The sequence below is a fragment of the Urocitellus parryii genome, chromosome X, assembly GCF_045843805.1.
Source record: "Urocitellus parryii isolate mUroPar1 chromosome X, mUroPar1.hap1, whole genome shotgun sequence".
NCBI lineage: Eukaryota > Metazoa > Chordata > Mammalia > Rodentia > Sciuridae > Urocitellus > Urocitellus parryii.
Genome location: NC_135547.1, coordinates 70,020,532 through 70,092,620, shown reverse-complemented (window position 1 = coordinate 70,092,620; position 72,089 = coordinate 70,020,532). Strand labels below are relative to the sequence as shown.

General features: G+C 34.6%; 2 pseudogenes; both read right to left on the bottom strand.

The window, feature by feature from the left end:
• Nucleotides 1–40,291: 40,291 nt before the first annotated feature.
• On the bottom strand, nt 40,292–42,112 carry LOC113177201 (DDB1- and CUL4-associated factor 8 pseudogene; annotated as a pseudogene).
• Nucleotides 42,113–67,478: 25,366 nt separating this feature from the next.
• On the bottom strand, nt 67,479–67,808 carry LOC113177202 (prothymosin alpha pseudogene; annotated as a pseudogene).
• Nucleotides 67,809–72,089: the final 4,281 nt, after the last annotated feature.

The following is a 72,089-nucleotide window of genomic DNA, read 5'->3' as shown; positions in this document are numbered from 1 at the left end:
CCTCTGTCTTCCACCATTGGTCTATGTATCTGTTTTTGTGCCAATACCATGCCATTTTTGTTACTATGGCTCTGTAGTATAATTAAGGTCTGGTTGTGTGATGCCTCCTGCCTGCTTCACTTTTCTCAATGAGGATTTTGTTTTGGCTATTCTTGGCCTTTTGTTTTTCCAAATGAATTTCATGACTGCCTTTTCTATTTCTATGAAGAACATCATCAGAAACTTAATATGAATTGTATTAAATCTGTATCCAAGAGCATGGGAGGTCTTTCCATCTTCTAAGGTCTTCTTCAGTTTCTTTCTTTAGAGTCCTGTAGTTTTGATTGTAGAGGTCTTTCTCCTCTTTTGTTAGATTTATTCTCAAGTATTTTATTGTTTGAGGGTTTTGTGAATGAAATTAGACATTACAAATTTTCCTAATTTCTCTTTTAGTTGATTCATCGCTGATGTATAGGAATGCAATTGATTTGTGGGTGTTAATTTTATATCCTGCTACTTTTCTGAATTCATTTATCAATCCTAGAAAAATTTTAGTGGAGTTTTTGGGGTTTTCTAAATATAGAATCACATTATCTGCAAATAGGTATAATTTGAGTTCTTCTTTTCCTGTTCATATCCCTTATATTACTTTCTTCTGTCTAATGGCCCTGTCTAGAGATTCAAGGACTATGTTGAATAGAAGTGGTGAAAGAGGGTATCTCTGTCTTGTTCCAGTTTTTAGAGGGAATGCTTTCAATTTTTCCTCCACTTCGAATGATGTTGGATCTGGGTTTAGCATATATAGCTTTTACAAACCTAATTTTTTCTAGTGTTTTGAACATGAATGGATACTGTATTTTGTCAAATGCCTTTTCCCCCCATGTATTAAGATAGTCATGTGATTCTTGTCTTTGTGTTTATTGATGTGATGAATTACATTTATTGATTTCCATATGTTGAACCAACCTTGCATCCCTGGGATGAACCCCACTTGATCATGATGCACTCTCTTTTTAATGTGTTTTTGTATGAGATTTCCCAAAATTTTATCAAAAGTGTTTGCATCTATTTTCATTGGAGATAGTGGCCTGAAGTTTTCTTTCCTTGATGTGTCTTAATCTGGTTTTGGTATCAGGGTGATATAGCTTCATAGAATGAGTTTGGAAGTGTTCCCTCCTTTTCTATTTCATGAAATAATTTGAGGAGTATCGATGCAAGTTCTTCTTTGAAGGTCTGGTAGAACTCAGCTAAAAATCTATCCAGCATTCAGTTTCATTGCTTGAAATTAATCTGTTTAAATTTTCTATGTTCTTCTGGTTCAATTTGGGTAGGGAATATGTCTGTAGAAATTTGGTGATGTTTTTTGTGATTTTCTGAGTATAGAGTTTCAAAATAGTTTCTGATGATCTTCTGTATTTCAGTAGTGTCCATGCTGATATTGCCTTTTTCCTCATGAATTTTAGTAATTTGCATTTTTTCTCTCTTCATTATCTTGGCTGAGTTTGTCAATTTTATTTATTTTTTCAAAGAAACAATTTTTGTTTTGTTGATTTTTTGAAATTTTTTTTTTTTGCTTGTTTGATTTCATTGACTTTGGCTCTGATTTTAAATATTTTCTGCCTTCTACTGCTTTTGGTGTTGATTTGTTCTTCTTATTCGAGGGCTTTCAGATGTAATGCTAGGTTACTTATTTGGTGACTTTCTATTCTTTTTAATGAATGAGCTCAATGCAATGTATTTTCCTCTTTGAACAATCTTCATAGTGTCCCAGAGATTTCAATGTGTTTTGTCACTATTCTTATTTATCTGTAAGTATTTTTTATTTCATTCCTGATTTCTTCAGCTATCCCTTGGTCATTTAATAACGTATTTTTTATTCTGCAGGTGTTAGAGTAGTTCTAGTTTTTATTTTATCATTTATTTCTATTTTCATTCCATTATGATCTGATAGAATACAAGGTATTATCTCTTTTTTGTATTTGCTAAAAGTTGCTTTGTGTCATAAGATATAGTCTATTTTAGAGAATGATCCATTGCTGGTGAGAAGAAAGTATATTCAGTTATTAATGGATGAACTATTTTTATTTCTGTTAACTCTAAATTATTAATCGTAATTTTCAGTTCCATAGTTTGTTTAGTTTTTGTTTGAAGGATCTATCTAGTGATAAGAAAGGCATGTTAAAGCCACCCAGTATTATTGTGTTGTGGTCTACTTCATTCTTGAAATTGAGAAGGGTTTGATTGATGTATGTAGCTGCTCCTTTGTTTTGGGCATAAATATTTACAATTGTTATGGCTTGTTGATGTATAATCCTCTTAAGCAATATGAATGTCTTTCTTTGTTCATTCTGATTAAATTTGGCTTGACGTCCACTGTATCTGATATGAGGGTAGAAACCTCTGCTTGTTTATGAGATCTATCTGAATGCTATGTCTTTTCCCAACATTTTATCTTTAGACTGAATATCTTTGCCTATGTGGTGAGTCTTTTGGAGACAACATTATGTTGGGTCTTGTTTTTTAATCCAATCTGCCATTCTGTCTTTTTATGGATGCATTTAGGCAGTTTACATTCAATGCTATTATTGAGATGTGATTTTTTATTACTTGTCATTTTGAGTTATTTCTGGATTTTAATTTGAATTTTTTCTGCTTCAGTTGATTATTCTTCTAGTGTAGTTCCTCCCTTTGTGGGTTTTCACTTTTGTTTTTCATTTGGTGTTCTTGAAATATTTTATTGAGTATATTTCTTTTAGTACAGGCTTTCTAGTTGCAAAATTCTTTTAACTTTTGCTTATCATGGAAGGCTTAGCTTAATTTTTCTGGGTTAGTATTCTTGCTTGGCCTAAATTTTCTTTCAGAGCATGGTACATATTAGTCCATGACCTCCTAGTTTGATGGTCTGGGTTAAGAAATCTGCAGATCTAGATTGGGTGTCCTATAAAATTACCTGTAATTTTTATCTGGTAGTACTTAAAATTCTATCCTTATTCTATATGTTAGCATTTTCATAGTAACATGCATTGCTGTGGTTCTGTGTAATTTTTTATATTTGGGGTCCCATATGCTTCCTGTATTTGATTTTCCATTTTATTCTTAAAGTCTGGGAAATTTTCAGATATTATTTCATTGAAAAAACTGTCCAAGGCGAACCTGCAACCCACAGGCGGGTGGGTCAGGCCCAGCAACCTGCCAAGTGACAGAGCGGCTACACGCGCCTGCAGGGAATGCGGACCAGACCCACTAGGACAGGTCCAGCGGCCTGCTGAGGGGCAGGCCCGTCCCCTCCCCCAGTGTCTGCAAAGTAGGCGGGACTGTGACCACCGGCAGATCGGGCCCAGCGGCCTGCTGAGGGGCGGAACCGGCCCCTCCCCCAGTGCCTGCAAGCTAGGCGAACCTGCAACCCATCTGGAGGTTAGGCCCAGCAACCTGCGGAGTGACACAGGTGCCCCTCACGCCTGCTCGGTAGGCGGACCTTTGACCGACCAGCAGAGCAGACCTAGGGCCTGCCAGCGTGGTAGACGGATCACACCAATTGCAGGAGGATCACAGCCACTACCTGCCCTGCAAGGGTGATTTTTTCAACTATACAAGAGCAATATAAATAAATAGAGGGAAAATTTCAAAAACACAACAGTTTCACCAAGCAGAAAGAAATGCCAGCAGTATGAAAAGACAAGGAAAGAAAGGACCACAGGCAATGCAGGTCAACTCAACTTTAGAAGAGGTAATAGCTGCAACAGATGGAATGTCAGATAGAGAGGTCAGGATATACATGCTTCAGATGATCTGGAGTCTCAAGGAAGACATGAGACAGCAAAATCAGACAATGAAAGATCACATTGACAAACAAATCCAGGAAGTAAAAGATCAATTTCATAGGGAGATAGAGGTAATAAAAAACAAACAAATAGAAATCCTAGAAATGCAGGAAACAATAAACCAACTTAAAAACTAAATTGAGAATACCACCAGCAGAGTGGATCACTTAGAAGATAGAACATCAGACAATGAAGACAGAGTATTTCAACTTGAAAAGATCATAGACAGCTCAGCAAGTCTGCTAAGAAACCATGAGCAGAGCATCCAAGAACTATGGGATAATATCAAAAGACCAAACTTAAGACTCATTGGGATACAAGAAGGCCAGAGCTCCAAACCAAAGGAATAAACAGTCTATTCAGTGAAATAATACGAGAAAACTTCCCAGACTTGAAGAATGAGACAGAATCCCAAATCCTAGAAGCCTACAGGACACCGAATGTGCAAAATGATAAGAGATCCACACTTAGACACATTATAATGAAGATGTCCAACATACAGAATAAGGAGAGAATTTTAAAAGCTACAAGAGAAAGAAAGAAGATTACATTTAGGGGTAAACCAATCAGGATAACAGCTGATCTATCAACACAGACTCTAAAAGCTAGAAGATCCTGGAATAACATATTTCAAACGCTAAAAGAAAATGGGTTCCAACCAAGAATCGTGTATCCGGCGAAATTAAGCTTCAGATTAGAAGATGAAATTAAAACATTCCACGACAAACAAAAGTTAAAAGAATTTGCAGCTAGAAAACCATCTCTTCAAAAAATCCTTGGCAAAACACTATAGGAAGAGGAAATGGAAAACAACAATGAAAACCAACAGTGGGAGGTAGGACAGTAAAGGGGGGAAAGTAGTCAAAGAGGAAAACAAATCAGGTTTCATAGCATTAATAAACAAATTATGGCTGGAAGAACAAACCATATCTCAATAATAACCCTAAATGTTAATGGCTTAAACTCACCAATTAAGAGACACAGGCTAGTTGAATGGATCACAAAACAAGACCCAACAATATGCTGCCTGCAGGAGACGCATTTGATAGGAAAAGATGTACATAGACTGAAGGTGAAAGGTTGGGAAAAATCATATCACTCATATGGACTGCGGAAACAAGCAGGAGTGTGCATACTCATATCAAATAAAATAGATTTCAAGCCAAAGTTAATCAAAAGGGATAAAGAGGGACACTACATACTGCTCAAGGGAACCATACACCAACAAGACATAACAATCATAAATATATATGCCCCAAACAACGGGGCTGCTATGTTCATCAAGCAAAGTCTTCTCAAGTTCAAGAGTCTAATAGACCACCATACAATAATCATGGGAGACTTCAACACACCTCTCTCACCACTGGACAGATCTTCCAAACAAAAGTTGAATAAGGAAACTATAGAACTCAATAATACAATTAACAACCTAGACTTAATTGACATATATAGAATATACCACCCAACATCAAGCAGCTATACTTTTTTCTCAGCAGCACATGGATCCTTCTCAAAAATATATCATATATTATGTCACAGGGCAACTCTTAGACAATATAAAGGAGTAGAGATAATACCATGCATCTTATCTGATCATAATGGAATGAAACTGAAAATCAACGATAAAAGAAGGAAGGAAAAATCGTGCATCACTTGGAGAATGAACAATAGGTTACTGAATGATCAATGGGTTTTAGAAGACATCAAGGAGGAAATTTAAAAAATCTTAGAGTTAAATGAAAACACAGACACAACATATCGGAATCTATGGGACATATTGAAAGCAGTTCTAAGAGGAAAATTCATTGCTTGGAGTGCATTCCTTAAAAAAAGAAAAAACCAACAAATAAATGATCTCATACTTCATCTCAAAATCCTAGAAAAAGAAGAGCAAAACAACAGCAAAAGAAGTAGAAGGCAAGAAATAATTAAAATCAGAGCTGAAATTAATGAAATCAAAACAAAAGAAACAATTGAAAAAATTGACAAAACTAAAAGTTGGTTCTTTGAAAAAATAAATAAAATTGACAGACCCTTAGCCATGCTAACGAAGAGAAGAAGAAAGAGAACTCAAATTACTAGCATACGGGATGAAAGTGGCAATATCACAACAGACACTTCAGAAATACAGAAGATAATCAGAAATTATTTTGAATCCTTATACTCCAATAAAATAGAAGATAGTGAAGGCATCGATAAATTTCTTAAGTCATATAATCTGCCCAGATTGAGTCAGGAGGATATAGACAACCTAAACAGACCAATATCAATTGAGGAAATAGAAGAAACCATCAAAAGACTACCAACTAAGAAAAGCCCAGGACCAGATGGGTATACAGCAGAGTTTTATAAAACCTTTAAAGAGGAACTAATACCAATATTTTTCAAGCTATTTCAGGAAATACAAAAAGAGGGAGAACTACCAAATTCATTCTACGAGGCTAACATCACCCTGATTCCGAAACCAGACAAAGACACTTCAAAGAAAGAAAACTACAGACTAATATCTCTAATGAACCTAGATGCAAAAATCCTCAATAAAATTCTGGCGAATCGGATACAAAAACATATCAAAAAAATTGTGCACCATGATGAAGTAGGATTCATCCCTGGTATGCAAGGCTGGTTCAATATACGGAAATCAATAAATGTTATTCACCACATCAATAGGCTTAAAAATAAGAACCATATGATCATCTCGATAGATGCGGAAAAAGCATTCGACAAAGTACAGCATCCCTTTATGTTCAAAACTCTCGAAAAACTAGGGATAACAGGAACATACCTCAACATTGTAAAAGCAATTTATGCTAAGCCTCAGGCTAGCATCATTCTGAATGGAGAAAAATTGAAGGCATTCCCTCTAAGATCTGGAACAAGACAGGGATGCCCTCTCTCACCACTTCTGTTCAACATAGTTCTCGAAACACTGGCCAGAGCAATTAGACAGACGAAAGAAATTAAAGGCATAAAAATAGGAAAAGAAGAACTTAAATTATCACTATTTGCAGATGACATGATTCTATACCTAGCAGACCCAAAAGGGTCTACAAAGAAGCTATTAGAGCTAATAAATGAATTCAGCAAAGTGGCAGGATATTAGATCAACACGCATAAATCAAAGGCATTCCTGTATATCAGCGACAAATCTTCTGAACTGGAAATGAGGACAACCACTCCATTCACAATATCCTCAAAAATAATAAAATACTTGGGAATCAACCTAACAAAAGAGGTGAAAGACTTATACAATGAAAACTACAGAACCCTAAAAAGAGAAATTGAAGAAGACCTTAGAAGATGGAAAAATATACCCTGTTCATGGATAGGCAGAACTAACATCATCAAAATGGCGATATTACCAAAAGTTCTCTATAGGTTTAATGCAATGCCAATCAAAATCCCAACAGCATTTCTTGTAGAAATAGAGAAAGCAATCATGAAATTCATATGGAAGAATAAAAGACCCAGAATAGCAAAAACAATACTAAGCAGGAAGTGTGAATCAGGTGGTATAGCGATTCCAGATTTCAAACTATACTACAGAGCAATAGTAACAAAAACAGCATGGTACTGGTACCAAAACAGGCGGGTAGACCAATGGTACAGAATAGAGGACACAGAAACCAACCCACAAAACTACAACTTTCTTATATTTGATAAAGGGGCTAAAAGCATGCAATGGAGGAAGGATAGCATCTTCAACAAATGGTGCTGGGAAAACTGGAAATCCATATGCAACAAAATGAAACTGAATCCCTTTCTCTCGCCAAGCACAAAAGTTAACTCAAAATGGATCAAGGAGCTTGGTATCAAATCAGAGACACGGCATCTGATAGAAGAAAAAGTTGGCTACGACCTACATGCTGTGGGGTCGGGCTCCAAATTCCTCAATAGGACACCCATAGCACAAGAGTTAACATCTAGAATCAACAAATGGGACTTACTCAAACTAAAAAGTTTTTTCTCAGCAAAAGAAACAATAAGAGAGGTAAATAGGGAGCCTACATCTTGGGAACAAATCTTTACTCCTCACACTTCAGATAGAGCCCTAATATCCAGAATATATAAAGAACTCAGAAAATTAGACAATAAGATAACAACCCAATCAACAAATGGGCCAAGGACTTGAATAGACACTTCTTAGAGGAGGACATACAATCAATCAATAAGTACATGAAAAAATGCACACCATCTCTAGCAGTCAGAGAAATGCAAATCAGAACCACCCTAAGATACCATCTCACTCCAGTAAGATTGGCAGCCATTATGAAGTCAAACAACAATAAGTGCTGGCGAGGTTGTGGGGAAAAGGGTACACTTGTACATTTTTGGTGGGACTGCAAATTGGTGTGGCCAATTTTGAAAGCAGTATGGAGATTTCTTGGAAAGCTGGGAATGGAACCACCATTTGACCCAGCTATTCCCCTTCTCGGTCTATTCCCTAAAGACCTAAAAAGAGCATGCTACAGGGACACTGCTACATCAATGTTCATAGCAGCACAATTCACAATAGCAAGAATGGGGAACCAACCTAGATGCCCTTCAATAGACGAATGGATAAAAAAATGTGGCATTTATACACAATGGAGTATTACTCTGCATTAAAAAATGACAAAATCATAGAATTTGGTGGGAAATGGATGGCATTAGAGCAGATTATGCTAAGTGAAGCTAGCCAAGCCCTAAAAAACAAATGCCAAATGTCTTCTTTGATATAAGGAGAGTAACTAAGAACAGACTAGGGAAGAAGAGCACGAGAAGAAGACCAACATTAAACAAGGATGAGAGGTGGGAGGGAAAGGGAGAGAGAAGGGAAATTGCAAGGAAATGGAAGGAGACCCTCAGGGTTATACAAAATTACATACAAGAGGAAGTGAGGGGAAAGGGAAAAACAATACAAGGGGGAGGAATGAATTACAGTAGTGGGGGTAGAGAGAGAAGAGGGGAGGGGAGGGGAGGGGAGGGGGGATAGTAGAGGATAGGAAAGGCAGCAGAATGCAACAGACATGAGTATATCAATATGTAAAGCAATGAAGTGTAACTGATGTGATTCTGCAAACTGTATACGGGGTAAAATGGGAGTTCATAACCCGCTTGAATCAAAATGTGAAATATGATATATCAAGAACTATGTAATGTTTTGAACAACCAACAATAAAAAAAAAGAAATTACAGGCATGCACCACACCCAACTTGTCTCACTCTTAAATAGAAAAAAAATATCTTGAGAATCACCAGTCATTGTGGAAATGTTTCCAATACAATTAGTTAACATTTTTGAAGGATGTGTATAAAACTATTACACGCACACACACACAAAAATACTTTTCCAATACACAAGGAAGACTTTAGAAAATTTTGATTTAATCCATTGAGCAACTATCTACAGATTGCAAAACAAAACAAAAAAATGCTATCTATACAAACTGCATTCTCTGACCATATTATAATTAAGTTAGAAATCAATAATATAATGATTATTTTTAAAAACTCCACATATTTAGAAATTTTAAAAACCTCTACATAACCAAAAGGTCAAAGAAGAAATACCAATGGAACTTATGATACTAGATTTTATGATAATAAATATATTATTTAAGATTCAATGTGTAGCTCAGTAGTAAAGCACTTGCTTAGCAGGTGTGAGGTCCTGGATTTGATCCCAGGAACTACATAAAAAATGTCATCTATCAAAATGTATAAGATACAGGCAAATTAACATTATATGTCTTTACACTAGAAAATAGAAATATTAACAATTAGATTAATTATATAATTAAACATTAATCAGATAAGTGACCTGCTTAATACATTAGAAAAAATCAAAACAATAAGTCCAAATAGAAGACAACAGCCTGAAAAATAAATTAATGAAATAGAAAAAGATGCACTAGAAATGGACAATAAAACTAAAGTTAGATCTTTAAAAAGACTAAAAAGAAAACAAAATTCTGTGAGAGTCGTCTGGATAAAAGAGAAGTAGCATCAAATAAACAACAATATAAAGGAAGACATAAAATACATCAGTGATTTAAGAAATTTAAAAATATGATGGACGGGGCTGGGGATGTGGCTCAAGCGGTAGTGCACTCGCCTGGCATGCGTGCGGCCCGGGTTCGATCCTCAGCACCACATACAACAAAGATGTTGTGTCCGCCGAGAACTAAAAAATAAATATTAAAAAAATTCAAAAATTCAAAAAAAAAAAAAGAAAAAACTGTCCATTCCTTTGGTTTGTATCTTCAAGCCTTCATAAGGTAATTTTTTGACCTTTTTTTTTTGGGGGGGGTGTCTGTGTGAACAAAACACCTGAGAAAAACAACATAAACGAGGAAAGGTTCATCTATTTTTTAAAATATTTTTTTTAATTTTTATTTTTGTAGTTATATATGGACACAATATCTTTATTTTGTTTACTTATTTTTATGTGGTGCTGAGGATCAAACCTAGTGCCTCACATGTATGAGGCAAATGTTCTGCTACTGAGCCACAACCACAGCCCAAGAAAGGTTTATTTTGATTTATGGTTTCAGAAGTCTTCAAAGGTATCAGTCCATAGATGGCTAGACCTACATCTCTGGGCCAAAATGAGACAGAACATCATGGCCGTAAGACATGGCAGAGGAAAGCAGCTCAGGCCATAGAACAGAAAGAAGAGAGAGAGAGAGTAAGGGGCTTTGCTCACCAAGGACAGAACATATACCCCAACATCATGCCCCCAGTGACCCACTTCCTCCATCCCCAACCTAACTTCCTTCAATTACAATCCAATTAATTTGTATCAGTGGATCAAGCGTTGATTAGGTTAAAACTCTCATCAATGAATCGTTTCATACCTGAACCTTATTACATATGAGTTTTGGGGAGACACTTTGTATCTGAAGTATAACAGGTTTCATCATTTTTTTCTATTTTTCTGTCATCTATTTCATTGATTTCTGTTTAAATCCTTATTATTATTATTATTATCTTCTTCTTCTTCTTCTTCTTCTTCTTCTTCTTCTTCTTCTTCTTCTTCTTCTTCTTCTTCTTCATATTGGCTTAGTTAGCCCTTATTTTTCTAGTTTCCTAAATTAGATTCTTATGCTATTGAGATAAGTTTTGATATAGGAATTTATAACTATATATTTCCTTCTATGAACTTCTTCAATTGCACTTTCAAAATTATGTCATATATTTGCATTCTCATTAAATTTAAACCATTTCTTATTTCCTCTGACATTTTGTTGATTGATCCATTGCTTATGTAGAGGTATGCTTTTTTAAATATTCACATATCTGTAATAGCAAATTATTAATATTTTGATTACTTCCTTCATAGTGGACATAAACCTTGAGAGCTATTCCATTTGACTCAAAGTAATATCCTCCCTAGTTAAAATGACACAATTCTGAGGTCTTACTCTCAATTATTTAACATAACTAAAAGGAAATGTCATATACATTTTGATTTTATCTAGGTAATCACAGCAAATTGGTGAATGGGATCAGAACATTACCTCAGTATCAACTTTGATTATGAAGTGATATTTGAAGGGTGACTGAATATTTTACCATTCCCACTAGTGACACAATGGAAGGGATGAGACTGTACTACAGAGATATGGGGATGGGTTTACAGAATTTCTGGCATCTCATAGATGGATTTATCTTACCTCTTTCATCCCCTCAAAATTTTTTAAACTGTAATAAATTTAGACTGTCCTCATTCTGTATAGATGGATCAAATGTCTTTATTTTCTTAACCTACCATTTGAAAACCAAAGCCTTTTTAAGTTCTACACATTTCTTTGGCAAACATATCCCTTAGTGAGTAGTTGGATTGAAGTACAATCTTTTATAGTTGGAACTTGATTTAAAGCCTTGAATACAAATTGTTTGTGTCATCAGTCTTTCCACTAGCATATCAATTCATCATTCTAATGCTCTTTGTGATGTTAGAGGAAATGTGATTTCAGCAGTCTGTTTTCTGCTTCAGGTATATGTTTATCCAGAGCTGAATGGTACTTGTGAATCAGCCAACCAACTGTGTCCAAAATTATTTAAATTTATTCCTTCTACTGTTCCTGTTATTTATTTGTGGAAGCATAAGTAGTGGTTGAGGTGGGAAGCTTTTATTGCTGCAGATTTTGTCTTCATATATTAACTTTAAACACATATATTGAGTGTCCTGGAATGCCAGAATGTTTTATGGTATATGATCCTATTAAAAATACCATATTTTGTGAACATAGAGGACTGCAGGAGTTATCATTCTTGTCATCTTACCTATAACTCCTTGGGAAAAGTAATCTGACTATCAGTGCAAGAAGAGTTGGTCTACCTTATTGACATATTTCATTCTTGAATTCCTTTTTGCTCCCATCAGGCTGGCATGCCTTACTCTGGTGATAAACAAAACTGATATGTTTTGCTAACAAGATGTTCCCTGGGCACACACTACTCTTTCAGAATAGAAAAGCACTAACAACAATTAGAGTTTTATTCATTGATTGATTTATATATTTTGACCAGAAAGTTGCCAAATAACCACACACCCACATACAACCCCTTTATTTTGATCACATACTGCATTAAGTCAGATTGGTTGCTTTTTAGAAATGTCTTTGAAATTTAATAAATAAGTTTGTAGTAAGTTTGTAAGTTTTCAAAAAAGAAAATTCCATTATCAGTATTATCTGGCTGCAGAGTTGCCAGAAAAAATATTCCCATTGGTCATGTAAGTCATTAAGCATACATATTTTTAAAATATTTAATCGTGTTATGGGATTGATTATAATACATTAGAATATCTATGGAGTTGTCACTTCATCCAAAACCAGATGGTTTAGAATCTATAGTACATATTCTTCATTTAATGAAGCACTGAGGTTAATAATTGCTGATAGTTAGCTTGGACAGTTCCAGGACTGAGTTTGCTACTTCACTGTTCAAAGACAAAATAATCTAAATGGAATGGATCTTTCACTGTAAAACTTAGGCTCCATGGATAAATGATAAGGTGATTTACCCAAGATTTCCTGATTAATATGTGTTAAAGTAAAATCTAGTATCTTCCTGGTCAGTAAGTATTCTTTCTGATACATCACACTGTCATTTAGGTCTTATTAAATACAATATATTATCTTGTAATTGTAAAAAGAAAAAAAGGGAAACAACACACTTATAACTAAGTTGAACTAGGGAATTATATTATATCTTAGTTTCTTATGTAAAATGGGAATGATAGTACTCATCTCAAAGGGTTACTCAGTAGATAAAATTAGTCAACATATGTAAGTCAACTAAAACAGAGTCTGATACACAATATTTATAAGTATTAGTTGTCATTGTTACAATTGATAATAAGTTAATAATTTTATTAGTATTATGATATAAACAGAATGGTCATTGGCACCAACTGCATTTTTTGAGATAACATGAAAAAAGACCTTAAAACTTAAAGAAATAGATGCGAGGATGAAGAGCCCCCCCCCCACTTTTCTTGAGGGCTTCGAAGGTAGGTATATGGTTCTGCCTTGGCTTATTCTGAATTTATCTACCTAATATAATAAAATGTCTAATTTGATCTCATCCAAAAGTTGTGATAATGGAAAGAGGACTTGAAAAGTGTCTATTCTATTGACAAACTCTCCCTTGACATCAAAAATTTATTACATTAACAATATTGATAGGGCAGGAAGAAAAGGAATAAATAAAATTGACAGAATAAACTACTTACATGCATGTTTTACCACTTCCAAAGTTGCTGGGTTTTTTTCATAGAAATAATTGCTCACCTAAATTTCATTATTATCTATTCATATAAACACGTATCAGTTGACTTCTACAAATGTGTTCAATTTAACATCTGCTTATTAATACTATGTTCAAGGCATATTTTTAGACCCCATCGAGGCTACAAAGTACATATACAATGTACTGAGGGAGACGTATAAATACTCTTCAGTATCATACAGTAGAATGTAATACATGCACAGGTACACCCTGTGGGAATATAAACAAAGAAATGATTCTTTCTGACTGGGGAATATCTGGGAAGTCTTCACAAGTGTGAGAACATTTACAGATGGCCCTTGAAAGTCATAATTTATTTTGATAAATAAAAATTTGTGTTAATGTAAGTTTTCAAATCCCTTTGAAAGTAATAAACCTATACTTTAAAGAATAGTTTTAGCAATTTTAAGCTTATTTATTTTAAATTTAATAGATAATAATTGAACATATTTATGGCTTGAGTGGGATTATTCACTACATGTATAAAATAAGTAATGATCAAATCTGGGTAATTAGTACTTCCACCTTCTTAAACATCTATTATTTCTTTTTTAAAGGAGCCTTTGGTCTCTGTTCTTCCAGTTTTTTATAAAATATATAATAAATTGTTGTAAACTGCCTATAATCACCCTACTGTGAACATTATAGAACATTAGAACATATTATACCTGTGTAAATGTATTTTGGAACCCATGATCCAATCTCCATTTAATTCTCCTCCCATACTCTTCCTAACTTCAAGTGACCACTATTCTACTATTTCTATGAAATTGACTTTGTAAGCTTTCAAATGTGCATGAGAATATACTTGTCTTTCTGTGCTGGTATTATTTCATTGAACATAAAGTTCCTCAGTTTTATGTATATTACAGGAAAAAACAGGATTTCTTTTGAGGGTTCTAGGGCTCAAACCAGAGGCCTTGAGCATGCTAGGAAAATGTTCTACCTCTGAATTACAGCTTAGATCCTAGTTCATTATATTTTATGGCTGAATTATATTAAATTGTGTATATATACCACATTTTCTGATTTCAGTCATCCATTGATGGTTACATTCATTGATTCTATATATTTGCTATTGTGAATCATGCTACGACAAATATGGGACTGTAGGTATCTCTTCAATATCTTGATACTCTTTCTGTTAGTATATACCCAGTAATGGGATAATTATACTATAAGGTAGTTTCATTTTTGTTTTTTGAGGAACCTTTATAGTTTCCCATAATTGCTATACTAGTATAAAATTCTATCAATTGTGTATGTATTTCTTTTCTTTCTTTTTTTTGTATTTTTGGTGATAGCCATTCTGACTGGAGTGAGATGATATATCCTTGTAGTATTAATTTTTATTTTACTGATGATGGTGATATGCAACATATTCTTGGTGTCCATTTATATGACTTCTTTTGAGAAATATCTCTCCATGTCATTTGCCCATTTTAATTGGATTTTTTCTGATAAGTTTTTCTAGTTCCTTATATATCTTAAATATTAATCTCTTATTGAATGAATTGTTTACAAATATTTCTCCCATTCCAAAGGTTGAAAGTTGTCTCTTCATTCTGTTGAGTGTATCCTTTGATATATCTTTTGTATTATTTGCTTTATATAATCTCATTTGTCCATTTTTCATTTTGTTGCCTGTTTTTTTGCAGTTATAGCAAAAGAGAAAAGTCATTGCTTCAAAATGTTTTTCTGTATTTTGTTTTACTAGCCTCATAGTTTAAATTCTTACACTTAGGTCTTTTATCCATTTTGAGTTTATTTTTGTATATGGTAAAAAATACAGGTCTAGTTTTGTTCTTCTGCATGTAAATATTCCACTTTCACAGAATTAGTTTTTGAAGAGACTGTCTCTTCTCCAATATGTGATGTTGGTGCTTTTGCTAAAGACCAGTTGACTTTTTTTTAATATGTTCTAATTAGTTATACATGAGAGTAGAATGTATTTGACACATAATACATAAATGGAGTATAACTTCTCATTCTTCTAGTTACACATGATGCCATGCTGTTTTGATTAATAAAGATTTGTATCATGTTTTGAAATTAGGAATTGTGATGCCTCCAACTTTTCTACCTTTTGCTCAAGATCAATGCAGCTATTCAGTTATTTAGAGATTTTTTGGTTTCATAAAAATTTTAGGATTTTAACTGTGTGCAGTAGTACACACCTGTAATCCCAGTAGCTCAGGAGGCTGAGATAGGAGGATCATGAGTTTGAAGCCAGCCTCAGCAACAGCAAGGCACTAAGCAACTCAGTGAAACACTGTTTCTAAATAAAATACAAAATAGGACTGGGGATGTGGCTCAGCAGTTGAGTGCCCCTGAGTTCAATCCCTGGTACCCCCCACCACCAAAAAAAATAGGATTTTTTTCTTCATTTGAAGAATATCATTGGTATTTGATGGAGATTGCATTAAATCCATAACTCACTTTAGGTAGTCAGACATTTAATCAATAATTATTCTTTGAATCCATGAGCATACTATGTCTTTTCATTCCTTTTGTACTCTTCCATTTCTTTCATCAGTGTATTGTAACTTTTGTTGTAGAGATAATTCACTGACTTTATTAAATTTATGCCTAGATATTTTATTTTTGTAGACATTGCCTACTGAAACAGTTTTAAATTTCTATCAGTGATAATTAACTCATTATTGGTTTATGACAATATTTCTGATTTTTGTTGAATTGACCAGTTCTAATTGATTTTACCACTCTTTAGTTTTTTCTGCAAAGGGTGACAGTTCCTCATATCTTATTTGGATGCCCTTTATGTCTTCCTATTTCCTTATTGCTCTGGGTAAGTCTTCCAATGCTATGTTTAGTAACAGTAGTGAGAGTGAATATTCTTGTCTTGTTCCTGATCTTGGAATTATTTCAGGTTTCCCCACTCCGTATTGTATCAACTGTGAGTTTGTCATATATAGATTTTATTGTGTTGACATTTATTCCTTCTATACTTAATTTGTTGGAAGGTTTTTTTTCTTAATCATACAGTTACTGAATCTTATCAAATGTTTTTCCTTCATATAGTGAGATGATTATAATGAAAATCTGAATATTTTAAATCTCCTCAGTAATTTAGAAGTCTAAATTTTAATTCAAGTGTCCTCCCTGACACCTACTTCATCCTCAATTACCTAATTTACTAAGGTTTACTATCCAATGTTATAAAAATGCACCATTTTTATGCCTTTATAGAAAAATATAAAGAAGAAATGCTTTATAGATGGACTTGATGAGCATTGTTTTCACATGTGTATCTGTGGGGTCAACATAAGGGAAATAATTTGAATGTTTGGAAAGGGAATCTTCAAAGCTAGTGGGTCCCCACACTGTTTTTTTTAACATTATAATTTTGTTTTACAGATCCCTCTGATATTGATTTTTCCTAATGTTTTCCATCCAGTAGCTTTTTTAATTTTTTCTGGAAGAATAGAAATCCATCCAGTAGCTTTATAAAATCATTTTTTAAATCTTATCTATAACAATCTAATCATTAACTACTTTTTCTGTCTCCCTTAGTTATAGTCATAGAATATAAAAATCGGAAAGATTATTAAAGATACTTTAGTTCATTCTCCCACTTCACTTTTAAAAAAATGTAGTTGTAGATAGACAGTATGCTTTATTTTATTTATTTTTTATGCAGTGAAGGATCAAACTCAGTGCCTCACACATGCTAGGCAAGCTGCTCTGTCACTGATCTGCAGCCTCAGCTGTCCCACTTCATTTTACAGATATGGAAACTCAGGTCTAGAAAGGTTACGTATCTTGGCTAAGATTGTGTCGTTGTAGTGCAGGACCCTTCTACCTGCCAAGCTGCAGCTGTAATGAGCTGCTGCAGCAATGTAGTGCAGAGTCAAAAGGCTGCTAGGAGCATATCCCCGAGCCAAAGCTGGCACAGGGTCCTGAAGAATGCCTGTTCTTTGTAAATTCACAAGGAAGAATTTCAAGTGGGTCTACACTGAGTAGAAAGCAGAAGTTTATTGGGAGGATGCTGTGTATAGGAGTTCCAGAAAGACTGAACTGATTGCCTCTTGGAGATTGACACATTCCTTATAGGACTGGGTTATTTAAGGACTTTGATTCTTTGAATGGGACTGAATTTTCAGAAATCCTCTCTTTCTGAAATTAGGGAAAATGGAAGCACTGGTCTTGGTAAGATTTGTTCCTTTTTGATCTGGCAAGGAGGGAATCAAATCTTTTGGGCCTATTTGAAACCTATGAAATTATGTCTTTTGTTGCCAAGCTCTTTTCCTCCTAGTGCTTCTTAAAGAAGAAAACTTTGAAACAATGAAACCTTCCCATATTCTTTTCCTCCTTAATGCTTAGTATCTTTGGGGGCAAATATTTTTATGACTTATTTTTCTGTCTCCCTCTATCAGTATTAGGACCACCTTTTAACAGTTTCTTTGTTCTTGTCCGATTTTGATAAGGTATGCTTGTGGTTTTGGTTTTGCGATGCATGCTTATGTCTAATATCCTTCCTTGTGAATTGCTGCCCCTCATCGTCCTACCTGCTTATGACTAACTATCCTATCTAACATTTCCGCCTCAATGATTTAGATCCCTAAATCCACTTAAGATACTTGGGTATGGACTCATTCTGATCACTTCCTGATGAGGGGGAAAAAAACAAACTGGAAGTTCTTGCTTATTTCCAGGTGGGTGAGATTAATCTAAGTGGTAGAAGGATGAGTCATCTGTTGATTGCAGTTCCATATGTCTTGCAGGAACTGGGGAACACTAATTATTTATTACTTTTAGAAAGAAACTGGCAAGGCAACATATGAAAACGCCACCTAGGATGATTACAAAAATAGTAATAAGGAAAATACTCCACCAATGAGAGATGCTTAACAGAGATTTGCAACAGTCTTGTAAATATGGGGTTGAAACCACCATCTGTGATACCTGAGTTGAATATCCTGTGTAATGTCAGAAATAGTGTTTGAATTGTCATGAATGTATACACAACATTGAGTTTTAATACTAGCACATGTCTCTGTTCAGGCTATAGTTAAAAAAAAACAACTAAGAGCCATTTGATTTTTAATAACAACAGGTCTCATCAAGTTGACTTCTGAGTTTCACAGGTTTATTACTCAAGTAAGCAATGTTATTGAGAGATTTTGGTGTGTGCTTAGTTAAAGAATCTACATACCACCTTCTGTCTTTGACCCCTAATGATGAAATGAATATAGAGGCTAGGTATAACCAATAGAATACTGTTCTAGTCCACAGATGTTTTAAATTTGCCAAGTCAGTGGGGTTGGTTAGAAAAGTTTTCCAAGTGGCCTGAATCCAAGGGGATTCAATGGTGCAATGACCTATCCAACCAAAATTCAGCCAGAGTCAAACATAATGGCCATATAGTGAATAAATTTTATTGGTCAAGGCTATCATGAGTATCTCTCAGGAAGAATCCAGTCAGGAGAATATCTGTCAGTAGTGTTTAAAATTATGATGTGAAAGCAATCAAAATGTGAGATAGATATTACCTGATGAGTGAAAATTGCCAAATCACCTAAACTATGATTTTTTTTACCCCCAACAAAGGGGAGCCTTTTGCTTTAACTGTCCAGTAGAGAGAGCGGCCCACATGTTGGAGTCCCATATTTGATAATATCCATTAATGTGGATAGATTGAATTTCTGTAATATCTTCCCTGTCTATAGATATGCCAGATCCTCTACATATCACATTTTTCTGTTCTAGAGAGTCTATAGCAGTGAAACATCAGTCATGACCTGAAGACAAAATGTTTTTTAGAGGCCACTGAGATATATTCCATTGAGGCCAAAATTTATAATCTCTCTGTAGCCCAGTTCCCCTCCAGGATATATCTTTGTAGGGCTAGCCAATCTTGTTCTTGTGAAGGTTAAAAACACCAGGGCAATGCTGAGGTACTAGAAAGAGTCATTAAACCACAGATCCAGTAGTTAGTCTGATTTATTTCTTGGGTATAGTGTTGGGCCCAATTTTGTAAAAGAGTTAACACCTTTAGTTTGACTAAAAATGTAGGGAGGTGTCAAAAACCTTAGTCATTAGATATTACTAAAGCTTCGCAGAAGTCATGGTTTAGCCCAACGATCCACAGGATATTACTTACTGTTAATCCCAATAAGAACAAAGTTCCAATAATAGGAGACCACTGGTATTGAGAAAGGGATAAAAAAATTTTTTTGGAGTCCCAGAGGGAACTCATATACTTATCTTAGGTTTCACCAACCATTTAATCCCTATGAGGTGATTAATACACAGTAGTTTAACACTCTCATAATTTCATAATTTTACCAATAAACTTTTTTGCATTGTTTCACACATGAGCTTCTCAGAGACACCTCATATCTAAACCATAACATAGCCTCATTGGATAGAAAGTATTAGAAGGGGCTGGGGTTGTGGCTCCGTGGCAGAGTGCTTGCCTAGCATGTGTGAGGCATTGGGTTTGATTATCAGTACCACCTAAAAATAAATAAAATATAGGTCCATTGACAACTAAAAAAATATATACTAAAATAAAGGAAAACATATTAGTAGGTTACCTATATCTTGCAAAACTGCCCTGTCATGTACATTTAGGTCTTTAGGATCTTTGGCTATTGCTTGTCCAAATAAGTGTGGCTGTTCTTGAATCCCTGGGTTAGCACTCTCCAAGTTACTTATTTGGTCTCTCCATCTATTCTATCCATTCCAAAGTAAACACATAGTGAGAGTTGGGATGTACCAGAATACAGAAAAAAAAACACCTTTTAAATCTAGTACTAAAACTCTTTGTAGTAATCTCCATTACCAGTTTTAACAGCTAGAATTGGAGTATCATAAAAAGAATTACAAATTACCAGGAGTCCATGATTTAAAACTTAGTAATTAATAACTGAATACCAGTAAGAACCTTAGGTTTTAGAGGATATTGTCTCTTATGAAGGAAATTAGTAGGCTCCTTAAGTTTGATTTTGACTGGTAAAGCTGTTTTGGCTCTCCTTGGGATACTAATGTGCCATAATCAGGGTTTACAATTAATTATACTGGCACTGTAGATGTATTCTGGGGTTTGCACTAAAGCCTGAAATATTATAGGTGGTTCCTGAGGATTTTTAAAAATAATTTGTTGCTTCCCTTATACCTAATATATCTTATCCTAACAGAGGGGATGATAAGCAGGCATTACTAGGAAGGAATTAGTAAATGTCCAATTATACAACTTACAAAACGCAGGTTCAGTGACAAGTTTGATCTGGGCTTTCCCATCAATTCCTATCACCCAAAAAGAGCCATTAGATAATTTACCAGAGAAAGAAATAAAAGCTGAATAAAAAGTGTCTGTATCCAGAATTAGGCTCAGTTCCATCCTATGAATAGTAATGGAGTTGCCAAGATGGAGTCTGTAGACATTAAGGAAATGGCAGGATTCATTGTCCTGAAGTACCCTCAGCCCTCAAGACTATCATCTCTTCAGTGCTCTGTTTGTCAACATAGTGGAAAGAATACTCTTGTTAGGGCAGTCACATTTAAGTGACTGAGCTTTGGGCAGAGTTGGTATATTCCAAGAGGAGAGACCTCTTCAGGGTAAATGTTGAGTTAAATGTTGAAAGTTTTCAATATATCAGTATGGGTCGTTTGCAAATGTGCCTAAATATCATTAGATCTGTTTTAGATTTTTATTGAAAATGAAACATATACCCATGTAATGCCAAATTCTTCAGCTGCCTCTTGTAAGGAACATAATTTGTGGTCAGCAGTTGGACCATGGTATGGTTGGGTAAGTTTTACAGTAGAAAGGAATGGGCATGGATGGGGTGTTGATGTTTTTATCATTTTGATCATCCATGGGTTTAGAAGGGAGTTGAGGAAAAGTCCTCTCCTAAACCCTTTAGGTAGGGGAGTTGAGAAGTTTCCTTCAGGTGCACGGGGGGAGGATTTTAAAGCCTGGGCACCATAGAATTATTTAATTCAGCATAATTTATGAAGACCTGTGTGGTCCCCCAGGAAAAAAGGAAGCTTGTACATAATGAATTTCTCCCCAATTTCCCTGCCTTCTGCAAAACAAATCCAACTGAAAACAGTGCTATAGTTTACACTGCCATCTATTGGCCAATTCTCTCCATTACTTAGAGCATATTTAGGCCAAGGAGTATTGCACAGGAAGATTAGAGCTTGGTGTTTTAAAATTTGGAGATGAATTTGTCTCAGTTTTTTTCAAAATACATTCAAGAGGAGTATCCACTGGAATGAACATCTGATTTGACTGTGGAGAGAAGAGAAAGTCCATAGGAAGTGGACTTCCTGAACCTGTTATGTCAACTTCCTATTTGCATTGTCCTCAAATCAGAATATAAAGGGGACTTTCAGGCTGTCCTTGGAGAGACCCAGGGTCTGCTGCAGCAAGTCTATCCAATCCTTTCCTTCTATCTCTCTTTCCTCCTCTGGAGCATAATCCCTTATACAATTTAAGCTCCATGTAAGGAATGTTTAGAGAGAGCAAAAACCTATCTGTACAAGGTCAGGAAATAATGGAGGAGCAAAGGAAACTGTCATTTGAGCATACAATCATATATGTAAAAGCAAAATATTGAATAATAGTGGAACATCTATGAATTCAAAATGAAAAATAATATACATAAGATTGAAACTGATGTTTGAGCTTTTTGACACCTAATATTGGAGGGGCCTCCTGAAATTGTACTAGAGATGAACTGGTATGATTACTACCTTCACACCTAAAGAAAGAGGGGCAAAGCTGAAGAGTGGTGGGCATCTTCTAAAGGTCCAAAATCCTGATGAAATCTGAACCAGGAAGACTCCATAAGAAATTTCTCCACTTTGGAATGGATTATTTTAATAGCTTTAACATCAATTTTGATCTTATGCATATTATCTTTCATTTTGAATTGATAGATGTTCCCCTATTACTCAATATTGTGCTGTTAGCAATATTCCAACTGGAATAAGTCTGTTCGTTTTCTTAGTGCAGGGTGATATCTCTCTTTTTAGCCCCTTTTCCCCTCTTCCATCAACTGTTATTGCCTCAAATCCCCTCAACAATTTTTTCTTTTGCTTTAAAAAGGTTGAATTATTTCTTTTCTCTCTTTTGTTTTCTCTCTTTTTTTTCTTTGTCCCATTTTTCTCTCTTCCCCTTTTTAGGTCCTATATAACATAACAGTAATTTTTACTATTTTTAATAAATAACTTCTCAATCTATTACAGAACATTACTAAAATTTTATACTCACATTTGAAGAATTGTGGAGAACATTTTCAATAAGACCCCCGACAATATTTATTAATATATAACTTTGCTTTGAAGTGATTGTGGTTAATACAATTTGGTACATTTTCTCAAAGCATTTTTGATACTGGGAACTACATAAGCTACATTTTGAGTGAAAATACAAATACCTGAATATTCTCACAGCCTTGGGCACTTAAGAGAAAAATGATCACTAGTCCCTTGCATAAAAGTAGAGGAGATAATTAACCCAGGGAATTGGTAGACCCACAAGCAATATGGAAAACAAAGGAGGAAAAATCAACCCCAAACAGCCCACAAGACTTCAACAACTGATCCCATTGACATCACAGTGGTGTAAATGTCAGAGAAAGAATTTAGAAAGTTCATAGTTAAAATGTTCACTGAACTAAAATAAGATGTAAGGAATGAATATACAAGAAGTAAAAAAAATCATTTCAATAAAGAGATAGATACACTGAAAAAAGAATAACAGATATTCTAGAAATGAAAGACTCAATAAATCAAATTAAAAATTCAGTTGAAACCATCACTATAGATTAAACCAATTTGAAGAGACTCTCAGGCCTTGAACTATATAATCTTGAAAATATAGTTGATAATGATGAAAATATGTTAAGATATATGACCAGATTATTCATAAAATATAACATAAAAACATCAAATTTGGTCTGGGGATGTGGCTCAAGCAGTAGCTTGCTCACCTGGCATGTGTGCGGCCCGGGTTCAATCCTCAGCACCACATACAAACAAAGATGTTGTGTCCGCCAAAAACTAAAAAATAAATATTAAAAAAATTCTCTCTCTCTGTCTCTCTAAAAAAACCCCACCAAATTTAACAGTCTATGCTATAGATGAAGGAAATAAAATGCAAACTAAAGAAATGTGCAATTTTCCAATAAAATAGTATCAGAAAAAGTTCCAAATTTTAGGATAGATGTGGAAATCCAAATACAAGAGGCATTTCAGAGGGGATTCAAGATGGCAGATTAGAGGAAGGCTGCATTCCTACTTGCTACATGGCTCAGGATGCAAGGAGCAGGAGTACTGCTTTCTCAGCAAGGTGGTTTAAATAGGGATATCACTAAAATTCAATATTTGACATAAGAGGCTCAGAAATTTGAGTGCATTGGACAAAGACAAAAGAGTGCATTGGAGCCAAGCCAGGTATGGCAGCAGCAGCAGCAGTAGCAGTGCTGGTTCACCACATAAGAAAGGTCTAACAGAAAAAAATACAATGGACAAAGTTGGTACAGAAAATCCTGAGATCAAAATGGACTTGAACTTGGCTGATCCAGAGACTACACTGTGAACTGGTGTTTGAAAACTGCTCTGCATTTCTAAACTGGCTTCAGAGAGCTGAGATGGGATCCATCTTTGGCAACCATGCTGCAGCTGCAGAAGCTAGGAGACCATAGCAAATATTATCATAGGGTCCCAGCAAATGCCTACTATGTGGGCTAGATTGTACCTAGCACAGCATGAGCAAAACAGGCACGGATAAAATTGTACCTAGGGGGACTCAAATCAGAAAAATGAAGGGGAGATCAACTCAATTTTCCTTTGAGTCTGTTGGCTTGTGTGAGCAGCTGAATTGGGAATCTGAACAGATGGGTGTGAACACAGTTTGTATTCATGGGCAGCAGAGTATGTGGAGGATTGGCTTCCCTGCCCCATGAGTAGAATTCTTGGGACGCTTCTGAGATCCAGGCTCCCAACCAAGATCAGCAACTACTAGCCCTAAGGGTGTGTTGATATAACCTCTCCAGAGCAGATACCATTAAAAAAAGCTCCAAAATGAGATTAGACCTAAGCCACAGCCTTCAGAACTTCTCCTATAGAACTCTGCAGCAGCCCCACCCTGTTAGTACATTGATCTGGTTTGTGTAGACAAAATTCCAACTGATAGTACTTCCCACTTGGTCTTACCTTATGCTGGTGACACAGGAAGTTGAGAGATATTTTGACCAACTTCAGTCTCAGACACTCCAACTGGCAGCTCAATGCCAACACCAAAAGAGGAAGGAGTTAACCATCCCCAGTCCTTCATCTCTCTCCTTCTCTCAGTTTAGCCCAAGAAGAAACATAAAGAAATAAAGTTGGGCAGAGACACCAATCAACCATTCTCATTGACCATTTTGACGATTTCAGTGGAGACAATTGATTCATTTTTCATTAATAAGATTTGTGTGTGTGTGTGTGTGTGTGTGTGTGTGTGTGTGTGTTCTTGATGTGCTGATTGGTTCATGGACATATAAACATATACATATTCTTTTTTCTTTTTTTCTCATTTTGAGCATTTCTATTTTAATTTTTTTTAAGTAGTAGATGATGAACCCAGCCTAATTCCATCTTAAGATTGGGATCCATCTCGTCACAAAGTCATGAAAAGTTCATTTCTATTTTGTTATAAAATACTGAGATTTCTAAATTTTTTGGAATTCCTGATTGTGCTCTGAACTCAGCCATGCCTGGCTCTCCTTGACCAGATAACAATCCTCCCTAAAACTTAGTGGCACCTCATAAATCCTGGCTCTCCATGACCAGATAACAACCCTCTCTAAAACCTCATGGCGCCTCATAAATTCTGATGTTGGGATCTTAATTTACTCCCTATCTTGAAATATCAAGACATGTAGATCATTAATCTGCTAACTTCCCTTGTATTACATTTGCCAGAACTCTGATAGCTGTAAGTTCTAAAGACACTCCCCTTTGTAACTTTTTGTGCTATAAAGACCTTTTCTTCCCTGAGAGCTGGGCTGTTCTCTGGCTTAGGATTTGGGTGATACAGTCACTGGCCAGCTTTCTTTGTGTACACAATATAAGCTTGCTTTAATTTGGTTTAAAATTGGAGTCCGTAGTCTTTTCTTTGTGTCATGGTGCAACAGTAGATGGACAATACCTTTATTTTATTTATTTATGTGGTGCTGAGGATCAAACCCAGTGCCCCACATGTACATGTACGAGGTAAGCATTCTACCACTTAGCCACAACCCCAGTTCATCATTTTGAGCACTCTTAAAATATAGTTATCATTCCTTGTCTATTGAGAGTTGGTGTTTTTGGTTTATATTTTTTATTTGTTTTGTTTTTGTTTTTGTTTTCATTTTGTTCCTTTTGATTCTTGTAAGGGTTTAAATATTAGGTGTCGTCCAAAAGGTCATGTGTGAGACAATGCAAGAAGGTTTAAATGTGAAATAATTGGGTTATGGGAGCCTTACCTAATCAGTGTGTTAATTCCCGGATAGAGATTAAATAAGAGACGGTGGTGGCACCCTGTTTATACTGGGTAGTCTAGGAAGTTCTTTCACCATGCTCAGCCATCCAGGCACTCAGAGACTGCTGAAGCCATGGTTCCTGGAGGCTTGGCTACTGCTAAAGATGGTGCAGCATGTTGGCACTGGTTCTGTAGGAATGCAGGATGCTGGATTTAGGGGGTCATGGAGGCTTCTGCCTAGATTTCGAAGGGAGGCCTGGAAGGCCAAGCAAAGTGAAGCAGAGTTAGTTTCTGTAACCAGCCCCTGAGAGGTGATGTGTGGATGTGTGAGGAGGAAACTGCAGCTGCAGTGGAGACCCCCAAGATTAAGATATGCCAGTACTGTAGTATGTTAGTGAAGGAAAGCTGCAGAAATCAAGCAGAGATAAGTCAATAGAGAGGTCATGTGGGTTGAAAACAGGAAAGCCGTAGGGGCAGAGCTACACAAGTCCTTGGGAGAGGAAATCTCAATATCATGTGCTCCAAATGCTGGACAGGGAGATACAGGGATTATTTGCCCAACTAGATTTTGGTCTTGCTTTGGTCCCATCCCTTCTTTCTATGCCCCAATTTCTCCCTTTGTGTTTTAAAAGGTTTACTCTATACATTTATATGTTGGATATATGTAACTTGCTTTTGATTTCCAACATGAGCTCATGCTGAGAGCTTGCCTTGAGTCTTAGATGAGATATTGGACTTGGATTCTTGGGCAATGCTGGAACTGTTAAAGGGCTCTTGGAAATGAACTAATTGTATTTTGTATTGTGATATGAGCGTAAGATTTTGTATTGTGATATGAGTGTGAGCTTTAACAGGGGCAGAATGTTAAGGTTTAGATGTGTGATGCCCCCCAAATGCTCATATGTGAGATAGTGCAAGAAAGGTCATTCATTACCTAATGAGAGCCTTAACCCCATCAGGGTGTTAATCCCCTGATGTTAATCCCCTGCTATAGGCAGGTACAGTGTGGCTGGAAGATGTGTGTCCCTGGGGGCATGACCTTAGGGTATATATTTTTGAACTAAGCTTGGTTTCTCTCTGCTTCTGGGTACCATATCCTGACCTGCTTTCATCAACCACGCTTTTCTACCATGAGTTCTACCTCCCCTCTAGCACAGAGCAATGAAATTGGCTACCTATGGACTGAGACCTCTGAAATTGTGAGCCTCCAATAAATTATTTCTCCTTTAGTTGTACTTGTCAGGTCTTTTGCTCACAGCAGCAATAAAGCTAACTAAAACATTTCTCTTTTTCTCTAAACCTGGTAAAAGCCAACATTAGTCTCTGTTTCTCTCTCCCTCTATAATTTTTTCCTCCTCTATAATCTTTTCCCCATTTTTCTTCTCCTTCCTAATAAAAATCACCTGCTACATCTCTTCTGAATTCCCTCTGTTCATTTTTGAAACTGTAAACTCTTTTCTTATCTTCCTATTCATTTGCTTTTCTCTTAATGGACTGTATTTTTACCATCTTTTAGAACAAAATTCTTAACATAACTCCTGCCCCCACTATTTATGCTGTTGTAATTATTACTGCTGCAGATGACATAGTTGATATCTATTGTTTGTTTTAATGCCAGATTTAGTTTATGATTACTTATTGGTTTTGCTATTTGCAATTGCTAACACTACCATTTTTTAAAATTTTTGTGGTAATTAACTTTGTAGATGTCATAATAAGTACCAGTTATTTATATAATGCTGTATTTTGTTTGCATTAGCAACCTACTATTTGTTTCTCCCTATTTTGTGAGGTACTGGGAACCTATGTGAAGTCTATAAATTCATATGGTAGAGATTCTGCTACTTAATTAAACTCAGCTAAAAGAAAACAAAGCTTACTCCATGCACAAATTAATGACTCTCAAACTTTAGCTATATGTTAGTACAACAAATATAAGACAAAAATGCAAACAACCAAGCTCTAAGTAGAAATGACTAGGGATGGGCCCGCAGGTGCCATCACAAACATCCACTGCCATAGCAAAAACAGAGACAATAAATACAAAGGCTGTGGATACCACAACTACAAGGAAGTCTCAATATAGATTGATTTAGGATACTTTGGCAAATGAAGTCTGTGTCATAAAAAGGCCCATGCAAAAGAGTGAAAGAGAGCCATTGTTACAGGTAATTTTTTTGTATTAAATTTACCCTGTTTGAATTATTTTAAAAAAGAATAAAAAGAAATTGCTCCCAATAGATGTATATAACCCAACACAAGAATATAAGAAATATGAAAAAATATGAGGTAACATGACATCCCCTAAAATTTACCATTCACAAGCAACTGGCCCCAATGATATTTAGATATTGAAGTAGATAAAATATCAGAAACATAGTTTTAAAAAATAATTTCTAAAATGATCAATGAATTCCAAGAGAACACAGAAAGATAACTGAATGAATTAAGGAAGTCAGTTTTGGACATGAATAAGAAATTCAATAAGGAGATAGATATATTCAAAAAGAACCAAAGAGAAATCTTGGAAATGAAAGACACAATAAATCAATAAAATATTCAGTTGAAAGTCTCTCTAATAGAATAGACCATGCTGAAAGCAAAATCTCAGAGCTGGAAGCCAAAGTGGCCAGGCTTGACTATTCAGACATTATTAAAAAATAAAAGAAAATATGTAACAATTATTAGACTACAAAAACTGGGACAACATTAAAAGACCAAATATAAGAATTATAGGAATTGGGCTGGGATTGTGGCTCAGGGCTAGAGCGCTTGCCCAGCATGTGCGAGGCCCTGGGTTCAATCCTCAGCACCACATAAAAATAAATAAAATAAAGGTATTGTGCCCAAATACAACTAAAAAATTTAGAACTATAGGAATTGATGAGAATTGTGAAAGGAATGCTGATGGAGTGGATAATCAATTAAGGAAAGCAATAACAATTTGTTTTTCAAAACATGAGAATGAGACAGACATCTGGATATAGGACACATTTGGAAAGAACATAAAAAGAACACCTCGGCAATAAATTATATTTAAAATTCTTAACACAAAAAAGGATAAAAATTTTAAGGCCTAAAGAGAAAAATATTAGGTCACAATAAGAGGCAAGTCAATCATAATCACTCCTGATTTCTCAGCACAAAATTTAAAAGCCAGGAATAAATCATTCTAAGTCCTAAAAGACAATGACAGTCAACCAAGATTACTATATCCAGCAAAGCTATCCTTTAAAATTGAAGGAAAATAAAAACCTTCCAAGGTAAACAAAAGCTAAAATAATTCATGACTACTAAACTGGCACTATAGAACTTACTTGAAGAAATATTCCACAGAGAAGAAATAAAAAATAAACCCCAAAGTTCACAAATGAACAAATTTCATTTGAAGATTAGCTAAACAAATGAAAATTACATTGAATTAAACAATATAAATAAATTAAAATGACAAGAATAAATATTTCTCTATAATAACATCAAATGTAAATGGTCTCAACTCTCCAATAAAAAGACAGACTGGCATAATGAATTAAAAACAAGACTGAACTTTTCGTTTGCAAGAGACTAACCTTAAAGAAATAGACAATTATGGGCATAAAGTGAAAGGATTATGATTGATAAAGCATTCAAACACAGTCTGAAAACAGGCAGTAATATTTACTCTCATATCTGACATGCAGATATCAAACCAAAATTAATCAGAAGAGATAAAGTAGATTACTTCATACTAGTAAAGGTAAAAACACAACAATAAGATATAACAATAATAAATATTATGGCACAAACATGGGTGCATTTAATGAAATAAGGAACAGTACTCAAACTGAAGCCTCAGACAAATCCCAGTACAATACTACTGGGTGATTTCAACACACATCTTTCACCATTAGATAGGTCACCCAGACATAATCTCAGTAAAAACTCTCTGAACCTGAAACATATTATAAATCATATGGACTTAACAGACATCTAGAGAATATTTAATCCAACAACAGCTGAATATACTTTCTTCTCAGTAGTTCATGCAACCTTCTCCAAAACAGAACATATTTTAGGCCACAAAGAGACTCTTAGCAAATACAAAAAAATAATATAATAACTTGCATCTTAATCAGATCATTATGAAATTAGAAATCAGAAACTATATAAACACATAGAAATTGAACAATACACTTTTGAATGATGAATAGGTGATAAAAAAAATCAGTGGAGAAATTTAGAAATTCCCAGATTCAAATGAGAATAGTGATACAATATGCCAGAACCTCTGGAACATTGTGAAGGCAGTTCAAAGAGCAAAGTTTATAGCTGTGAGTGCCTATATAAGAAACTCAGAAATACCTCAATCAAACAACCTAATTATGCACCTCAAGGCCCTTCAAAAAGAAGAAAAAACAATTCCAAAACCAGTAGAAGGAAAGAAATAATTAGGATCAGAGCTGAAATAAATGAGCTTGAGAATAAAAACAATACAAAGAATCAATTAAATGAAGACTTGGTTCTTTGAAAAGATAACAACATTGATAGATCCTTAGCCAAAATAAACAAAACAAAAATAGAGAAGACACAATTAATAAAATTAGAAATGAAAAAGTAGAAATCTCCACAGATATCACAGAAATCCAGCAGATCTTCAGAGACTATTTTGAAAATTTATACTATAATAAATGTAAAAGCCTAGAAGAAATAGATATATTTCTAGACAAATATGGTCTGCCAAAATTGAATGAAGAGGACATAGAAAACATAAACATATCAATAACTAGTAATGAGGTATAAGTTGTAACCACTATTTGCTGATGATGTGATTCTATACCTGGAAGACCTAAAAACCTCCACCAGAAAACTTTTAGAACTACTACATAAATTCAGCAAAGCAGCAGGATACAAAATTAACACCCACAAACCAAAGGCATTTCTGTATATCTGTGACAAATCCTCTGAAAGAGAAATGAGGGAAACTACCCTATTTACAATATCCTCAAAATAAATAAATAAATAAATAAAATATTTGGGAATCAACTTAACAAAAGAGGGGAAAGACCTCTACAACAAAAACTACAGAATGCTAAATAAAGAAATTAAAGAAGACCTTAGAAGATGGAAAGATCTACCTTCTTCTTGGGTGGGCAGAATTAATATTATCAAAATGACCATACTACCAAAAGCACTATACTGATTTATTTCAATTCCAATCAAAATCTCAATGACATGCCTCAAAAAATAGAAAAAGCAGTCATGAAATTCATCTGGAAAAATAAGAGACTCAGAATAGCTAAAGCAATCCTTAGCCAGAAGAGTGAAGCAGTTGGCATCACTCTACCAGACTTTATACTATATTACAGAGCAATAGTAACAAAAACAGCATGGTATTGGCATCAAAATACACTGGTTGACAAATGGTAAAGAATGTAGGACACAGAGACTAAGCCACATAATTATAATTATCGTATATTAGACAAAGGCACCGAAAACATATATTGGAGAAAAGATAGGCTCTTCAACAAATGGTTCTGGGAAAACTGTAAATCCATATGCAACAAAATGGAATTAAACACCTATCTCTGAACAGATACTTCTCAAAAGAAGATATACAATCAATCAGCAAATATATGACAAAATGTTCATCATCTCTAGCAATTAGAAAAATGCAAATCAAAACTACTCTAAGATCTCATCTCATTCCAGTCAGAATGGCAGCTATTAAGAATACAAACAACAATAAGTGTTGGTGAAGATGAAGGGAAAAGGCACACTCATAGGTTGCTGGTGGGACTGCAAATTGGTGCAGCCAATCTGGAAAGCAGTATGGAGAATCCTTGGAAAACTGGGAATGGAAACACCATTTGACCCAGCTATCCCACTCCTCGGTCTATACCCAAAAGACTTAAAAACAGAATACTACAGGGACATAGCCACATCAATATTTATAGCAGCACAATTCACAATAGCTAAATTGTTGAACCAAATTAGATGCCCTTCAATAGATGAATGGATAAAGAAAATGTGGTATATATACAAATGGAATATTATTCAGCATTAAAAGAGAATAAAATCATGGCATTTTGCAGGTAAATGGATGGAGATGAAGAATATAATGCTAAGTGAATTTAGCCAATCCCCAAAAAACCAATGCTGAATGTTTTCTCTGATTTAAGGATGCTGATGCATAATGTGATGGGGGGGGCATGAGAGGATTAGATGTTAGAGTAAGGAGGAAAAGGGAAGGGAGGGGAAGGGAGGGGTCATGAGGGTAGGAAAGACGGTGGAATGAGATGGACATCATTACCCTAAGTGCATGTATGAAGACACGAATAGTGTGACTCTATTTTGTGTACAACCTGAGATATGAAAAATTGTGCTCTATTTGTGTAATATGAATTGTAATGCATTCTGCTGTCATATATAACAAATTTTTAAAAATGGAAAAAAAAAACATTCTAACAAAGAAAAGGCCAGGACCAGGTAGAGCCTCAGCTGAATTCTAGCAGGCATTTAAAGGAGAACTAATACCAATAGTCCTCAAATTACTCCATGGTAAATTTTTTTTACTCCTTTATTTGTTTGTTTGTTTGTTTATTCTTATGTGGTGCTGAGGATCAAACCCAGGGCCTCACACATGCTAGATAAGTGCTCTACCGCTGAGCCACAACCCCAGCCCACTCCATGTTAATTTGTAAAGAAAAAAAGTTATTCCATGAAAGAGAAAGAGATGAGTAATTTACAAATGCATTCTGTAAAGCCAATATCACACTCATACCAAAAGCAGATAAAGACATATCAAGGAAATAAAACTACAGACCAATATTCCTGATGAACTTAGATGCAAAAAATATTTAATAAATTATTAGCAGGTTTTATTAAAATGTATTAAAGAGATAGTACATTATAACCTATTTGATTTTGTTCAAAAATCATTTGATGATCTTAATAGATGCAGAGAAGGCCTTTGACAAAATTCAGAAACCATTCATAAGAAAAACACTGAAGAAATTAGAGATAGAAGGAACCTACCCCAACATCATAAAGGCTATATATAAAAAAACAAAAGCCAACCTCATAGTAAATGGAAAAAAAAATGAAAGTCTTTCCTTTAAAAAAATGTAAAAAAAAACTCATCACACTCGCTAGAGCATTTAGGCAAGAGAGGTAAATAAAATAATAAAAATAGGAAAGTAAGAAGTTAAATTACCACTGGTTACAGATGTTTCTATAAATAGAAAATTTTTAAAAACCCTCAACCTAAAGACGGCAAGAGCTAATGAACAAATTCAGCAAAGTAGCAGGTTACAAAATTGCATGCAAAAATTAGTAGCTTTTGTATACACCAACAATGAATCTGCTGTGAAATAAATAGGCATTCCATTAGCAATATTCCCTGCTAAATAAAATACCAAGTAAAAAAATCTAACCAAGGAGGTGAAAGACCTCTACAATGAATACTATAGAATATTGAAAATAGACATTGAAAATGATGTAAATAGATGGAAAGAACTCCCAAGTTTATGGATAAGCAGAATTAATAAGTTAAAATGGTCATACTACCAAAAGCAATACAATGGATTCAATGCAATTCCCATAAAAACTCCAATGACATTCTTCACACTATTAGAAAAAACAGTGCCAAAATTCATTCAGAAGACTAAAAGACCCAGAATAACCAAGTAATTAATTCTAACCCCAAATAGCAATGCTGGAGCCACCACAATACCTGACTTTTTATATTATATATTATTTTTGTTTATATTATATAATACATATATTGTATGATTTTTTATATTATATATTATATTACTGAATAATATTATGGGGCTATTGTAAAGAAACTGCAGGATAATGATATAAAAACAGACAAATAGACCATTGATAGAGATTAGAAGTCACAGAGACAAACCTACACATCTACAACCATTTAATCATTGACAAAGATGCCAAAAACACATTGGAGAAAAGACAGCCTGTTAAATAAATGGTGCTGGGAATACTGATTGTCCATAATGTAGAATAATACAACTAGACACTTATCTCTGACCCTGCATGAAAATCAACTCAAAATGGATCAAAGTCCTGGGAATTAGACCAGAACCTGTGCAACACCTAGAAGAAAACTAGGGTCAACACTCCAGCATACGTGCACAGGCAACAACTTTCTCTATCAGAAAACTGTAGGTCAGGAAATAATGCCAAGTGTTAATAAATGGTATGGAATTAAATTAAAAATCTCCTGCACAGCAAAAGAAACAATTAGGAATGTGAAAAGGGAACCTAGAGAATGGGACAATTTCTTTGGATGCTATTTTTCTGACAGAGGATTAATATATAGAATATATAAAAACACAAAAAACATCAAAAATGAAATAATTAATAAGTGGGCTATTGAATTAAACAATACAAATGCTTAACAAATGTTTGAAAAAAAAAGTTTAACATCATTAGCAGCTAGAGAAATGTAAATCAAAACTACATTGTGATTTTATCTCACACCAGTCAGAATGGCAGTTATCAAGAATACAAAACATAATTAATGCTAGGCTAGGTCTGGTGGTGCATGCCTGTTATCCCAACAGTTTGGATGACTGAGGTAAGAGGATGGCAAATTCAAAGCCAGCCTCAGTAAAAGCGAGGCACTAAGCAACTCAGTGAGACCCTGTCTTTAAATAAAAATACAAAATCAGGCTGGGGATGTGGCCCCTGAGTTCAATCCCTGGTACCCCCTGCCCCCACAAAAAAAAAGGAAATAACTAATGTTAGGAAAAATTTGGAGAAAATGGAACACTTTAAACTGCTGAGGGATTGTAAATTAGTAACAACCATTATGGAAATCAATACAGAGGCTCCTCAAGAACTAGGCATGGAACCACCATATGCCCCAGCAATACCATTCCTCAATATTTATCCTAAAGAGTTAAAGTCATCATATAATAGTGATAATGCATATCCATGTTTATAGCTGCACAATTCACAATAGTCAAACTATGATACCAGACTAGGTGTCCATAAGCAGATGAATAAAGAAAAATTTATATATGTACACAATGGAGCTTTATTCAGTCATAAATAATAATAAAATTATGACATTTTCAATAAAATGGATGGAACTAGAGATCACTATGATAAGCAAAATAAACCAAACTTAGAAGGTCATAGGTTTTCTCTCATGTGTAGAAGCTATAGAGGAAAAACAAAAACAAAGGTGGGGGCAGATCTCCTAAAAATCAAAGGGAGATTAGTAGAGGAAAGGGACTGGGGATATGAGGTGGGGAAGGAGAGTTATATGTTGAGGAGTTATATTGCCCAAGTTATATTGCCCTAGTTACAGTTTTATATTGTTTGCATGTACATGTGTATATATATATATATATATATAACAAATCCCATGATTATACACAACTATAATGCACAATTAATAAATGTGAAGAGAGAGAAAAAATTCATTTTGGACCCCAAACAGGAAGGCCAGAAATTCTCTCCAACACACATTATAATTAATATGCCTAATGTACAATATAAGGATAACATTTTAAAAACTGCAAGAAAAATATCGGGTCACATTTAGAGGTAGCCAATTCAGATTTCAACTAATTTCTCCGTCCAAAGCCAAAAAGCTAGAAGAGCCTAGAATTAAATATATATGAAGTACTGAAATAAAAAAAGTGCCAACCAACATTACTGTAGTCAGCAAAACAATTTTTCAGAATTGAAGATGAAATTTTTAAAAACTGCCAAGATAAGCACAAACTAAAAGAATTCATAACCACTAAGCTTATACTATAAAACATACTCAGTTAAATATTTCATGTGGAATAAAGGAAAAATAAGTATCACAGTCATCATAGGGATGAAGTGCACTACAAGATGAGACAAAGGAGAAATAATTTTATTTTTTAAAACCTTTTTTGAGAGAGAGAGAGAGAGAGAGAGAGAGAGAGAGAGAGAGAGAGAGAACTTTTAATATTTATTTTTTAGTTCTCGGCGGACACAACATCTTTGTTGGTATGTGGTGCTGAGGATCGAATCGGGCCGCACGCATGCCAGGCGAGCGCGCTACCGCTGAGCCACATCCCCAGCCCCGAGAAATAATTTTAAATTAAGCATTAGAAAGAAATCAAAATGGCATGCAATAAAAAGAATCTTTCTCCAACAGTGAATTTAAATATCTAAAATCTCCAAAGTACATAGACTGACAGAGTAAATTAAAAAAACAAGACCTACCTGTATGTTTTATATGAGGAACTCAACTAACAGGCAAAGACAAACATACACTGAAGGTGAAAGGATGGGAACATATACAGCATGCAAATGAAAACCAAAAGGAAATAGTGGTATCTACTCTCTTACCAGACAAAGTAGAAATCAGCCAAAATGAATCAGAATGGGTAAAGAAGGTCATTTCTTAGAGGTTTAAGGGAATCATACCACAGCAAGATAAAAATTATTGTAAATATTTATTCTCCAAGTAATGGGACATCTGCATATGCAAAACAAACCCTTTTCAAATAGACAACAAAATAACACTGGGTGTTTTCAACAAAATCTCTCTCACCATGAGATAGGTCAACCAGACATAAACTAAGACTCTTTGCAACTTGAAAATAATATTAATTAATTATGATTCATTGCATTTTTTTCCATTTCTACACCTCTTCTTTTATGGAATGGCTGCCAGGAAGATGTTTTCTGAAAAGAATAGTTTGGCATCTTTTACAACTTTATGCAGTTAAATTCTGTACATAACTAGGGGACAATTAAAATATTGTATAATGTCCAGTAAGGCCTGCACAGAACTGTCCTATAGACATTTTATATTGGAATGAAAATATGATGTTGGAAAATTAACACTAAGGGAGCAGATTTACCTACTTATTGAATTGAGAAAATTGTTAGTTTTGCCTACTATTTCATGACAGGCATTGTTTTATTCTATATACTCGTAACACCAATATGTGCATAGATTGACTTTGTAACCATTACTTCACCAGCTTGCCTTTTACCTATAATCATAATTGTACTTGCAATATAAGTATCTCTCTGCTCTTGTGTGTTTATGTTTGTACACTGTCCTTTAGGAACCTTTAATTACTCCAAATGGTAAATATTCAAGACAAAGTAACCTTGAAATATAACCCAAAACAAGTGGAGTTGAGTTGCAACACACAGATTTCAATCAGAAAAGCAGAAACATATGTATTTAACAAGGGACTTATAAACTTATAACAGGGTCTGTATCTTAGTTTTTCAAGCCATGTAAGCAGTTCTTACTATGGTGTTTGTCTTTGCTTCGGATGCTGGAACCTGAAATCAGCAGGGCAATGAGGAAGGAGAGATGAATGAAAAGTGGGGGAAGCAAAGATATATGTAATCCTTGATTAGTTTCTGGGACAACCAAGACAGACTGAAACACATATTACTTCCAAATACATCCAAACCTCCAGCTTTGTTGATATGAATCCCCAGCATGAGAAGCATATTTTTTTAATGGAGCTGGGGAAGCTAAAGGAAGATATGGTAGAGCTGGAGTAGTTGTGGGCCCAGCTGCTACCCCATACCAACAAGATAAGCCAGCATAAAAGCAAAATGTGCATGAGCTACAGCAGCACCTGGTACCCCTGTTCCTACCGTCTGAGCATAAAACAAATATGGCTACTATTTTTCCTTTGTCTTCCCAATCTTTTGGCAAATGCCTATTATAGCATGAGCAATCCTGAGATAGAAGCAGGGAACCCTGAACAGTTTTAGTTTAGCTAAACTGACAGGGCATGAATTCTCTACAGAGGGAGAGCTGTTCACAAACAGCAAGTGGAAAAAGACCTACCCTAATTAATGTGCTTTTGTCATTGTTCTGACACCCAGTGTCACTTGAAATCCCAAATGATGCTTTTTCAATGTTGTGTTAATATTTACTAATATACATTCCACTCAGTTACACAGGTTGCCCCAAACTTGAGATCCTAGTTTATAACTGTCTTTTATGTCCTGTTTTAAACAACAGTGTTCAGAATCACTGGGTTCCCCAAGTGAGTTCCTTTTTAGGATTATTAAGGTCCTCTCGTAACAGCAGAGAGGTAGGGGCTTCTCTAGTCACTAAACCCCCAGGCACTTGTCCCTCATGTTGAATCTCAATGAACAGAAACTTTGGTCAAGATATTGTCGTCCATTCCAAAGTCTAATTTATGTACTCGGTCCCCAAAGAGGAGTAATAATACCAATTTCAGGAAGTATTATCAGAGGAAAATCATTGTCAGTTTATGAGATGTTTCATTACATCATTTTCTCACCAACAGAAGTATGAAAACAAGGATGTTATTTAGTTTGCAAGTATTTGGGGGAAGGTGATCTGCATTTACTTACACAAAAATAACAAAACAAAATTGTAGGACTGTGGGGCTGGGGTTGTGGCTCAGCAGTACAGCGTTTGCCTAGCATGTGCGAGGCCCTGGGTTCGATTCTCGGCACCACATAATAAATAAATAAAATAAAGTATTGACAACTACAACTAAAAAATAAATATTTTTTAAAAATGTAGGACTGAAGTTGTGGCTCAGTGGTAGAGTGCTTGCCTAACATGTGTGAAGCACATGAGTTTAATCCTCTGAACCACATAAAAATAAATAAAATAAAGGGATTGTGTGTGTCCTCCTACAACCATTAAACATTTTTTAAATGTATATTATTATTGAACATTAGTTAGACATTAAAATTTACATTAAATATGGCTTAAATACATTTTATAGAGTATAAAAAATTTTGGCAACAATGCTATTCATAAGTTAACTGAAATGATACATTAACTATAGGAATTCTTACATTCCTAGATAGCATGTTATAGAAGATACTTGCCCCAGGAGTTCTTACTGGAAGATGATTCTTTGAGATTTCTCAACCAAAAAATAAAAATAAAACTGAAAGAGCAGAATAAAAAGTATCATATGGTTAAATTATTTTAGTTTTTACCAAATTTATCAAATTATTTAATATTACCAATATGAATTCAGAAAATGTGGATAACACCAAGTTATTTATTCTAAGGGGGTAAATTTTCTGGTCAGGAAATTACCTACCCACCTTTTCTCTTCTTTTCCTTTTCAGAAAACACACACACACACACACACACACACACACAAATGCTCACACACATACAAATTGTGTTTGGTATATGTATGGTCAAGGGTCAGCATTCAAGGAACAGAAACATGGTTTATTTTACTTCTCAAGCAACAAACATTTCTGAAATTTTCAGGTCAAATGAAGAACTTGATATTCAGAATTAAATTACTAAAGATTTAAAATCAGCATTTTTTAGAGTGTCAGAAACAAGTAGACAAATATCAGAATTAGCAAATTTTTTTTTATTGGTTGTTCACAACATTACAAAGCTCTTGACATATCATATTTCATACATTAGATTCAAGTGGGTTATGAACTCCCATTTTTACCCCAAATGCAGATTGCAGAACCACGTCGGTTACACATCCACATTTTTACATAATGCCATACTAGTAACTGTTGTATTCTGCTACCTTTCCTATCCCCTACTATCCCCCCTCCCCTCCCCTCCCATCTTCTCTCTCTACCCCATCTACTGTAATTCATTTCTCTCCTTGTTTATTTTCCCATTCCCCTCACAACCTCTTATATGTAATTTTGTATAACAATGAGGGTCTCCCTCCATTTCCATGCAATTTCCCTTTTCTCTCCCTTTCCCTCCCACCTCATGTCTCTGTTTAATGTTAATCTTTTTCTCCTGCTCTTCCTCCCTGCTCTATTCTTAGTTGCTCTCATTATATCAAAGAAGACATTTGGCATTTATTTTTTAGGGATTGGCTAGCTTCACTTAGCATAATCTGCTCTAGTGCCATCCATTTCCCTGCAAATTCCAAGATTTTATCATTTTTTAGTGCTGCGTAATACTCCATGGTGTATAAATGCCACATTTTTTTTATCCATTCATCTAGACAAATATCAGAATTAGCAAATTTTAGAGGTTAACTAAAATGTAACAAAAAAGAGGCATAACTCATTTACTTATACATTCACTTAAGGATTATGGGTAAAGGGAGGAGTAAAAAAAGAGAGGAATGAGTGAGGAATGTTGAGAGGAAGGAAATAATAAAAATGTTGTTAGTATATCTTATAGAAAACAGAAGACAAAAGGCAAATATATATTAAAACTGAAATCTAAAGTCTAGTCTATTGAGGTGACATTCAGCTTGAGGGGGGGATGAATTCCTCAGGATGACCAGCATTGCACTCAGTCTTGACTTTCTTCTTCCTCAGATATATATGAGGTGCTGGAAGACTCAAGTAAGTATGCATTCATGCCTAGAAGGCCAGGACCTCCCCGGTGCTGGTAACGATTTCTTTCTGTCAGGTGACTTGTGAGGAACCAAAGTGCTTGACTATCAAACAGGTCAGAGTGGTGCAAGTTATCTGTAACTCTTTTCTGCTTGTTCTGCTTAAGCACATTCTTTAATCCGGTTAGCTCAGTGGAAGCTGAAGCTGTGGGTGCCCAGATCTTGGCATCATGGTCCAGGCCACTAGTTGCTATCACAGGTAGGTGAGGATGGGCTTCAAGACAGTTGACTGTACCTCCCTTGTCTGCCAACAAGAACTTAATGATCTGGCAAGATGCTTTCTCCCAGAGAAAGATGTGTCCGCAATCACTACCACTCATCACAAACTCACTTCTGGGGCCATAGAAGTTCACACCTCAAGGCTATACTGGAAGCTGAAACGCATAATTTCTGTGGCCCTAATATCTCTTAACATAGTGAGCTCCATCACTATCAGAGGAGTTGAAGAGGTAAATATCTTCATCACTGTAGCTGCCTAGGAGCTCTGTGCCATCATGGTTGTACACAAGACTGGTGATGTTTATTTTGGTATCACAGTTGACCAAGTGATGAGGACAGAATTTCTTGAGTACTCCATTATTCTTATTCTCTTTAATTTTTCTCTGGTCATAAATCCTTACAAACTGATCTCATCCACCCACTGCAAACTGGTAGGTATTGCTTGGATTCACATCGATTGTATATAGTCCCACTTTCTTCTCCTTCTCTTTTGTTACAACCACTTTTGAAGCTGGCTGCCCTTGTCTGAGATCAATGGTAAAAACAACAGCATCTTCACCTGAACTTAGGAACTTAAAAGGGGAATCTGGCTCCAGAGCCAACTTGTGAGAAGCTCCCTTATGTTTGGCCACACACTTACTGTTCTTCCCAAATGTTGGAGCAGATAGTTCTGCCACCCTTACCTGCCCATCACGGGAACATGTGGCCAGGATGGAATCACCACAATTAGGAAGGAACTTAGCCTGGAAGACATTATTTTTGTGACCACTATCAAAGTCCAGTACTGGCCGTTTCCCTATCCAGTCCCACACTATCACACTCAGGTCATCACTACCACTGGCCAACAAGGTGCCACGCTGATTAAAATGCACAGTGTTCACACAACCTAAATGGCCCTCAAGGCTATACTGGAAGCTGAAACGCTGCACAAAGATTCTTGACCCACAGGCCTCATACATAAAACAAGCACTGGAACCCAGCTGCCGCTCCCTGAGTGCTGTAAGGACTTGCCAGCAAGGTCGCGGGAGGGCAGATGTCTCTGAGGTCATCCACTGCTCCAGGGCCTGATCCTCATCCTCACAGTTGTTCTCCCAGTACTGTGCACATACCTGAAGCTGTTTTTGTTCTTCATCTTCCTCCTCTGTCTCCCGTTCTTCCTCTAAGTGGTGAGGGAACAGGCTTTCCTCACTGCTGATGAAATGGTCAAAGTCCTTCTCAGTGTGGAAATCGATGGTGTCACTTGAACTTTCTGGTTCTACTTCATTTTCTGTGCCGACATGGACGGGGATATCACCATCACCGTTGATGTTATCATCGCCATCTCCAGTTAATTTCGCACTCAATTCTGAGGCCTCTCTTTCATTGTCAGAGTGTGTATCTCTCCCTGCCTCCGTGCCAGATGTCTCCTCTGAAGCGCCAAGCGGGCTTCCATTTTCTAAGTTTGGTGAGGCATTTGTGCCGCTCTCGTGACCAGACATTTTGAAGGATGTTTCCAGTAGCTGGTCTGCAATGGGGAAAAGCTGACTTCTAGGAGATCAGGGAAGGAGGCAGGACCACCCTAAATGGGGTAGCCAAAGGGCAAAAAAGTAGGCTACAGGCAACTAAACTCCAACCTTCCAACCGGCTAGTGAACAGAGAACCGGAAGTATCTGCTGAGGCAGTTACATGGATGGTGGCCGATGAAGTTCAGAAGGCTTAGTCCCATCTCACCTCTCGCAGTATCTTGAGACAACATTTTTCCCCCCACGCCCATAAGGTCATACCCTGCAAACTGTTACACTCTAGGCAGCTGCAGAACTGTCAGCAAAAGTGATTATCCTTAAGCAAAAACATTTTCATGAGCCTCTCATTGCTTGGCTTGAAGATCATGTGCTCTATGGAATGAAGATAAAGGCAAGGGTTGGGAAAGGTTAGCTAAATGCCCAAGGGCTACTGCCTTCCTACATACAAGAAATATTTTAAGCTGGGCACTGTGGCTTCACACCAGTAATCCCAGGGGCTCCGGAGGCTGAGGCAGGAAGATCACGAGTTCAACGTCAGTCTCAATAAAAGTGAGGTGCTAAGCAACTCAGTGAGATCCTGTCTCTAAATACAATACGAAAAAAAAAAGAGCTGGGGATGTGGTTCAGAGGTCGAGTGCCCCTGAGTTCAATCCCCAGTACCCCCATCCAAAATAAATAAATAAATAGATAGATAATTTAAGAAGCAGGCAGTGGTGCACTTCTTATCTCAGCTCTTGACTGCCCCTAGAGTCAATCCAAGGTACAACAGCGCTCCTGGGGGTATCTTAAGCAATTCAAAAATCAAATACCTTGAGGGAAATCTGGAGGACTTTTAACTGCCAGAATTGGTATATGGTCACCAAATAAAATACAGGATGCCTAGTTAATTGCATTTCAGGTAAACAATGAATACTTTTTTTAGTATGAGTAGCTAAAATAGTGGATAAACTATTGCATTAGACACATTTTCTCTAAAATACTATTCATTATCTGAAATTCAAATTAAACTTGGTGCCCTGCATTTTTATTTATTAAATCTGACAGGTTCACTTTGAGAGAAGAGGAATTTAGTTCCTCAATGTAATCAAGGCTGAAATCAGCTGGTCAATTTAAAGTGGACATTTTAACAAATGTTGCTTTAACAATTTAAGATAAAGTATGTCCTTTTTTTTTTAACCAACAAAGAGTCCATATATTTATTTGGAGTTAATTTAGTTAAAGATAATTAGGAAATGCCAAGTTAATTTTATGAAAAAAATTTTTATACAACTACCAAAATATGGTCTATATCCCTGAAAATATCTTAGAGGTTTCTTTGGAGCCCTTTAGGAGAAGAGCTTTGTGGGAACAGCCAATTGGCATTGCTGCATTGACTTCAGAACTTCTCTGATTATCTAATGTGATGTGAGTACATTTTCTAAATAGTAAACTGTAGTTTACTACAGTAAACTGCTGTAGTAAACTGCTAAGAATGCCAGAATGAGGAAAATAAAGTTTTCCTTAAAGTAATTACAAGATAAATGCAAAACTGATTAAATATGTAAGTGTAAAATCTCATAAAGAGAAAAGATAGCTTCAAGGGTAATATTAATGGAAATATACAGGAAATAATATTCATAGCAACTTATAAAGAATAGCACAGTAGCCTGAAAACCACATGAAAGTCCATCATGAGTAATGTGGATAAAAGAATTAGCATACATTTCTATAATGAATAATGCACAGAAGTGAGAATGATTGTGTTAAATTTGAATGCATCAAATGGATGAATCTTAAAAACACAATAATGAGTGATAACACAAATGACAGAAAGATAGTCTATAATTTGATTTTTATTTGAGTTTGTATAGATTTCATATGCAATAAAATTATTTTAACTGGCAAGGAAATAACTGACTTACAACTTAAGATAATCCTTATCTTATAGGGAGGAAGAGTTTGAAATCTAAACAAGAAGCTTCAAAAATTCTTGGTAATATTTATACCTTCCCATGATTTATTGTTATTTTTATTATCTGTTGCTAAGCATATACATTTATATACCATTTTATATGTATGCTATATTGTACAGTGGTTTTAAATTGTACAGTTGGGTTGAATATGAGTCTGCAGTGAATAAGTCAGGCTACAGACAAGAAACATAAACTAGTTGGGTAATTTGAAGCAGTTCAACAAGTGGACTTCCACAAAGGTGAGAGCAGACTATAGGGAAATCACAAGGTAAAGATTTACACTTACATACTTTTATGAACAGAAAGGCATTATACCCCTAACCCTAAATGTATGGCCAAAGAAGGTAGTTATCAAATATGTGAGACAGGGCAGTGTAGAGAATCTGACCTGATATTACTCATCCCTCCAGGTCACTTTAGGGAAGAGACCAGGAAAATAAATTTCTCAAATGTATTCTACCCACCCTCAGTTTTTCTGCTAGTATTTCCATTGAAACTGGAAATGAAAGAAGGAAAAGGAATCTGAGTGGGCAGTTGTAAACTAGCTCAACTCCGGGGAACAGGAATGAATGACAACTTAATTATTTGGTAGGCTCTGTGGGCGGATGGTAGTGCTGTTTACTGGAAGGAGGGCTAGAGATGGAGGTGAGGGAATCCAGAGTTCTGTTTTATTTGTATCAAGTATAAAATATCCACTAAGCTTTGAGAAAATAGAAGCATTGATTTAGAAACTAGATACATATAATTGGAGTTTACAGGAAAGATGATAAATATAGAAATCAACTTGGCAGTCATTAACCACCAGTAACAAAAGAGATCACCTAGTAAGTGAGAAGAACCAAGATATTGTACTGGATAGTGGAATATAATTATTTTAAGAATAAAAGGAGAAAATAACCCATATGGAACAGAAGGAGTGGACAGGTGTATAGGAGAAAACAAAAGACTATGATGCATATGTCAAAACTCCTTCACAAAGGAGGGGCTTATCAACTGTACAAAATATTGCTGATAAATTAAGGTAAGGCTTGGGGTTGTGGTTGTGGCTCAGTGGTAGAGCGCTTGCCCAGCATGCATGAGGCACTGGGTTTGATCCTCAGCACCGCATATAAATAAATGAATCAAGGGCTGGGGATGTGGCTCAAGCGGTAGTGCGCTCACCTGGCATGCGTGCGGCCTGGTTGGATCCTCAGCACCACATACCAACAAAGATGCTGTGTCTGCCAAAAACTGAAAAATAAATATTGAAATTCTCTCTCTCTCTCTCTCTCTCTCTCTCTCTCTCTCTCTCTCCCCCCCTCCCTTTAAAAAAAATAAATGAATCAAGGTCCGTCAACATCTAAAACATTAAGGTAAAACTTGAGAAATGATTGTTGTATTTGGTAACAATGAGGTAATCATTGACATGCTGGAACTCTTTTATAAGATTCATGAAAACAAATACTTGGCTAGAGATGTTTGGGGAGAGAAAAGAGAGGGAAGAAGTGAAAATAGTGAGTAGAGACAACTCTTTTTAATTTTTTATTGGTTCTTTTTAGTTATACATGACAATAAAACCCATTTTGACATAATTATAAAAGAATGAGATATATCTTGTTTTAATTTAGTTCCCAGTACCTTCCCTTCCCCTCCCCGATCTCCCCACCTCCTCTCCTTTCCTTTTGCTCTACTGATATTTCTGCCATTTACCCATAGTTATTTTTTAAAATTAATTTCTCATGGATACACATGATGGTGAGATTCACAGTAATATTTCCTTTTTGAAAAAAAAATCTAAAAATTTTGATTTAGTTGTAGATGGAAACAATACCTTTATTTTATTTATTTCTTTTTATATGGTGCTGAGAATTGAACCTAGTGCCTCACACTTGCTGGACAAGCACTCTACCACTGAGCTACAACCCCAGTTCTCACTGTGGTATTTTCATATATGTGCATAGGAAAGTTACATCAGATTCATTCCACTGTCTTTCCTTATCTCATCCCCACTCTTTGCCCTTCATTCCCCTTTGTCTACTCCAATGATCTTTCTTCTATTTTTTAAATTTACCTCTTCCCCTTATTGTGGATTAGCTTCACATATAAGAGGAAACATTTGAACTTTGGCTTTTTGGAACTGGCTTATTTCATGTAGCATGATAGTCTCTGGATCCATCCATTTACTGGCAAATGTCATAAAGTAATTCTTCTTGAAGGCTGAGTAATGATCCATTGTGAATGTAAACCACATTTTCTTTTCCCATCTTTTGAAGAGCATCAAGTTTCACTCCATAGCTTAACTATTGTTAACTATTATTAATTGAGCTGGTACAAACACTGATGTGGCTGTGTCACTGTAGTATGCTGATTTTAAATAAAATATATATATATATATATAGTGGAGTGGGATAACTGAGTCAAATGGTGATTCCATTCATAGTCTTTTGAGAAGTCTCCATACTGCTTTCCATAGTGATTGCGCCAATTTGCAGTCCCACCAACAATATAAGAGTGAACCTTTTCCCCACACCCTTAAAAACATTTATTGATACTTGTGTTCTTGATAATTGCCATTCTGGCTGGGGTGTGTTTTGCTACAAAAAGAAGAACATGAGAGTAGTAACAAGGGAAAATCTGTTTTAAGAGATTTTTATTTAAATCATGGTTATCACAGGATGTTATATGCTAATTATAGTTATTTAGAAAAGAGTAGTAAAACCATAATGCATTGGAGCTGAGTTCATGAGGAAAGTTTAAAATAGGTGAGGGAGGATAAGATTCAATGCAAAGGTGGAGGACTTATACTAGGAGGGAAGACAAATTATTTGGCACAGAGGAATGTAAATTGTTAGATTTGATGTAGAAGAATATGCATATTCTCTTCTAATTTATTTTATCCCTGAAGTGAATAAAGGAAGTAAATCAGCTGTGAATGAAGAGGATTAAAACTGTGCTGAGGGGCTGGGGATGTGGCTAAGCAGTAACGCACTTGCCTAGCATGTGCAGGGAGCTGGGTTCGATCCTTAGCACCACATAAAAATAAAATAAAGATGTTGTGTCCACCGAAAACTAAAAAATAAATATTAAAAAATTCTCTCTATCTCTTCTCTCTCTCTCTCTCTCTCTTTAAAAAAACTGTGCTGAAACTTTGCAGCATATAAAGATTTTAAACAACTAACTCAATTTCTTCTTAATGGCACAGAGAACATTCTCTAAGATCACATTTAGGGAACAAAGCAAGTTTCATCAAATACAAAAAACAGAGATAAGTCTTGCATCCTATCAGATCATAATAAGTGGAATGAGAAATCATTCTCATTTCATTCTAAGATTCTAAGATAAACCTTTTTTACAACTGGTGTTTAATATGCTTTTGAATGAGGAAGGAATCATGGAATAAATCAGGGGAGAAATAAAACAAATGCTTAGGAATGAATGAGAATAGAGATACAACATACCACAATCTTTGAGACATTATGAAGACAGTTCTAAGACAAAGTTTATACAGCACTTAGTTCCTAGATTAAAAATATGGAAAGATCATAAGTAAGTAATTTCATGTTACACCTCAAGGGACCAGGAAAAGAACAAAACCCAAATCAGGAGACTGGTAATAGTTAAGATCCAAGCTAAAATTAATGAGTTGAGAAAAAACAAAGGGTCAATGACACAAGAGTAGACTCTTTGAAAAGATAATTGAGAATGATAAACTTTAGCTAAACTAACCAAAAGAAAGATAAGTTCCAAATCAACAAAATTCAAGAAGAAAAAAGGAGATAACAACACAGATGATTGTGAAATCTAGAGGAACATTAGAAATTATTTTAAAAATCTACACCCCAATAAACTAGCAAATTTCTACAGACATATGACCTACACAAAATGAATCATTAGGATATAAAAACCATAAATAGACTAATAACAAGCAATGAAATTGAAGCAGTAACTAAAAGTCTTCCAACAAAGAAAAATAAAGAACCAGATTAATTCCGAGTCACACTCCACTAAAATTTTAAATGAAAAAAGAATGACAATAATTCTCAAATTATTCCATGAAATAGAAAGTGAGGGAACACTTCCATATTTATTCTATGAAGCAGATATCACCCTGATACTTAAACTAGACAAAAGCACAGCAAGGAAAGAAAATTACTGACAAGTATTCCTGCTGAACATAGATACAAAAATTGTTAACAAAATATTGTAAAGCCTCACTCAAAAACATAGTACAGTCGGGGGTGTGGCACATGCCTGTAATCCCAGTGGCTTGGGAGGCTGAAACAGGAGGATTACAAGTTCAAAGCCAGCTTCAGCAACTCAGCAAAGTACTTAGCAACTCAGTGAGACCCTGTCTCTAAACAAAATATAAAAAGGGCTAGGAATATGGCTCAGTGATTGAGCACCCCTAGGTTCAATCCTCAGTACCAAAAAAAAAAAAAAAGCAGGAAAAACATAGTACAATGACTATACACTATGATCAAGTGGGTTTCATCCCAGGGATGCAAGGTTCATTGGATGTATGGTTCAAAATATGAAAATCAATAAGTGTAATCCACTATATAAAGTTAAGAACAAGAATCACACGATAATCTCAATATATGAAGAAAAAGCATTCAACAAATCTGGCACCCATTGGTACTTAAAATGCTGGAGAAACTACGGATAGAAGGCACACACCTCAAAATTGTAAAGGTTACGCATGATGAACTCAAGCACAATATCTTATTGGACAAGAAAAAATATGAAATAATTTCCTCCAAAATTAGGAGCAAGACAGGGATGTCCATTTTCATCACTCCTATCCAATATAGTTCTTGAAATTGTAGCTGGAACAATCAGGAAAAAAAGAGAAAAATAAAGATACACAAATAGGAAAAGAAGAAGTTCAAATTTTCTGTTACCTACTCTGTAGGAAAATAAGTAGTCATATTATCTCTGTTTACTTCCTTAACATGATGGCTACGTAGAAGAGCCAAAAACTCAACCAGAAATCTAACTCCGCAAAGTAACAGGCTATAAGATTGACTTTCATAAATCAGTCACTTTCCTATATGTTAATAATTAACCTACTGAGAGAGATCAGGAAGAATATGCCCCTCATAACATCCTTTAAAAATAAAATACTATATAATAAATCTAACCAAGGAAGTAAAACCTCTGCAATGAAAACATAGAACACAGATGAAAGAAACTAATGAATATCTTAGAAGATGTAAAGGTGTCCCATGTTCTTGGATTAGCAGAATTAATATTGTCAAAAAGGTCATACTATCAAACACGTATTCAATGCAATCCACATCCAAATACATTTGGTCTACTTCATAGAATATAAAATTCTATGCTAAAATTCATTTGGAAGAGTAAAAGGACCAGAATGGCCAAGGCAATCTGAGCAGGAAGTGTGATTCTTTTTTTTTTTTTAAAGAGAGTGAGAGAGGAGAGAGAGAGAGAGAGAGAGAGAGAGAGAGAGAGAGAGAGAAGAATTTTTTTTAATATTTATTTTTTAGTTCTCGGCGGACACAACATCTTTGTTGGTATGTGGTGCTGAGGATCGAACTGGGGCCGCACGCATGCCAGGCGAGCGCGCTACTGCTTGAGCCACATCCCCAGCCCAGGAAGTGTGATTCTTGAGGCATCACAAAACCAGATTTCAAATCATACTATAGAGCTATAGTAACAAAAATAGCATGGTTTTGGCACCAAAAAAGACATGAAGAACAAGAGTATAGAATAGAAACCACAGAGACAAACCCACACAGATATAGTCATGTGAAACTCAGAACAGTTGCCAAAAACATAATTTGAAGAAAAATAGTCTTTAATAACGTGTTGCTTTGTCAGAGTGGATGATTCTTGAGGAATTCAGATGATGTTTAATGAGTGTCATCAATTCTGCAAGAAAAGCAAAAAGTGACTCTTGTGCAATGAATTGCTAACTCTTGCACAAGACTGATAAATGGACCTGTCCAGAAATTTTGACTGTCTGGAAGATAGTTGAGCAATTACTGTATTTTAATGCAGTCCTTGTTTTAGGAGACCTGAAATTATAAATAATATAAGCAATTTTAAATGAGGAAATTAGTACATTTTAAACTTAGTTAATTTAAATTTTTTTCTTTGTTCTATTCATAGATTTTTAATTTTCTTGAGTTTCTTAAGAATTAGATGTTCTATCCTTTTTATTCTATTAGCAAAGAACATTATAAATTAATATAATTTATAAATTATAAATTACTATAATATAATTTATAATGTATGGCATTTTATGACTTTTTTTCAGTAGAAGAAGCCAAAGAAGCATTGGTATTGCCCAGTCACTTTTTGGTTCTAGATTTAGAATAAACAAAGAATGTTTACATAAACAAATTATGGAATATACTTGGACAACATCTTGTGTTTAGAAAAACACTAACTTGTAAGAAAAAATTAGCTTTTTTAGGGTGAATTCTGGAATATGCTATTGTTACTTTGGCAAATCAGAAGGCACACTTTTAAAATTAAAAAGGTAATATTTTCAAAACAAACAAAATATTAAGGGACAGTAAGTGATTTTCAGAGATTGGGCAGTTTTTCTATAATGAGGAAAGGCTAACATGCTTAGGGATATCTCTATTGTCTTTCAGAGGTGGTATGTGTTTGAAATAGTAAATTGTTGAAGTAATTACTAAGTATTGTTAAAATGAGGTATGTGTGAATAGAAGTAAACATTGTGTAGTGGTAACATAGATCCTCACATGACTATCAAGTATAAATTTTGGCTTGGATGGAGAAGTAAGTAATACAGAAACTGTAAGAGATTAATTTAAGGAAAGATTTTTTTCCTCTCTACAGTTTTTTTTTTTTGTAGAATTTTGAACAGAAAATTTCAAACCAATATGTGACTCTTACTTGATTTACTCAAATGGGCTGCCTAACAAAGCATTCAAAATTGTAGTGGGATTTGTTTTATAAGGGGGGTTTAATATGCCATTATTTTTAGCCAGTGACTTGGCAAGCTGAAGGTATGTGTGTTGTCATATAATTGCTAAAATTACCTAAATCGTTTTCAGTAATTTAAAAATCTATGAACTTAAGAGCATTTTGTTAGGTACTTTAATCCTCAGTAATCATTAGTTTATGATCATTATATTTCCTACAAGGACTCTATAGTTGTATGCATTAAATTGTGTATATATGTTCATACGAACATACAAGATATAGGCAATAGAAATTAAGTAATCCAGAAGAGGAGTCCATTATTCATTAAAGTATCCTTCTTTTGAGCCGAGTGTGGTGGCACACGATTGTAATCCCAGGGGCTAGAGAAGCTGAGGCAGGAGGATCTCAAGTTCAAAGCCAGCCTCAACAACCACAAGGTGCTAAGCAATTCAGTGAGACCCTGTCTCTAAATAAAATACAAAAAAGTGCTGGAGATGTGGCTCAGAGGTTGAGTGCCTCTGAGTTCAATCCATGGTACCCCCCCAAAAAAAAAGTGTCCTTCTTTTGAAATTTGGATTTATAAACTTATAATGCAGTAACTTTAAAAATAGATAGTGCAAACATTCTTAGCATCCTCAATCTAGTATGTCTAATTAAAATTTGTATAAATGCAAATTAGTGTAAGAGGATAAAATAATACCTAATCAAGTTATTTTTAAAATGATTGCCATAAGTTTTTGGTTTAAATATAAACTTTAATCATTTTGTATATATTCTGTGTTAATTTAAATTGCACCATTGTGATATATATTTATATAACTGTGCAGAAAATGTTCATGAAATTTTGATTACAATTGTAGATTATGTATGATGGCATTGCCTAAGAATGTCTTGCTTGTAAAGTTTTGAAGGTGCAATCAAATACTACTAGTTTTTTTTTTAATTTATTTTCAAGACCTATCTAAAGTATTGAGTCTTTTTCTTCCTGTGTAGTACTTACTAAACAACTTTTTGTATTTAGGCATTTGCATCAAATTGGTGAACAAGATTAATAGCCATATTTTTTTCTTTGTTAGTTGTCAATGGACCTTTATTTTATTTATTTATTTATATGTGGTGCTGACAATTGAACACAGTACCTCACACATGCTAGACAAGTGCTCTACCACTGAGCCACAAACCCAGCCCTTAATAGCCATATAAATTCAACAATTTTAAAAGACTATTGGGGAGGGTTGGGTATATAATTTTCTAGGTCTATTTACATCCCAAAGTAGAAAGATTAAATTTATATTTACTGGAGCTATTCATGTATACTTTTGTATATTGTAAAAACAGGATAGGAAAGTAAATCATACAGAAAATAAAAATTTTTACTATTCTGTAAAGAAAAAAAAAACCTTATTGCATTGAAACCAGGATGTCAGGATGTTCATATGTAGAAGAATGAAATCAAACCTCTACCTCACACCCTGCACAAAAGTCTACTCAAAGTCGACCAAACACCTAAGAATTAAACAAGAAACTTTGCACTCCTAAAATAAAACATAGGTGTGAATATACTTTGTATAAAACTGGAGATATGAAAAATTGTGCTCTATATGCGTAATATGAATTGTAATGCATTATGCAATGATATATAACAAATTAGAATAAAAAATTTAAAAAAAAAACATAGGCTCAACTCTCCAATATATTGGTGCAGGCACTGACTTCCTTAGCGAAACCCTAAACTACAAGAAATACAAAAAAAAAAAGCAGTCATGGATCATCACCAAATGAAAAGCCTTCTGCACAAAAAAAAAAAAGAAAGAAAGAAAGAAAACAAGAGCGGGAAGAGATAGCCTAGAGAATGGTCAAGAATCTTTGCTGCTTACTCCTTCAATAGGGGATTAATACCCAGAATATGTGAAGAACTAAAAAACACTTAACACCAAATGATAAACAATGCAATCCATACATGGGCAAAATAACTATACAGACTTTCCTTGAAAGGAGAAATATGAATGGCCAACAAACATATGAAAAAAAGTTCAAAATCCATACCAATCAGGGAAATGCAAATCAAAACTACACTGTGATTTCATCTCATTCCAGTTATAATGGCAGTCATTAAGAATATAAATAATAATAAGTGCTGAAGAGAATATGGGGGAAAAATACACCCATACATTGAAATTTAATACAACCACTTTGGAATGTTGTATAGAGATTTCTCCAAACAAACACCCCCCTCCCCCTGCCAAACTTAGGAATAGAACCATTGTATATCCCAGCTCTCCCACTCTTTGGTATTTATCCAAAAGAACTAAAATCAGCATAGTATATAGATACGGGGACATCAATATTTAAAGAAGTACAATTCGCAAAAGCCTTGTTATGGAACCAGCTCAGGTGCACATCAACAAAAAAAGGATAAAGAAAATTATATATATCCATATGTGGAATATATATAAAATTTTACTCATCCATAGAGAAGAATGAAATTATGACATTTGCTGGTCAATGGAGGGAACTAGAGAATATCATGTTAAGTGAAATAAGATTATTAAGGGTCAAATGTTTTATTCTCACATACAGAAGCTAGATCAAAACAAGGGAAAAAAATTGGAAATACTAAGAAATTAGAAGGGAGATCAATGAAATGAGAAGAGGATTTAGAGAAAGGAACAAGAGACAGGAAAATGGAGGAATGGTCTAATAAATTTGACCAAATTGTTCTATGTACATGTATGAATATATCATAATTTATATATATATATATAATTTTAAAACAAACCAGAAATAAATTGATGGAAGAGCAATAGAGTAGAAGAAGGGAATTGTTTTGGTGGGTGGGAGGAGGCAAGTGCAAGGAGAAATACTGGGGATTGCATTGAAGCAAATTATATTCCATGCATGTCTGAAAATGTCTAAATTAGACCCACTGTTATATATAACTACATTTCACAGATAAAAACATTTAAGATGTCATGAAAATACATCATTCTTTCAGTGCAAACTTTGGAAAGGAAAATATTCATTTGTATGTTTACTCCAGTAGCCAATTTATCTTTTATTTGAAAAAATTGCAATCATACAAAATTCCTATAGCATTTTCAAGATGTGGAAGTTATAACTAGAAAGTAAAGTTCCCAATAAATTGTCAATGTAGATACCACACAATAATTTTATTCTAATTCATGTAGACAACATTTCAATTTACACCAATTTTTTCTCTTTGATATTTTTATTATTTCAATTAAAATGTGCTAAGGGTCTTATTTTTACACGAAATATTCTACTATTATCAAATCATGAAGTAATATATGTTATTAATTTATTCTTAATTTACAAGGGTAAATAAGACATAAAACTACTCTACATTAGCAATGTATCCATGATTTTTGAGAAATTGAACCATAAAACGTTTGTTCATTTCCCCACAATTTGTTTCACAAATAAACAAAAAGAGTGATGATGTGTCACAAAGTTCTTGCACATATTGAAAACAATGAAGGTGGCCAAAGGTAAATAACTTAATTGTTCTTTCTATTCTTGTGCTGAACAAAGGCTAGCAGAAAGCTAGCTAACATCAAAAGTGATGTTACTACAGGGAGAACAGTAATTCTCTGATTTACTTCTCTGAGTATTCATAAATGTCAAAACTTTATTATCAGTCTGAAATTGCTGGTGAAAGTCAGACTTCACTGACCAAGGCTTCAGATTGTCCCACATGGATACATGGTCCAGGCCTACCCCTGTGGATTCAGGTTTGAGGCCCACAACCATGGATACAATCAATAGTTACCATTTTGTACATCTAGGCTTCATGCCCAGCCTCACAGAACCAGGAACTTGTCCCACCTACTGTTTGACAAAGATACAAGCTACCCTTTCTGAGGAAGCCAAAAGCAAGCCCAAATACAGACAATTTCTATTGGCCTGCCCAGAATAACTAGATGGGCTTCTAGTATAGAGTTTTCCCGTCTGGAGCCAGACTATGAAGAGTAAAATATGTCCCTATTTTATCAATTGCACAGTCATCAACTCATTACTACAAGGATTAAGAAAAATTAAGGGAATCTTATTAAAATGCCAGTGATTTGTCTTTAAAGGAGGAGATTTATGAACTTCCTGACAAGTAATTGAAATTAATCATCATAAAGGACTCAATTACTAGAGAATAAAAATAGACATCATGAAAATATTCAGGAAACAATAAAGAAAACCAAAAAAGTTTGACAAGAACATAAGAAGCAAACAGAAACTCTGGTGCTAAAGCACATAATTACTGAAGTGAAATTTTTCATAGAGAGCTTCAACCATAGAATTCATCAGCTAAGGAAAATAGCCAGTAAGCTCAAAGACAAGTCATTTTAAATTACCAAGTTAGAGGAATAAAGAAGAAAAAAGTTAAAAGAGCAAATAAAGCCAAAAGGAATTGCAGGACACCAACAAATAAACTAATATATACATTATGATTGAGAAGAAATACATAAAAACCGAAAATTTATTTAAAGAATTAATGACAGAAATTTTCTCAAATCTGGAGAAAGATCCAAGTATATAATATAGAAATCTCAAACTTCCCCATTCAGGACATTACAAACAAATATGCATCACGTCATATTATAATCAAACTATCAAAAATGAAAGACAAAAAGAGGATCACAAAAGGATTTTGAATAGGGCTAAACCAGCAGATTTCCAAGCAAAAACCTTTTAGGTCATGGGATAGTAAGATGACATATTAAACACATTTCAAAACAATAATAGATGGAAGGAGAAATTAAATAGCAAAATTTTAAATATCTTGTAAACAAACAGAATGGAGAGACAATATACCAAATTTTATAGGATGCAGTAACAAGAGTTCTATAAGAGAAGCTTATAATGAATGCCTATATCAAAAAATAAGAAAGCTCTTAAATAAACACCTTAATGTGTCATACCAAGGAACTAGAAAAACAAGTAGAATAAACTAAGACCAAAATTAATAGAAAAGGGCAAATAAAAGATCACATAAGCAATAAATCAAATAAAAATAGTAAAAGACAGCACTTTAAAAAATCAATGCATAAGTAAAATAGAAATTTCAAAAAAATTAAAAGGCCAGCAAAAATCATTTAGCCTCTTGAAAAAGGAAAGAAAATCAACAAACCTCTAGATAGATTAAGACATAAACTGAGAAGACCCAAATAAAATGAGAAATAAAATGGGAGACATTTTGCCAGACCTGAGATACAGAAATATAAAGGTTCCTAAATGAATATTATAAAAATTCTAATAAATTGGAAATTACAATGAACTGTCCAAATTCTTGGACATAAACTACTTATCAGGACTCAATCATGAAGAAAATCTTAATAGACCAGTAAAAAGGAGATTGAATCAGTAAAATCAAATGTGTTCCATCAAAGAAAAGTAGCGTACATGATGCCTTAACTACTGAATTTTATCAAATATTTAGAGGAAAAACTAACAAACTTTGAAAGTGTTCCAAAATATTGAAGAAGAAAACTATTTTCAAGCTTATCTTACAAGGCCAGCATTGCATTTAAACCAAAACCATACAGAAAAGAAAACTTCGGGCTAATATCCCTAATGAACATAGGTACAAAATATCCTAAACAAAACACTAGCAAATTAAATTCAACTGAATATAAAAAAGATCATTTGTGGGGGTGGGGCTGTTGCTCAGTGGTAGAGTGCTAGCCTAGTATGTGTGAGGCCCTGGGTTTGATCCTCAGCACCACATAAAAATAAATTTAAAAAATAAAGGTACAATACCTTTGTGTCCAACTACAACTAAAAAAATATTTTAAAAAAGAGATCATTTTTATGATCAAGGGGGATTCAACTCTGAGATGCACAGATGGTTCCTTATATGCAAATCAATAAATGTGATGCACTCCATTAAAGTGAGAAATGTATGTTTAGTTCTTTTGCCCATTTATTGATTGGGATTTTTGTTTTCTGGTGTTTTGTGATCTTTATATATTCTAAATTCTAATATATTAGAGGAGAAGCTGGTGAAGATTTTCTCCATTTAGGTAGGCTTTCTCTTCCTGTTTTGGTTTCCTTTGCTATGAAGAAGTGTTTTAATTTGATGCCATCCCATTTATTGATTCATGATTTTATATGTTGAGCTTTAGGGGCCTTGATAAACAGGAAGTTGGTGTCTCTGCTAATATATTTGTGTGTTGAGCCTATGTTTTCTTTTAGCAGTTGCAAAGTTTCTGGTCTAATTCTTAGGTCTTAGGTCTTCCATTTTCAGTCAACTTTTGAGAGATAGGAGTCTATTTTCATTTTTGTAAATATGAATGTTAAGTTTTCCCTACATCAGGTATTTAAAAAAATCTATCTTTTTGTCCAACATATGTTTTTGGCACTTTTTTCAAGTATTAGATGACTATAACTGTGAGGGAGTGTCTCTGTGACTTCTATTATATTCCGTTGGTTTTCATGTCTCTTTTGGTGCCAATCCCATGCTGTTTTTGCTACTAGAGCTCAGATCAGGTACTGTATTGCTTCCAGCATCACTCCTCTTGCTTAGGATTTTTTGGCTATTCTGGGCCTTTAATTCTTCCAAAGAATTTTAAGGCTCTTGTTTCTAGCTCTGTATAGAATGTCATCAGTATTTTCATGGGAATTGTACTGAATCTGTATAATGCTCTTGATATGGTCATTTTGATAATATTAATTTTGCCTTTCCAATATCATGGGATACCTTTCCATCTTCTAAGTTCTTCAGTCTTTTTCTTCAGTATTCTGTATTTTTTATTATAGATATTTTTTTATCTTCTTGGTTAGATTTATTCCCAAGTATTGGATCTTTATTTGTTTGAGGTTATTGTGAATGGAATAGTTTCCCTGATTTCTTTCTCAGCAGATTCATTATTGGAATATAGGAAAGTGATTTGTTTATGTATGTTAATCCCATATCCTGTTACTATGCTGAATTTTTTTTATCAGCCTTAGAGTCCTCTAGTAGAGCATTTTGTGTCTTCTAGATATAGCATTATGTCATCAGCACACAGAGATAATTTAAATACTTTTTTTCCTCTTTGTACCCCTTTAATTTCCTTATATTGCCTGATTACTCTGGCTAGAATTTCAAGAACTATGTTGAATAGGAATACTAAGAGTGCATATCTTTGTTTTATTCCTTATTTTGGAGGAAATTCTTTCACTTTTTCAGTTCAGTATGGTGTTGTCTTTGGGTTTATTGTAGAGGTAAATTTCTTATATTGCTTGTTCTTCCACTTTTTGGCGGGGGGGGGGTAATAGGAATTGAACCAAGAGAAACTTTACCACTGAGCCAGCCTTTTTTATTTTATTTTATTTTATTTTTTACATTTTGATAGAGGTTCTCACTAAGTTACTTAGGGTCCTGCCAAGTTGCTAAGGCTGGTCTCAAATTTACAATCCTAGTTCCTCAGCCTCCCCAGCTATTGGAATTACAGGCATATGTCACTGTGCCTGGCTTTCTCCATAGTTTTTAACAAGAATGGGAGTTGCATTTTTGTCAATGTTTTTTCTCCTTCTTTTGAGATGACCATGTGATTCTTGTCCTTAACACTACTTTTGTGGTAAATCACCTCTATTAATTTGCATATGTTAAACAAATTTGTATCCCTAGGATCAAACCACTTGGTCATGATGCACTATCTTCGTAGTGTGTTTTTAAACACAGTTTGCCTGAATTTTATTAAGTATTGTTGCATCCATATTCATAATGGATATTGGTCTGAAGTTTTCTCTCCTTGATGTGTCTTTGTCTGGTTATGCTATCAGGGTGATACTGATAAAATATAATGAATCTGGTAGCACTCCTTCCTTTTCTAATTCGTGGAATAATTTGAGGAAGATTGGCATTAGTTCTTATTTAAAGTCTGGTAGAATTTTGTTGAAAGATTCATGTGGTCCTGGTCTTTTGTTTATTGGAAGGTTTTGAATTTTTGCTACAGTCTCATAGTTTGAGGAAAACAGTATATTAGAGACAGGATCTACTTCCCAGCAGTTCTTATCATTAGACTTACAAAGGAGGAAATCTGCTCCTCTGCAAGTGAGAAACTCAGGAAACACATGAAACTTTATACTGTACTGTAAAAGAAACCATAAAGACACAGAAAGTCAGAAACTTCAAATATACTATAAGAAATAAAGCATTAGAGATGTACCAGTTTGGCACCAGTCTGGGAGTAGTGACTGCTACTGAGGGAGAGGTGAACACAGGCAAATTAATAAAGAGATTTGCATGGCTCGTGGAAAAGAAATTTAAAAATGAAGAAAAATTATCTTAGGTAAACTTGTGGATTAGAGAGCAAGGCTTATTTTAATGGACACCAGAGTAAGCAATTCAGTGAAAACTAGCCCCAAATACTTTGCTCCAGGGGCAGATGGTTATCTGTGAATTGGAATTGTTGTCATGAGAATTGCAGAAAGGGTTCAGGCCTGGAAAACATGCCTGGACTCAGTAACCAGTTACCACATGGTGCAGGAACCATCTATTAGTACTGTGCAGCAATGAATAGACTCAGAAAATTGGAAACTCATAAAAGGACATTGCCAGGAATAGCCTAATACAATTCTCAGAGTGTGCCTGAACCAGAGTGACTTAAATAGTCACAAAGAAAATTGTATCTGGACCATACATGCTCTGAATACCAAGGGAGAAATCTCCCTTTGTTATTGGCTTCTCATTAGAGCTACCAGGAAGATTCCTATAGCAGCCACACAGCAGCATATGCACTCCAGGGCAGATATAACAGGTATTTCATAATTATAATGATGAAGCTGACCCATAGAAATTTATTCCCTGTACCCTAAAAGTGGATTTTTCTTGAAGCTCTGGAGATCCAGATATCCTACAGAGACTGGTATCTCCCCAGTAATAGGGAACATATATCAAATATCAAATACCCTTTGACAGAGTTCCAAATTTCAGCCAAATCTAAACCTCAACTATTGGAACTTCCAATTTAGAACAATGCACCATCATCACTAGATGAATACATAATTTGTCAACATCCCCCAGTCTATTAAACCTGGAATCTGAAATCAAATGCAGCCATCTTTTCTTCCTAACCACAACTGCTGTTAGGTAAGTGGGAAACACAAGGTTTTGGATTTACCAACCCCCGGAACTCAACCTAAATATTACAAAGCCAAAACTAAATATAAAGAAGGAAAATACATTGCTGCAAACAGTTTTTACATCTAATCTGGAAAAAGGTGTTTACATTAGTATATTCACTACTAGAGATAATTACTTGAATATTTCATGAATATTTGTTATATATCCCACATAATGGGGTTCATACCAAATGATGAAGGCTGAGAAAATAGGATACTGTGTATTCTTAAGGATCCACAGTCTAGAGGAGGATTTAAACACATAAATATGTTGATATAATGATATTAATACTTGTACAATTATGAAGAAATTGCTATAGATCTTAGGAGAAAGAACTATTACTATGCCTGGTATGACCAAAAGTGGATTCCCAGAGGAGCTGGAATTTTAGAAAAATAAGGAATAGGCATTTTTCAGATAGAAAGAGTGTTATATCAGTTAGAAAATAATAGGGTTATAAAACAGCATGAAATTTTAGGGAACTCCAAGTCACACAGTATGACTGTAGTATGATGGACCCATACTGTGTTACTTAGCTTTGTGTTGCTATAACCAAAATATCTAACAAGAACACTTAGAGGAAGAAAAGTTTATTTGGGGCTCTGGGTTTCAGAAATTTATCCCATGGTTGGCCCACTTGGGCTTTGGAGCCAAGGTGAGGCAAAATATGATGGTTGAAGTGAGTGACAGAGGAAAGCTGCTCAGCTCATGGTGGTTTAAAGAGTCAGGTGAAACTATAGTGTTTCTGTGCATGCTTTGAACTTTCACTTTGGCAAAGGAAATAATACTTTGCTTTCTTAAATAAGTGCTCCCAGAGAAAAAATAGGGAGATGGAAGGAAAAAAAGGAAAGGAGGAAGTGATGGAGAATGAAATCAAATTTCTTGCATGTATTATTTTGTCAAAAGTAACCCAAATAATATGTACAATTATAATGTTCTAATAAAAAGATTTTTTAGAAGTGTTCCCAGATGTAGAGGTGAAAAAGAAAGAGTGACATTTCAATCGTAGCAGTTGAACATCAAAAATGGAGTCAGACCATCCTGCCCAGGAAGGAAAACACGGGTCACATCATCTTTTTTCAAAGCACAGGGGCTAGACAATCCCCATTTAGGAATTCAGACAATAGCTCACTTTAGTCTCAATGTTCACCTCAGAGCCCTTTCATGCAGGAAGGCAAACCTCAACTGCAAATTACCACTTAGCATAGCTGCTAGTGTCAACCATTTTAAGGAACAACTCTCTCTAATCTCTTAACCTTGTCTAAATTGCAGAACTCAAATAGTTGTACCCCTGGCCAGGGAACACACCCTGAATCTCAGCTCAATCAGAGGTGATTAGTCATCCAGCCAGTGATTCATGACAGTAGAGTCCAGGCAGTAGCCATATTCAAATTTAAATATGGCAGCAGTCTAAAAAGCTGAAGAACCTGAAAGCAAGCCCTGACTGTTCAATATTAATACCTTATGGCACATCCAAGAATCACAGGCAAAATTAAATAATGAAAGTTACCTTTTTAAAGAATACCTTAAAGGACTGAAAAATGTGGCCATTTCCTCAAACGCATGGACACCAATAAAGATTCAAGAACTTAATGACTTAGCTGAATAATTCAATAGAATGCTAAAACAGCAGGCTCAATCAAACAGAAGAAAGAACCAATGAGTTTAAAAACAGAATTATTAAAATTATCCAGAAAGAGCAGCAAAAAAGAAAAAGAGGAAAAAGAATGAAGAAAGTATATGGAAATTATGGGAGAACATCAAGAGACATAATTTTCACATAATAGAGGTTTCTGAGGAGGATATAAAAATATCCAGAAAGTATACTTAAAGAAATATGGCTGAAATTTTTATAAATCTGGGAAAGATGCCAACATCCAGGTACAAAAAGCGCTAATCAAATTCAACCAAAGAGGACTTCACTAAAACTCATAATAATCAAACTATCAATGTTTAGAGACAAAGAAAAAATTCCCAATGTGGCAAGAGACATTAAACATATTACATTCAAAGGACACCTATTATAGTTATCAGTGGATTACTTAGCAGAAACTCTTCATGCCAAGAGAGAATGAGATAATATATTTGAAATGCTGGAGGAAAACAAAAACTTCCACAAAGAATATTTTGTCTCACAAAGCTATCTTTCAGGAAGTGAAGGAGAAAAAAAAAACTTTCACAGATAAGCAAAAAATAAGAACTCTAGTACCAGTAGGCCTGCTTACAGTAATAACAAAAGGAGTTCTATAACCTGAAAAAAGACTCCTAATTAATAGCATAAATTATATAAAAAATATATAGGTAACATAATACATATTCAGAATAATCTAAGAATGTAATGGTGTTGTGTAAAGAAATTTTAACTCTAGAATGAATATTAAAGAACAAAATAAACACTATGGCTAAAATAAGTTTTCAAGGGACACAAATTCCAAAATCATGTGAATTTTGACATAAAATATATGTGGGGAGTAAAAGTGTAGAGTTGTTTAAGTGATGAAAATTAAGTAATAATTAGCTTGAGATACCTTGTGATACGAATCTTTTTGTAAGCCTCATGGTAACCACAAAACAAAAATGTATAGTAGATGAATAAAACATAAATAGAAAGTATTGAAAGAATGTCATTACAGAAAGTTATCAAGTCACAAAGGAAAACAGCAAGAAAGGAAGAAATAAAATCTGTCCAAAACAATTAGTAAAAAAATTACTTAATGGCGATGTATATTCTTACGTACAAAAATTTACTTTTTTTGTTAAGATTTTTAAAATTTTTATTGGTGCACTATTATTATACATAATAGTTGCATTATTTAAACCATATTCATATATGTACATAATTAATAATTACTTTGAAAAGTGATTAAGATGAAAAAACAGAATGCCTGAATGGGTTAAAAAAAACTATAAGAGATTCATCTTACCTTGAAAAATACACAAAGATTGAAAGTGAAGAGATAGAAAAAGATATTCCATGTGAATGGAATCCCACAGAGCACATGTATTGCTATATTTGTATCAGATAAAAAAGACTTTAAGTTAAAAAACTAAAATTAGAAGAAGAAAGTCATTATATAATTGTAAAGTGGTCTACTAAACAAGAGTATATAATACTTTTAAACACATATGTAGTCAACATTGGAACACCTAATTATTTATGATATGTATTAGAAAAGTGTGTAGGGAGATATAGATTATGATAATAGGAGGGGGCCTCAATACCTCACTTTCAACAATGATCAGATTATCTACACATAAAATTAACAAGAAAACATTGATTTAAACTGCACTTTTTGATCATATGGACCTAAAAACACAGATCTTTCCATCTAACAGGAAGAGAGTACACATTTTTCTCAAGTCCACATCAAACCTTCCTAGAGTAGATCAAATCATGTACTACAAAGTAAACCTTAAGAAATGTAGAAGAATTGAAACCAAATGAAGTATCTTTCCAATCACAGTGGTGTGACTCTAGAAATCAATAACAAGAGAATTCTTGGAAAATTAACATATGTGGAAAATAATAACCTATTACTGAGCAAGCAATGGGTCAAGGAAGATATCACAAGGGAGATAAAAACAATTCTAAAACAAATAAAAATGGAACAGAATATACCAAAATGTATGGGATGTAACAAAAGCAATTATATGAGGGAAAATTATACTAATAGATGCCTGTATAAAATAAAATGTAAGATCTCAAACACTCAATCTCATGTTATACCTCAATGAACTAAAATGAGACGGAGAAACTAAACTCAAAGTTATAAAAAGAAGGAAATGACAAAAATCAGAGGAGAAATAAATGAAATAGAGACTAGAAAAAAAGTAAAAAAGGCATAAGGTGTTTTCTGGAAAAGATGAAAGTTACAAAGTCTTAGCTAGAGTAAGATAAAACAAAGACAAATAAATAAAATCAGAAATGAAGAAAGTGATCTAATACCTGAAAACACAGAAATATAGAGGATCATAATAAAATATTATTATCAATTACATATCAACAATTTGGAAAATCAAGAAGTGGATAGATTCCTAAACACATATAATTTATTAGCACAATATCAAAAAGAAATAGGAAAACCTGAACAAAGCCATAATGAGTAAGGAGATTGAATTAGTAATAAAAAGACTTCTGTCAGAGAAAAAACAGTGATTAATGAAGTCACTGTTGAATTATGCAAACAATGTAAAGAATGTTTGAGTCTTTCAAATATAGAATCATATTATCATCAAACAGATAGTTCTTAATTTCCTATTTGTACCTCTTTAATAACTTTCTTTTGCCTAATTGATCTGGCTAGATTTTCAAGGACTATGTTGAGTGGAAATGGTGAATGAGGGCATCCTTGTCTTAATTCAGTTTTTAAAAATTTGTTCTAATTAGTTATGCATGACAGTAGAATGCATTTTGATACATAGTACACAAATGGAGCACAACTTCCCATTCCTCTGGCTGTATATGGTGCAAAGTCATAGTAGTCGTGTAATCATAAATGTACATAAGGTAATAATGTCTACTTCATTCCACCATCTTTATCACCCCCACACCCCTTCCATCCCCTCACTCCCCTCTGACCAATCCAAAGTTCCTCCATTCTTCCCTACCCTGACCCCACTACAGATCAGCATCTGCTTATCAGAGAAAATATTGGCCTTTGGTATTTTGGGTTTGGCTTATTTCACTTATTCTCCAGCTCCATCCATTTATCTGCAAATGCCATAATTTCATTCTTCTTTAAGGCTGAGCAATATTCCATTGTGTATATATACCACATTTTCTTTTTTTAAAATATTTTACTTTATCTGTAGTTGGACACAATACCTTTATTTTATTTTTATGTGGTGCTGAGTATTGAACCCAGGGTCTTGCACATGCTAGACAAGAGCTGTACTGCCAAGCCACAACTCCAGCCCCACCACATTTTCTTTATCCATTCATCTGTTGAAGAGCATCTACGTTGGTTCCATAGTTTAGCTAGTTTGAATTGAGCTGGTATAAACATTGATGTGGCTGTGTCCCTGCAGTATGCAGATTTTAAGTCCATTGTGTATAAATCAAGGAATGGGATAGCTGAGTCAAATGGTGGTTCCATTCCAAGTTTTCTGAATAATCTCCATACTGCTTTCCATAGTGGTTGTACCAACTTGAAGTCGCACCAGCAATGTATGAGTGTACCTTTTTCCCTACATCCTCACCAAAACTTATTATTGCTTGTATTCTTGATAATTGCCATTCTGACTGAAGTGAGATGAAATCTTTTGATTTGCATCTCTCTAATTGCTAGAGATGTTGAACGTTTTTTCATATATTTGTTAATCAATTGTATTTCTTCTTCTGTGAAGAGTCTGTTCCGTTCCTTAGCCCATTTATTGATTGGATTATTTATTTGGAGGAATGTTACGTTTTTTGAGTTAGTTTTAATATAACCAGGAGATTAATGCTCTATCCGAGGTGTATGTGGTAAATGCATCTCCCTTTCTCCCATTCTGTAGGCTCTTCACATTATTGATTGTTTCTTTTGCTGAGAAGAAGCCTTCTAGTTTGAATCCATCCAATTTTTTAGAGGAAATTCTTTTAGTTTTTCTCTGCTTAGAATGATGATGGTCTTGGGTTTAATGTATATAACTTTTACAATGTTGAGATATGTTTCTTCTATCCCTATTTTTTCTAGTGTTTTAAACATGAATGAATGCTGTACTTTGTCAAATGCTCTTTCTGAATTCACTGAGATAATAATTGGATTCTTGTTTTTAAGTCTATTTATTTATTATTTATTTATTTTTTAGTGAGATGAACATAAACCTAATATTAAGCCAGACAAGAATATTTCAAGGAAAGAAAACTACAGGCAAATATCTCTGGTGAATAAAAATGCAACAATTATACCAAAAATATTAGAAAATTAAATTCAATAGCACATTACAATGATCATTCACCATGATCAAGGGGGATTTATCCCATTTATGCAAGGATGATTCAACATATGCAAAATTAACATAATACAAAAACACCATATGATCATCTTCTAAGATGCAGAAAAATTAACTTATAAAGTTCAACAACAGCTTCCATGATATTAAAAACTCAAATTGAGTATAGAAGAATATGTTTCAATACAGTAAACTTCATACATGATAAGACCACACCTGACATTATATTGAATGGTGAAAATTTGAAACCTCCTCTTATAATATTGAGAATAGATCAAGGATGTACATTCTCACCCTTTTTATTTAATATGATAGTAGAGGTTATTAGCAGAACAATTAGAAAAGGAGAAGAAATAAAAAGCATCGAAATAAGAAAGGAAATAGTGATATTGTCACTATTTGTTGATAAAGTAAGATTATATATAGGAAAACTAAAGGAATCATAAACACTACTACAATTAATAAATAATTCAAGACTGTTGATTTCTCCAACCATATCATGGAATATATTTGTTAGATATACTGAACAGTTTTTCATTTATTAGTTGACTACTTATAGTTCTTCTTTTGAAAAGTGTCTGTTTAGGGCTGAGGCTGGGGCTCAGTGGCAGCGTGCTTGCCTAGCATGTGTGAGGCACTGGGTTAAATACTTAGCACCACATAAAAATGAACAAAATAAAGGCATTCTGTCCATCTACAACTATAATTGTTTTGTTGTTTTTGGAACAACTCAGCAAAATAAAATTCAAAATAAAAATAAATTGGACAACATTTTTTCACACATACATAAAACAGGCCAAAAAAAAAAAAAAACAGCAACTTCATAGACAGAAAAAGGGGAAAAAAATGAAACCTTTTTATCTTTGGTCTTTTTAACCATCTCATACAAACTAACTACTTATAGTACAGCTAAAGTACATACATAAAAAAGTTACTGGAATGCTCAGAATAAGATTGTTTTGTTGGTGTTGTTTTTGCTTTTTTTTTTACAAGTTTTTTTTTCTCCTTTGAGATTATAATGAATATGGTCACATCACAAGTAAATTCAGAAGTAGGACAGAGAATGCTCCAAAGGCTGGTTTGGACATCCCAGATCATTAAAAATGGCTGACCCCTAACAATATATACAAAAATATAAAATGTAAATAAAAAATACAAACAAATTTTCCTTTTTTAAAGTACTTTTAAGAAAAAAAGCAGGGCCTTGGAAGTTGTGGTTCTTTTTCCCTCCCCTGTTGCAAATTCACGTTGTGGTTTTGGTAGGGTGGTGAAGAGCACGTGTCATCTGCTCATCTGCGGGTGGCACTGCCTGCGGGGCAGTCGGGCAAGCAGACCTCTCCTCTGGAATGTGACCACGTTTGGATTCTGGGACTGAAAGTGGAGGGTCAATAGGTCACGGTGGCCTTTTATTTTTATTTAACTTTTCCTTTTTTGCTGTCTAGTCATCCTCATCGGTCTTCTGCTTCTTGGTATCAACATCATCATCCTGGTCATCTTCAGCTGCCCGTTTGCCTGTAGCTGCCACAGCCTCCTCATCTTCATCTCCATTCTCTTCCTCACCATCACCTTCCTCCTCCTCCTCTTCCTCACCACCCTCTTCCTCTTCTTCATCTACTTCATTGTCAGCCTCCTGATCCCCATTTTCCTCATTAGCATTCCCATTAGCAGGGGCGTCTCTTCCATTCTCTGCCTCCTCCACAACTTCCTTCTTCTCCTTTAAGTCCTTGGTGGTGATTTCAGAGCTAGTGTCCAGGGCCCTATCTGACATGGTAGGGCACCCAGTGATCCGATGCAGTAGGTTAAAAAGGAAACTAGAGTTCAGGGACTCTGGCGATAAAGCTGCCAGAGTCCCCAAGGGCAGAGGAGGCATGAGGCGGAAGTGGTTGTAGCGAATGGGGAGCTGGACCCAGGAACAATGCAAAGATGGCTTTTCAGAGCAGCCAGTGGGGCCAATTTTTTTTAAGTGTCTGTTTAGTTTCTTTTCCAATTTATTGGAAAAATTGACAATGTGAAAATGCTTCTTTGCTACCGAACATGATCTATAGATTCAATGTAATTCTTATAAAACTTCCAAGGTTATTTTTCACAGAAATTTAAAAAAATCCTGAAATTCATATGGAAACACATGTGAAACACACACACACACACACACACACACACACACACACAAAGTAGCAAAAATAGCAAAAACAATCTTAAGTAAAAATGCAGGCATCACAGACTTCGAATTATATTGTAAAGGTATAGTAATAAAGATCATGTCACTGTTCTAAAAACAAACACATCAACCAATGAGACAGAATAAAGAATACCAAAATGACTTCAAGCATTTAGTCAATATTTTTACAAAGGAACCAAGAACACATAGAGGGAAAAGGACAGTCTCTTTAATGAAGGGTGTTGGACTGCAAATTTAATTCAGTGGTAGAGTTATTTCATATGCTCAAGACCCTTAGTCACATACCCAGTACCACATATTAATAATAATAATAATAAAAAGAAGAAGAAGAAGAAGAAGAAGAAGAAAAAGAAGAAGAAGAGTGTTGGAAAAAATGAATATTCACATATACTGAATAAAATTTTACCCTTATCATATACAAAAATCAACTCAAAATGAATAAAGACTTAAACGTAAGGACTAAACATGTAAAAACACAAGAAAATATTAAGGGGAAACCACATGACACTGATCTTGACAATGATTTTTTTCCCCACTATAAAACCCACTTCAGTGTTAGCAACCTTCATGCACAGAGGCCAGGCCATGGTTTGGGGCCACAGTTTGTTCTGGCATGAGACACTACAAAAATGCTCAGTGAGATAGGCTGACAATTAATTTTGGGGGTTTGACTCCAAAATCTCAGGCAACAAAAGCAAAAATAAACAAATGTTATTACATCAAATTTAAAAGCTGGGCTGGGGTTGTAGCTCAGTGGAAGAGTGCTTGCCTAGCATATGTGAGGCACTGGGTTTGATTCTCAGCACCACATACAAATAAAATAAAGGTTCATCAAAAACTAAAAAATATTTTTTTAAATTAAAAGTTTCTGCACAGAAAAAGAAACAATTCACAAAATTAAGAGAAAAGCTACAGATTAGTAGAAACTATTTGCAAGCAATACAGATAATTAGGAATTAAAATCCAAAAAATATTAGAAATTCTGACAACTCAGAAAAAACAAACAAATAACAACAACAACAAAAAAAAATTTTAAATGGGCAAATGACCTGAATAGACATTTCTCATAAGAAGACATAGAAATAGCCAACAAGTGAAAGAAACAATGCTCAACATCACCAAAAATTAGATAAATGCAAATTTAAACCTAAATAAGATATCACCTCACACCTCTCAATAACTAGTATAAAAGATGATAGATAACAAATATTGATGAAGATGTAGACAAAAGGAAATTCTAGCATACTGTGGTGGTCATGTAAATTAATGCAGCCATTATAGAGAAACTTTATCGAAGTACCTTGAAAATAAAAAAGCATTTTTTTCATATGATCCAGCACCTCACTTCTGGGTATATATCCTAATGACTTGAAATCTCAACTGTCAAAAAGATATTTGCACTCCTATGCTTATTGCAGCATTATTTCCAATAGCCAAGACATGGAACCAACCTAAGTATCTACCAACTGATGAATGGATAAAGAAAATATGGTTTATATGCACAATGGAATACTATTCAGCTTTAAAAATGAAAAAAAATTCCTGGTATTTGTTACAACATGGATGAACCTGGAGGTCATTATAAAAAGTAAAAAAATCAAGTCACCAAAAGAAAAAACCCATATGAGTTCACTTATACGTAGAATCTAAAACAATTGAATTTATAGAAGCAGAGAGTACAATAGTGGTTTGCCAGAGAATGGGTGTGGGGGGATGTTTATCAAAAGGTACAAATTTGCAGTTATATAGGATGATTTAATAAGCATTTAAGGTGACAGATATGTGGATTAGATTGAATCAATCATTCAACACTATACAATATACATATATAACATTACTGTTATTTACTGTAATTATTATTAATTATAAGTTATTATTTTTTCAAAAAAGGAACAATTTATATCTCTGTGGAAATACCTTTAGGTAATCTTCAATTGTATTTCGTTAAAGTCTTTAATTAGATCTATTTGTATGAAATGAGAAGTTAACTCAATAAATTCAAACAGTCATTGGCATTAATTTAAGATTTAGAATGTTCTTTTTATATTCAAAAAATGCAATTACACACCTGTAATTCCAGGAACTCAGGAGGCTGAGGCAGAAGGATTTCAAATTAAAAGCCAGCCTCAGCAGCTTAGTGAGGCCCTAAACTAAGTGAGCCCTGTCTCAAAATGAAACATTAAAAAATGCCTCTGGGGATGTCACTCAGTGGTTAAGCATCCAGGGTTCAATCCCTGGTACCAATAAAAAAAACAATAAATGCAATTAAAATTCATTCTGCATATTCTCCCCTTTCCCATCCTTCCTCCCTTCCTCTTGATCTTCTTCTACTCTACTGCTATTCCCTGTATCTTTGTGATATCTGATTCTCCCCTCTTTCTTTCCCTTATTTTGTTCTAGCTTCCACATATGAAAGGGAATGCATATATGAAAATACCATAGGGAATTCACATTTATATAAAAGTAGAAAGAACCAATCAAAGATAACTAAATAAATAAATGAACAAAAGGAAGATTAGTAGAATAGAGGAAGGAGAATAGGGTGAGGGACAAGAGGAAGAAAAAGGGGGAACAGGAACTGAAATAAAATTCCATGCATGTATGATTTTGTTGGGATGAACCCAACTACTATGAGTAACTATAATGATCTAATTTTTTTAAAAAATGGAATTGAATCATTTATTAGTAAGAGAGGATATATTGGAGATGTGAAAACTACATCAACCATTTAGTTCACCATCCAAATAACAATACCTTTGAGAGTGAAAGGGGTCACAATTAATAATAATACCAAGAGAAAAATAAAAATGGGGACACTTCCAGGTTAACTGAACCTGTCCCAGGAAAGCCAGAATATTTAATCATCATTTAATGAGACAGTTTAAAAATAATTGAGGTTTCTATATGGAGATAATAATGCAGGCCTTCAATAAAGCAATTGTGATAAGTATGCAAAGAATGTACCTATATTTGAGAATTGATGAAATAACAAGATCAGGGCTTTGAGACTTGACTCTGTGTGTGTGTACATGTCCATGTGTGTAGATTTCTACTATAGGAAACAGGGTAGGGTGTCTGAATTTCCTAGCTTAGGAAACTTGGTGAATGAGAGTACCAGCAAATCAAATGTATTTAACTTGCATGCTTTATTTACAAACTACAAAATTTTGCTGGACCATTGAGCTTTAGCATGAGCAGAAGTCCTTTAGCTCCCATATGCATAGTTAAGGCACTAGAGCTCTTTAAATTTTTCTCCATTATAGCAAAATATATGTTTCTGCTTTCCAATTAAATTGAAAATGACTGAATTTGAGTTGAATTATACTGGAACTTCCATATTATATTACACTACTTTAAATTTTTTATCTCCTTTCAAATATGCAATATGGAGTATTACATATTATATATGCAGTATATAAGCACCAAGAAGGCAATGACTTAATATGTCTTGAATCAAACTTGACACATAACAAATGCTCTGTATGTATTTGTCAAATGAATGCATAAGCTCTGTATCCTCAAAGGATACTATAGGAAATTTGTTATCAGCTTTTCATGGTTGAGATATTCCAATGATATCAGTGATTTGGTAACTGTTTTCAATAAAGTATCACTTTTTTTTCTCCCCAGGAGGCAGTAGTCTCTCCCCTTTTTGTGACAAGTGAAATCTCTGAGACCATATCTCAGCAGCCTGAACTGTATGGTCATTATGATCCCAACCTCTGGTGTCTCCCACAACCTTGACTAAGGGACTTGAGAGATGATATTGTGGAAGATATATTTAGAGATTATTAATAGACCACATCCGGAGCTAGCTTCCTTGTTAATACTCAAAGCTACTAGTGTGTTCTATTACTCATCCTGCAACAA